Here is a 60,948-nt window from a genome sequence, read left to right as displayed (position 1 = left end):
GATTAAAAAAAAGGAAAAGACGAATGTTGGAGGGAATGTGGGAAAATTGGGACACTGATACATTGTTGGTAGAATTGTGAACGGATCCAACCATTCTGGAGAGCAATTTGGAACTATGCTCAAAAAGTTATCAAACTGTGCATACCTTTTGATCCAGCGTGCTACTACTGGGCTTATACCCCAAAGAAATCTTAAAGGAGGAAAGGGACCCACTTGTGTGAAAATGTTTGTGGCAGCCCTGTTTGTAGTGGCTAGAAACTGGAAAATGAATGGATGCCCATCAATTGGAAAATGGCTGAATAAATTGTGGTATATGAATGTTATGGAATATTATTGTTCTGTAAGAAACGATCAGCAGGAGGATTTCAGAGATGCTTGGAGAGACTTACATGAACTGATGCTGAGTGAAATGAGCAGGGCCAGGAGATCATTATACACAGCACCAACAATACTGTATGAGGATAAATTCTGATGGACGTGGCTCTCTTTAACAATGAGATGATTTAAACCAGTCCCGATTATCCAGTAATGAAGAGAACCATTCACCCCCAAGGAGAGGACTGTGGGAACCCATCCATTCTTTCTGTTACTGTTTGCTTGCATTTTTGTTTTCCTTCTCAGGTTTTTTCTTTCTTTCTAGATCCAATTTTTCTTGTACAGCAAGATAACTGTATAAATATGTATACTTACATTGCATTTAACATATACTTTAACATATTTAACATGTATTGGACTACCTGCCATCTAGGGGAGGGGATGGGGGGAAGGAGAGGAAAAGTTGGAACAGAAAGTTTTGCAAGGGTCAGTGTTGAAAAATTATCCATGCATATGTTTTGTAAATAAAAAGCTATAAATTATAGAACCATTCCCAATAAGATCAGGGGTGAAACAAGGTTGCCCATTATCACAATTACGATTCAACATTGTATTAGAAATGTTAACTTTGGCAATAAGTGAAGAAAAAGATTAAAGGAATTAGAGTAGGTAATGAGGAAACCAAATTATCACTCTTTGCAAATGATATAATAGTATTTTTAGAAATCCTAGAGAATCAATTAAAAACTACTAGAAACAATTCATAACTTTAGCAAAGTTGCAAAATACAAAATAAACCCACATGAATCATTAGCATTTTTATATATTACCAACAAAGTCCAGCATCAGGAGATAGTTAGTAAATTTTAGAAATGGCATTTAAACACATCTCTTTTCTTATTCCAAGACTAATTAATACTCTCTTGACTATGTCTCTTTGACTCTTATTTTGGTAAAATGCAGATAATGTGAGATGTGGTAACCAAACAGCTTTGGTAAGTTAGAATGATATTAAAAGAGATACAGAGAGAAATTCCATTTAAAATATCTGTTGATAGTATAAAATATTTAGGAATCTATCTGCCAAGGGAAAATCAGGAACTATATTAACATAACTACAAAACACTTTCCACACAAATAAAGTCAGATTTAATCAGTTGGAAAAATATCAAGTGCTCATGGGTAGGACAAGTGAATATAATAAAAATGACAATACTCCCTAAATTAATCTATTTATTTAGTGCCATACCAATCAAACTCCAAAGAATTTATTTTACAGATCTAGAAAAAATAATAACAAAATTCATCTGAAAGAACAAAAGGTCAGGAATTTCAAGGGAATTAATGGAAAAAAAAAATGCCAATTAAGGTGCCCTAACTGTGCTAGACCTAAAACTATGTTATAAAGCAGCAGTCATCAAAATCATTTGGTATTTTAGTGGATTAGGTTAGGTACACAGGATGAAATAGTCAATGATTATAGTAATCTAATGTTTTTACAAACTGAAAGAACCCCAGTTTTTGGCATAAGAACTCACTATTTGACAAAAACTGCTGGGAAAATTGGAAACTAATATGACAGAAACTAGGTATTGACCCAGACCTAATACCATGTACCAAGATAAAGTCAAAATAGGTTCATGATTTAGACATAAAGAGTGATATTATAAGCAAATTAGAAGAACATAGGATAGTTCACCTTTCAAATCTGGGGAAAAGGAAGGAATTTGTGACCAAAAAAGAACTGGAACTCATTATTGAACACCAAATAGATAACTTTGATTATATTGAGTTAAAACTTTTTTGTACAAACAAAACTAATGCAGACAAAATTAGAAGGGAAGCAATGAACTGGGAATACATTTTTACATTAAAGGGTTCTGATAAAAGCCTCATTTCTAAAAATATGTAGAGAATTGACTCAAATTTATAAGAATTTAAGCCATTCTCCAATTGATAAATAGTCAATGGATATGAACAGACAATTTTCTGATGAAGAAATCGAAACCATTTCTAGTCAAATGAAAAGATACTCTAAATCACTATTGATCAGAGAGATTCAAATTAAGACAACTCTGAAATACCAATACACACCCCTCAGATTGTCTAAAATGACAGGAAAAGATAATGATGAATGTTGGAGGGGATGTGGGAAAACTGGGACACTGATACATTGTTGGTGGAACTGTGAGTGGATTTATCCATTCTGTAGAGCAATTTGGAACTATGCTCAAAAAGTTGTCAAACTGTGCATACTCTTTGATCCAGCAGTGTTTCTCTACTAGGCTTATATCCCAAAGAGATCTTAAAGGAGGGTGAATAAGAAATCTCCATATTATTAGTAAGTTCATTTCAAATCATTGTAAGAACGTGACTTTCCCCATGTGAACCTAATCTCCAGCCGAATCATGTGAACCCAATCTCCATGTGAATGACTTTCCCCATGTGAACCTAATCCCATGTGAACCATGTGAATCTAATGAAGATAAGATGTGACTTCCCCTATGAGAACTTGACCATTCCCTAACCTATAAGAGCATACGTTTTAGCTCCTTCTCCTGTGGGAACTTGACCATTCCCTAACCCATAAGAACAGATGTTTTAGCTCCTTCTCCCGTGAGAACTTGACCTATAAGCTGGGAACATACCACATGTGTTTTAGTTCCAACTACATGATTCCAGGAACTCGCCATTCCTTGGAACTGTTGCTGTCGATAAGGACTGTCCCCCTTGTCGATGCAACACTTGACTACAACCACCTGGAGCCCTTATTGGTACTTCCCTGTCTTATATGATGTCTTTATTTGGCTCAAAGCCTTCTTTGTCCTGACTCCTATAAAAGGTGGGTAAAGCATTCTCTATCTGAAACCTCACCCACGGAGATGATGATCTGCCTGGGATTTTCCCTTTCGGGACTCAAAGGCTGAATTATCGGGGTTTCCCAGTCTCTGCAAATTAGAGTTGGAGCTCCCCCGAATCGGTGATGTACTCTCTATCTTTTTCCTCTATCCTAATCATAATCCTCATTATTCTTTCTTTTATGTATTATTTGCTGTATTAGTTGTTATTGTAAGCAATCTATTCCATATATTGTATAATTAAATTTTATTTTCACTTTAATTGAGTCAGAGAGCGTTATTTATAGGAGCGGATCCGAACTTTTCCCTAAAATCATAGAACAGAGGGAAAGGGACCCAAATGTACAAAAATGTTTGTGGCAGCACTTTTTGTAGTAGCAAAAAACTGGAAACTGAATGGATGCTCCTATATTGGAAAATAGCTGAATGAGTTATGATATATGAATGTTATGGAATATTATTATTCTGTAAAAAATGATCAGCAGGATGATTTCAGAGAGACTTACATGAACTGATGCTAGGTGAAATGAGCAGAACCAGGAGATCATTGTACGTGGCAACAACTAGATTATATGATGATCAATTCCGATGGATGTGGCTCTTTTCAACAGTGAGATGATTCAGGCCAGTTCCAATGTTCTTGCAATGGAGAGAGCCATCTACACCCAGATAGGGATGCTGTGGGAACCGAGTACAGATCACAACATAGCATTTTCGCTCTTTTTGTTGTTGTTTTCTTGCGATTTATTTTTTCTCATTTTTTCCTGTTTGATCTGATTTTTGTTATGCAGCAAGATAAATATATAAATATGAATGCATATATTGGATTCCTTGCTGTCTAGGGAAGGGAGTGGAGGAAGGGAAGGGAAAATTGGAACACAAGGTTTTGCAAGGGTTAATGTTAAAAAATTATCCATGCTTATTTTTGAATATATATATATGAATATAGCATAGTTTTGAAAATAACAAGCTTTAATATAAAATAAAAAAAAGAAATGATCAGCAGGATGATTTCAGAGATGAGAGGCTTCCATGAACTGTTACTAAGGGAAGTGAATAGAACCAAGAAAAATGTTGTACACAGCAACAGAAAGATTATACATGATCAGTTCTGACAGATGCAGTTCTTTTCAACAGTGAGGTTATTCAGGCCAGTTCCAATGGTCTTGTGATGGAGAATCATTGGCACCCAGAAATAGTTCTATTGGCACTGAGTGTGGATCACAACTTAGTATTTTCACTTTTTTTTTTTTGTTATTTGCTTGCATTTTGTTTTTTTTTTTCTCATTTTCCCCTTTTTGATCTGATTTTTCTTGTGCAGCATAATTGTGTAAATATGTATAGAAAAATTGCACATGTTTAATATATATTGGATTACTTGCCATCTAGGGGAGGGAGTGGGGGAAGGTAGGGAAAATCTGGAACACAAGGTTTTGCAAGGGTGAATGCTGAAAATATCTATGCATATGTTTTGAAAATAAAAAGCTTTTAAAATAAAAAAAAAAATGTAGTCTCTGTGTTGTGTATCTCTCTCCCTCCCTTTTCTCCTCCTCCTCTTCTTCCCTCTTTCTCTTCTTCCTTCCTTCCCTCTCTCTCTCTCTCTCTCTCTCTCTCCCTCCCTCCCTCTCTCTCTCTCTGTCTCTCTCTCTCTCTCTCTCTCTCCCTTTCTCTCTTTCTCTCTCTTTCTCTCTCTCTCTCTCTCTCTCTCTCTCTCTCTCTCTCTCTCTCTCCCTTTCTCTCTTTCTCTCTCTTTCTCTCTCTTTCTCTCTCTCTCTCTGTCTCTCTCTCTCTCTCTCTCTCTCTCTCTCTCTCTCTCTCTCTCTCTCTCCTCTCTCCTCTTCCCTCTCTCTCTCCTTCCCTCTCTCCCCCCGACTCTGGTGGTGGTGGTGGTAGTGGTGAGGTGGGCATTGTATGGCATGATCAGTTCTGTGCCTTAGGAATCATCTTGCCTGCTGTGTAGAGATGATTTAAAAGAGGGAGAAACTTGATGCAAGAATGCTATTGTGTTAAGGAACACTATTGTAATGTAAGTGAATGAGACGGTTTCAAAGAAAACTGGGAAGACTATATGAAGAGACACTGAATGAAATGGGCCAAAATATGAGAAGAATTTGTACAATTATAGCAATATTGTGAAGATATGCAACTGAGAACTTTAATCAACACAATGACTAATCACCATTACCGAGGATTTAAGATAAAATAACTATCTATCTTCTAATAATGATGATGCATTTAGAGTACAGATGGAGAGATTTTTTTACATAGCCAATGTGGGATTTTGTTTTATTTGACCATATACATTTGAAATAAGAGTTTTGTTTTTGATTCCTTTCTCAGTGTGGAATGGGGACAAAGGGAAAGGAAGATGGAAGAGAACAAATGCAAATTAGAAAATAAAATTAAAATAGGCCAGGGAGAAGTGATAAAAACCTGAACTTGAGAAGTGATTGTGTCAACAGAGAGAAGATATATATGAGAGATACTGAGAAAGTAAAAATGACAAGATTTAACAACTGGTTGGATGCTGAGAATTAGACAATAACATCAAGTTTGTAAGCCTAGGTGAATGGGAGGGTGGTGATAATATTGATAGAAATAGGGAAGTTGAAAAAATAGCATTTGGGAGAAAAGATAATGAATTCTGTTTTGGACAAGTTGAATTTGAGATATTTGTGAGAAGCTATTTTAAAATGTTCAGTAGTTGGTTGATAATCTGAGACTTTAGCTCAAAAGAGAAAAAAAGAAAGATGATAATTGAACCAATGGGAGACAATGAGGTTATCAATTGATATAGTATAAAACAGAAAGCGAAAAGGGGCTAAAACAAAGGCTTGAGGAAACACCACAGTTAAAAAGCATGGCAAGGATGAAAATTCGACTAAAGAGACTGAAGAGTGGTCAAAAATAAGGGAAGATCTGATAAATATTGTCAAATGGTACAGATTGAGGAAAAAAATTAATTGGATTTGGGAATTAAGACCACAACTTTATTTTTATTTATTTGTTTTTTATTAAGGTTTTTAATTTTCAAAACATATGTATAGATAATTTTCAATATTTACCCTTGTAAAACCTTATGTTCCAAATTTTTTCCCTCCCTCCTCCCATCCCCTCCCCAAGATGGCAAGTAATCCAATGTGTGTAAAACATATGCAATTCTTCCATACAAATTTCCAAAATTATTGTGCTGCACCAAAAAAAAAAAAAAAAAAGATCAGATCAAAAGGGAAAAAAAAGAGAAAGAAAACAAAATGAAGCAAACAGCAAGAGTGAAAATACTATGCTGTGATCCACACTCAGTTCCTACAGTCTTCTCTCTGGTTGCATATAACTCTTCATCACATGATGAAACTGGCCTGTATTATCTCATTATTGAAAAGAGACATGTCCATCAGAATTAATCATCATATGATATTGCTGTTGGCAAAGATCACAGCTTTGAAGAAGGCAGTTTCAGTTGAATAATTAAATTAGATTCTGAGTTGCAGAGGTTTTAGAAGAGAGTCAGAGGAAAGGAAATGCAAGTAAAAAGTTTGATGACTTGATTAAGTAGCTTAACTAAGAAAGAAAGGAGTAATAAAGAAATACAGCTAAGAGGTATGTTAGGAACAGATGAGAGTTTGACAAGGGGTAGGAGGAATGATATAGATACACAGAGGAAGGAGCCACTAAATTGTGAGGGACTAAAGATAAAAAAGAATGAGAATGATAGTGGGAGCAGTCTTCCAGGGAAGATGAGAAATGGTGGGATCAAAAGTACAAGTAGAGGGTTTATCTTTGATAAGGATTATCTCTTCATCAGAGGTAGAAATGAAGGAAGAGATGGTGAATGATATGTCAGATGGATACACACACACACACACACACACACACACACATACATATATGAAAGGGACAAGATGGAACACTTGTCAAATGCCCTAATTTTTTTCAGTGAACTAGGAAATAAGCTACTCTGCTGAATAGGTATAAGCAGAAAGTACTTTGGGAGGCTTGAGGAGAGACCAGATGATCTGGAAATCTCTGTGATTGTAAAAAAAAAAAAATTCAGTTAGGGAAGAGGAGGTCTCACTCCATCTCTGCCTACATTTTCTTTTGTCATTCATGCCTGCAATATTCTCCCTCCTCCTGCACTGATTACTGAACTCCCTAGCTTTAAGACCCAATGAAATCCCATCTTTTATAGAAAGTTTTCTCTAATCTCTCTTAATTCTCCCCTCTATTAATTATTTCCAATTTATGTTATAAATAGTTTGCTTTGTATATATTTATTTGTGCCTTGTTTCCCCCATTGGACTATAAATTCCTTGTCTTTTGCCTCTTTTTATTATCTCCACACAGTACAGTGCCAAACATATAATAGGTCCTTAATAAATACTTATCGTTAACTGAATGAGTCAAAGAATTTTCAGTGAGGGCTCAGTTTAGCTATTCCACAATTATGACATTTGGTTTGGCTCCAGATTTAGTGAGGTAGTTTATTATTATTATTTTAACAAAAGTTTCATCATAGCCTGTAAGAAGCAGAACTAGAAATAACAATTATTCCTTCAAACAATGGCCACGTCTAAAAATCAATATTTAGTCCTAGGAGCCTAAATTTTAGAACTGAAAGAAGTCTTAAAAGCGATCTAGTCCATTTTTTTTTTGTTCTGGATTTGAGAAAATTGGGCCAAATAGGTACAGTGATTTTCTCAAGATCACACAGGTAGTCATTAACAGAATTAAGATTATAAATCCGGGTCCTCTAGCTCCAATTGCAATGTTCTTTTCAGTGTGCAAAACTGGCTGTACCACTTGAACCATCTATTGATGACAAGATCATTGGCACAATAGCTCACATTAATAACATCCTTTTCATAATTCTTCCAGGGCAATAGTGAGTTTTATGAAGCTGATTTTACAGAGTAGGAAAATGACTTTCATCAAGCATGGTCCCACGCCTAGAAAGTGCCTGAGTCTGAAATTGTATCTAGGAATCAGTTCCAAACCTAATTCTACTTTTACAATATCACAGTGTACACAATATAAAGAGCAGCTAGATGGTACACTGGATAGAGCACTGGGCAGGGAATCAGGAAGATTCATGAGTTCAAATCTGACTTCAGTCATTTACTAGCTGTGTGACCCTGGACAAGTCATTTATCCCTGTTTGCATCAACTCATTATCTGTAAAATGGTCTAGAAAAGGAAGTGACAAACCACTCAAGTATTTTTGCCAAAAAAAAAAAAAAAAAAAAAAAAAACACTCCAAATTGGGTTACAAAAAAAAGTCAGATATGACTGAAACAACTTAACAACCAAAAAATCAGGATACAGATGATCCCTGTCAATTCTCTTAAAAAGGCTCCGAAACAGAAATAATTAATAACAAAAAAACCAACTTTGCCATAATTTCTAGCTGTAGAAACTTTTCCGGATTTGACAAAAGAATGAATGATTTCTCCTAAAAATTGTTTCTCTCTATTGTGAGAGTTGATACTTGATAACCTTTTTTTAATCAATTTTATTTAAAAGGATTGGACAAAGTGATCTTTATATACCTTCTAGATCTTGATTTAGATCTAAATCCACATTCCTATAGAATTTAAGCTCCTTGAAGGCAGGAATTATTTCATTTTATATTTTTTGTTGTCAGAAACTTGTGTTTAATAAATGCTTGTCATTCATTAAACTGAATGATTAGCCTCAGATACTTATATATGAGCCTGTGCAAATCATACAACCTTTATTTGCTTTAATCTACTGGAGAAGGAAATGGCAAACCACTCCAGTATCTTTGCCAAAACAATAAGGAGTTGAACACAACTGAAAAATAACAAATAAGGACAACTAGATGGCACAGTGGATATAGTACAAGGGTTGGATTCAGAAAGACTTGAGTTCTAAGCCAGCTTCAGAACTTACTAGCTGTGTGACCTTGGCAAATCACTTATATTTGTCTCAGTTTCCTCATCTGTCAAATGAGCTAAAGAAGAAGATGACAAACTATTCCAGTATCCAGTATTGCAAACACCAAATGGAGTCACAAAAAGTCAAACATGAATTAAAACAACTAAAAAATAACAATAGAAAAATCTCATGATGTTTTCTGAAGTCAGTAAGGTTTGTTTTTCAAGATTTGTTAAACCAGGTGGTCAATGGTAACGAATGTCTCCCTAAAATCTAGTTTTCTTAGTGGCTAGAGTCACTTGATATGAGCTCAGTTAGTCCCACTATGACACGTTTCTCACTGCAGTCAAAGCCAAGACCAGTCACTGTTACACTTGATAGCACAATGGGTTGTAGTGATACTTCCCTCTGACAGAGCTCTGACTGTGGTTATGAAAAATGGCTATTCCAACTATGAATATTTTCAGGCATTCTAATTGAGGACTTAAAAATGGAACATCAACCCCAAACATTATAAACATTATATTACTCTAAAAAACTGATATTGTTGAGTGAAGAAAGGGGAGATAACAATAATGGAAGAAGAAGCAGCTGCCATGTTATTGGACTATCTTGAATCCTGGGGTTCTAACTATGACTGGAAGGCTGTTTTTTTTATGACCTTCCTTGTAATTACTTTTGAGCTACTCCTCCTGGAACTTTGTAGGATTTGTCATAAAAAGCTTGCAGAAAGAAAGATCCAGAAAGAGAGCAGCTCAAATTCTTTGGAGGTAAGAGTCAATGTGGTGAATTAAAGGAGAATAGGTTTATATTATTGTTTCCAATTTTTAAAAAAACACATTTTGTTAAGTGTCCAAGTCAGACATCTTGGTTTGCATCTTTTTAAAAATCTGATATTTTTGTCATTATTTTTCACTGATATACTTCTTGAGTCTATTGCTTATTAATAAGCAATAACCTCCTTACAGGTCCATATCGACTTCCAACTTAAAAAAAATAGAAAACAATTAAGCATATCAGTTTGCTATTCTAACCTATAATTTTCTTCTTTGAAACAGGGGGAAGAAAATACTTTTCTGAAAAACTTTGGATATGGTAAATGTGCTGCCAATTTACTAAATTTCTATTTGATATAAACCCCTAATTGTGCTATCTTATTAATTGTTGTTTTCCCCTATTTACCTATAGAAAACTGGCCACGTACTCAGTTACCTCCAAAAAGAAGGTAAGTGAAATATCTTGGCATTTTAAACTGCATTAGCTATAATTTGTCAAATTTATTCCTTTTTTTTTGTTTTAAAAATCATGTTTTTTTATTTTCAAAAAAGTTTCCATTTCCAAGAGTTTGGGGATGTAATTTGGATGTAATTATAAAAATTGTTTAATATATAACATGAAAAATAACAATTATGAGGATAAATAATGGCTTGTATGGCTGCACTACAATTTAAAAATCAGCCTATTCACTTTTTAAAAAGAAAGCAATCGTTTTTTATTTTCCAAATCATTACTTTCTTCCCTCTTTCTGAGACAATCTTAATACTATTTTTCAAATATCTATATCTCACTTTGAAACTTCTACCCACTGATCCTTGTCTTGCTTTCTGGCAATAAGTAAACCAAATCTACTTGATGACTTTTTTCATATTTAAGTATAACTATCATTTCTCTAAATTTTGTCTTTTTCTGAGCAAGACATTTCCACTCATTCAACCAATTTTCATAAGAAGTTCAACCAAACTTTTATTATCCTGGTTCATATCTTTCAATACATTTTCTAGTACAAGACATTAGATCTCTTTTAATATCATTGTAGCTTACCAAAGCTACATGCTTGGTTAACACATCTTACATTATCTGCATTTTACCAAAATAAGAGTCAAAGAAGCATAGTCAAGAGAGCATTAATTAGTCTTGGAATCAGGAAAGAGATGTGTTTAAATCCCATTTCTGAAAATTACTAAATATCTTAACCATTCTTAATTTCTTTGAACCTTGTTTCTTCAATTGCAAAATGTTTATAATGATACTTTTATAAGTGCCCATCTCACAGGATTGCTGTGAGGTTCAAAAAAGGTAATTTATGTAACATGCTTTTTGCAAACTTTAAAGTATTACACAAATAACAGTGATTATTATTAAATATCCAGATTTTTTTCTAGATGAAATGTTATCTAGACACATTTCCTCATCTTTTGCTTGCAAAGTTGCCTTTTTTTTTGAATCCCATATAAGATTATATTCTTTTTTGTTGTTATCTTTAATTCCAAATACAGCACTCTTCATATCATATATATTCTATTATATATTATATATATATATATATACACACACATTATTCATATTATAATATGGTCATTACCGCCTTGATTGTTTCCAAGAGAATAGACAAGGATAGAATAAAAGGGCCAAATGATATCATGAAAATTTAAGGGGAAAGAGGATCATTTTAGTTTTAGATATGTTTGACTTTTAGTGCTGAGACTTGGAGAAAAGTTATGTAATGTGATGTAAATTTGGGAATACCTTAAGATAACAGTCAAAGCTGTAGAAATAGATGACATCACCATGGAAAGAGATGTAGAACAAGGAAAGATGACCAAAAAAAAAAAAAATCACTGGAAACAACTAAGTTATGGGAATGACAAGAGCAAGTAAAAGAGTTAGAAATTAAATGATTACATGGATAATGCAAAGAAATTGTCAGAAATACAGTAAATAGAGAGCAAAGGAGAGAATTTGGTGTAGAAAGGTCATGGAAAATAAGGGTTGAGAATAGTTTATTGCATTTGACAATTAGGACTTCCTCAGTGAGCTCTGAGAAAATAGTTTAAGTTGGGTAAAAGGGAGAGAAATCATTTTTCAATTATGTGGATAGTGAGAAATGGAAGCAATAACTGCAGATAATAAATTGAAGATATTTAGCAATTAAAGGAAGAAAAGGCATAAGATAGTATTTCTTAGTAAGTAACATGACTGCCTTCTGCAACATCGGAGGAGATCAGGTCATCTAAAGGAAGGTCTCTTAGCTTCTATTCCCCTTTACTTTAAAGCTCCTGGGATTTTTTCCCTATGCTTTCCTTCTGGTCTCTTGTTTCAGAAGAAGTGGCTTTTTTAACCAAAGTTAACTTGTTCATTATGCTTTAGATTTCATAGCAAGTCATTTAAGACCCATAATCACATGGTTTCATCATCTATTTTAAACTCATTTCATATTTCTCTATTAGAGTTCTACCTTCTAGACAATCTAGTTTATTTGCTAATTCCCATGCTTTCCAGATTACCTCCTTGCTTTTGCACAAGGGTCTCTACCTGCCTAGAATGAATGTCATTCTCCCCTTTGTTATTAAGACAAGAAAAGTTTCATTGCAACCTTATTATTTGTAATTTTAAGTTGTGCTAATTATATTAAAAGACATGTAAATTTTGAGGTTATAGGAGGAGTTTGCTAACATGGGGAGATCCTAAAGCCTTGGTGGAACTGTGCCTAGATTACCCACACTTCTGAACGTATTTCCACATTTATCACACTGCACAAGAAAAATCAGATCAAAAAGAAAAAAAATGAGGAAAAAAACAAACAAGCAAACAACAACAACAACAACAAAAGGTAAAACTACTATGTTGTGATCCACATTCAGTCCCCATAGTCTTTTCCCTGGATGCAGATGGCTCTTTCTATTGCAAGATTATTGGATTGGCCTGAAGCAACTCATTGCTGAAAAGAGCCAACCAAGTCCATCCCAGTTGGTCATCACATAATCCTGTTGTTGCTGTGTAAAATGTTCTCTTGGCTTTATTCCTTTCACTTGCCATTAGTTCATATAAGTTTCTCCAGGCCTTTCTGAAATCAGTTTGCTGATCATTTCTTTTAGAATAATAATATTCCATTATATTTGTATACCATAAGTTAGTCAGACACTCGCCAACTGATGGGCATCCATTCAATTTCCAGTTCCCTGCAAGTACAAAAAGGGCTGCTACAAATATTTTTGCATATGTGGATCCTTTTCTCTTCTTATAATCTCTTTGGGATACACACCCAGTAGAAACCCTGTTGGATCAAATAGTATACATAATTTAATAGCTCTTTAGTTTCAAATTACTCTCCAGTATTGTTGGATCAGTTCACAACTCCACCAACAATGTATTGTGTCACACTTTTCTCGGATCCCCTCAAACATTTATTAATATCTTTTCCTATCATCTTAGCCAATCTGAAGATGTGATATGATACCTCAGAGTTATCTTAATTTGCATTTCTCTAATCAATAATCTATAGCATTTTTATATGACTAGAAATGGCTTTAATTTCTTTGTCTGAAAATTGTTTGCTCATATCCTTTGCTCATTTATCAATTGTAGAATGTCTTGTAGTCTTATAAATTTGAGTCAGTTCTCTATATATTTTAGAAATGTGGTCTTTATCAAAATCCTTGGATTTCCCTCCCTCCCCCAGTTTTCTGCTTTCCTTCTAATGTTGGTTGCATTGTTTTTGTTTGCACAAAACCTTTTCAATTTAATATAATCAAAATTATCCATTTTGCATTTTATAATGTTCTCTACTTCTTGGCCATAAATTTTCCTTCTTCACATATATGAGAAGTAGACTATCCCTTGTTCTCCTAATTTTCTTATAGTATAACCCTTCATGTTCAAATCATGAACCTATTTCCACCTTATTTTGGTATAAGATGTTAGATGTTGGTCAATGTCTAATTTTTGCCATACTATTTTCCAATTTTCCCAGTAATTTTTGTCAAATAGTGAGTTCTTATTCCAGAAGCTGGAGTCTTTAGATTTATTAAACACTGGATTACTATAGTCATTGATTATTGTGTCTTCTAAATCTATCCTATTCCATTGATCCACTACTCTATTTCTTAGCCAGTACCAAATGGTTTTGATCATTACTGCTTTATAATATACTTTTAGGTCTGGTATAGCTAGATCACTTTGGTTTGCTTTTTTTTCCCCATTAAGTTCTTTGAAATTCTTGATCTTTTGTTCTTCTAGATGAATTTTGTTGTTTATTCTAACTCTACAAAATAATTTCCTGGCGGTTTGATTGGTATGGCACTGAGTTAATTTAGGTATAATTGTTATTTTTATTATATTAGTTCAGCCTATCCATAAGCATGTAATATTCTTCCACCTCACCATTCTTAAGAACTCATAGAGCAATCCTTATATCTGAGAACTAACTGAACCTACTTTGGAGTCCAGTTCAGCAGCCATCTCAAAGGTATTTTTTCCTCATGTAGGAAACAGTTGTAGAATATCTGAATATGTTTTCAAATAGAGAGTCAGTTTGTGGATTTGGCAGTTCTCTGAGTAGTCCTGCAATGTAGAGGAAGATTTTACTGTTAATTATCTAAGAGTCTTCTTTGGAGAAAAGAGAAAAAGAGTTTAAGACTGTGAAGAGGGAAAAAATGAACTCAAATGGTGAACAAAAGATTTCCTCTAAGCATGGGAAATATAGGGAAAGCTTACCAGAAGCAGGTTTACCAGAAGCATGAGCATCTAGGATTAGCTTCTCCTTGGTCGGTTCCCCTTTACACTCTCCTCCCTTATGAAATTTGCCATCTTTGGTCAAATTGACTGAAGTGTATTTGGTTAACCATGTGCCTATCCCTAATCCAGAACAGTCCCCTAAAATTCTGGGGTGATTTAAGCATTGTCCTTTTTCTTGCTACATAGGAAATGCTACATAGGAAACAGTCAATATGGCCCAGAATCTATACAATCTTACACGTGTAGGCAAAAAATTTTATGAAGTTCACCATCTTATTTGCTTGCTGAGTGCTTACCAAGGGCCTGGCTTAATCTGGAAATAGTCTTCCCTCCAACTCAATAAATAATTGGTAATAAAGAAAAAGACAAAGATCTCGTTTTCTATTTCAGAAGGAAACCTGAATTCTATCAATTTTTCCAGATAAACTGGAACTCTTTCTATAGATATTTAGGAACTGGGAACCACCTCCCTTTCAGGTGAGAAAACAATATTGAGACAACTTCCTGAGGATCCAGACAAAATTTTCAGATGTCCCTTTCTATGCAGAGTACTCTAAAGCCTCTTCAGGAATAATTTCTTTTGCAGTCACACAAATTTTTGAGATTTTGTTTTTTAAAATGCATTAACTCTTTGATAAGTAAATTCAGACTCTTTCCATTTAATTTTATTTATGTTAAATTTGATTTGTCTTTATTGTTTTTTGTAGTTTTATTTTTAATGTTTATACGATATGAACACTTCTTAAAATGGCTTCCTTTTTCTTCTTTGGAATAATTTGTGACTAAATTGTCAGAATTTTGTTTTCTAGAAACTCCTAATTCTCTTAGAGGTTCAAATGTGTCACACAGAATCATGGCAATCATTTCCTAAACATTTTGAAATCTGCTTTTGAAAGTTTTGAATGCATATCTGACTATACTAAGCATTACTTTTATTTGTTACTATCAGTTCTAAGATGACATGATCACTTTTTTTTTCATTTCTCATTACTGCTATTATATCAGAAACAAGTTTACCAAAAAGGTATGCTTCTAGGACTTTGTTCTCATTAGTCAATTCTGCCTTAATTCTCCTCCCTTATAAAATTTGCCATCTTTGATCAGGTTTTGACTGAAGTGCACTTGATGCACAATTGGATCTATCTTCTCAGAAAGTCAATCTAACTGTTGGCTCTTAACCAGCTTGGGCCTTTGTACAACAGGAGGAATAGGATTGAAGAGTGACCCTAAGACCCCTAAAAAGAAATTTCAGCAACCTAATCCAACTTCTTTGAGTCTGATTATCCCACACCTAAAACCAGAAGTTCTTAATCTTATATCATTGAACTTTTTTTATCAGTTTAGTGAATCGAGATTTCTCAGAATGTTTGTTGCCTAAATTGATAATTGAAGGAAATGCTAAATTTTGGATAGTGATTAGTGGAAAAAAAATTATTTTTACCCATTCAAGTTTTTATAGATGCCCTGAAATCCATTTACAGAATTCTTGGGTTTCTGTGGACCTCGGATTAAGAGTCTCTGCCTTAGACCCATCACTCTGATTGTGTTCTATGCTTTATCTACTACCTAGACTTCTTGTTGGATGGCTTTCTGTCTTGATTTAGTGAACTTAGAAACTTGTTCTTCTTTCCCTACTGCTTTTCTATTCCTGACATCACCATCTTAGTCTTGAGAAAGTCTTAGCTCCTTAATCTCATATGATCTCTTCCCAGTAATGGCACCTGAAAATTATCCCAGATTAAAGGAGGTAGAGTAAGGATCTTTTACTTTAAGGATTACACTCCCCTTCACCCCCCTTAACATCCCTTGCTACCTAAAACATTTATACCAAACCTCCTTGTGCTGAGAGATTTTCTAACTGTATCATGGACATGGGCAAAAATCTGTAGGACAGAGAATTTTAAAATAGCAGTTTAAATTAATTGGAGTACAGAGGCCAAACTGTAGTGAAAAGTTCAAATAAAATGTTTTAAAAGGAAGTACAATTTTATTTATTATTTCCCTTGACTATTTTGGAATGCAAAGTAGATTTAAAACAAAACAAAATAATAATCCTGTATCAAGTAATAAGACTCTCACTTTAGAGCCTCTGATTGGGTCCTGTTATATTACCCCAAAACAATATTTTGGGACCCTTATATATCCAGTGCCCTAGGGATATGGCATTAATACTCTAGGTGGACAAAGGAGTCTGGTTATTGTGGTACTAATAGTATTCAAGCAGTAAAGGTATATAGGACAGTCAAATTATGATGATGGAGTAACAAACAAAGCAGTCTTCATTAGTTTATCTGCTAAAGTTGCCTAGAACTATGCTTCTTGTATAGTTAAAAAATAGCATTTCTAAGTTTATATCCTTTGGGCAACTTATACAAAGTATTCCTGTCTTCTAACAAATGACATTTTTATAATTTTAGTTTAAGTTTAAGTTTAAGATCTGCAAACTGCTTTGCCTACATTTTATCATAAGAACCTCATAATTTTGTCATAAAATGAAATATGTATATTATTGTTATTATTATCATCTGCATTTTCCCAATTTTTCTTCTACTCTCTTATTTGATTTTCAAAATCCTTTTGGAGCTCTTCCATGACTTGAGCCCAATTCATATTTTTCTTAGAGGCTTTGGATGTAAGGGGCATTCTCTTTATCTTCTGAGTGTGTTTTAAACTTCCTTGTCATCATAGTTACTTTCTGTGGTCAGACTTTTTTTTTCTGTTTGTACATTTTCCAAGCCTAATACTTGACTTTTACCTCGTTGTTGAAGTAGTGCTTTGCTTTCAGCATGGAAGGTTCACTGTCGCAAGCTTCAGGGTTTTATGCAACTGTTTTCAGAGATACTTCCAAGGCCTGTAAGTTTTAAGTTGTTCCGAAACAGTAAGATCTAAGGAGAAGTATTTACTCTTCTCCTAGCCTGTACTGTGGTCTGTGAGGGACCACAATCACTCTTTTCCCTTATCCATTGGGACCACAGTTCTGGTGTGCCTCGTGCTTCTCCTCACCCTGGACTGCCACTCAGGACTGTGATCTGGAATAGGGGCAAAGAAAAACAGAATCCTGCCTTATTACTAGCAAAGAGACCCCTGAAATCTCTTTTTGACCACTTGTTTAATCCCAGTGCAGTGGTCCTCAAAGTGTAGTCCAAAGAATTGTTGGGGTCTCTGAAACCCTTTCAGAGGGTCTACAAATTCAAAATCATTTTTTATTTCTAATATAATAAATAGCTATAAATATAACCCATGTGAACAAAAACTCTTTGAACAGATACTCGATAGTTTTTTTAACAACATGAAGATACTGAGAACAAAAGTTTGAGAACCTTATTGCCTTACTGTCTGTAGCCTGAGAGCTTTGGAAGCATCTGCTGCCAGGGCTGATTTAGTGGCTCCCTGGGCCTGTTCTTGGTATGTTGTAGCCAGAGCCTATGCTGGATTGTGCTCCATTCCTACTCTGACAACCTTCTAAGTTGTCTTGGGCTGGAAAATTGTTTCACTCTGTCTTTTTGTGGGTTCTGCTCTCCTAGGATTTTGTTCAAAATACACTCAGAAGAAGATACAGAAAACAACCCTACATCCAAAGCCTCCAAGAAAAACACGAAATGGTCTCAGGCCATGGAAGATCTCAAAAAGGATTTTGAAAATCAAAAAAGAAAGGTAGAGGAAAAATTGAGAAGATAATTGCAAGTGATGCAAGAAAATCATGAAAAATGAATCAACAGCTTGGAAAAGAAGATAACCAAAAAAGTTAGCTCATTAGATACTTGGAGGGGTTTAGGGGAGAGCTCAGGCAAGTCTCTGCCTTTACTCCTCCATCTTGGCTCTGCCTCCTATAGCATCTCTCTTTGGGTTCTTCTTGGTGAAGACTCTAGAGTCTCTTTATCAGAGACCTCACTTGAAAACTTGTGTGAACATTCACTAGATTTTTCAGATTTTTATCTCTGGACACTAATAACTCTGTTAGTGGCAATTTGCCCATAAACTACCCTATAACTCTGAGGCTCAATGTTCTCTCCTCTTATTACCCTAAGCATCTTCTATTCTTTTATTTTAATGAGTAAAGGGAGAAAAGCACAAAGAGATCATGCTAAGTACAAGGGGCAAGGTCATCATACCCAGATGTGCCACTAAAAGGCTGAAAGGAGCTTTGCCCTTTGTCTTTATGACCTATAAAATTTTTTTATGGTTTACAAACATTATCTCATTCAGTCTTCACAACAGTCTAGTGAAATAACTAGCTTTAACATAGCCTTAAAGGTTTGCAAAACTCTTTTAAAAAGTTATCTCATGGGCCAGCTAGGGGATACAGTGGATAGAGCATGATCCTGAAGTCATGAAGACCTGAGTTCAAAGCTGCCCATACTAGTTATGTGACCGTGGCAAGTCACCCACCCCAAAATCATTAAAAATGTTATCTCATTTGATCCTTACAATAATTCTGGGAGTTGGTGCTTTTATCACCCCAAATTTGCAGATGAGGAAACTAAGACACAAAGAGTTTATGATGATTTGCCTAGGATGATACAAGGTAGTAAATGTCTGAGGCAGAATTTGAATTCAAATTTTCCTGTCTCTAGGTCCAGCAGTTTATTCACCATACTACCTAAAAACTGCCTGGTAAAAATGTTAATTAATTAAAAAGAAGTAAAACTGCCAAGTAGATAAATAATGCAAGGTGTTTTTTTGTTTTGTTTTGTTTTGTTTTATAGATGAGAAAAATGAGATCTGTAGAAGTTAATGACTTATAGAAAGTCATTTAAATGACAGAGCTAAAATTGTAATCATAGGTCTTTCTCAGCAAGTCCATTTCCCTTTGTACTTTACAAAACTGCAGCTTTCCACTAAAATTCCTTATAGATTTTTTACTTGTGCAATAATAGTTCATTCATAGCTAGATGGATTATTAGAAGGATGATTCTGGAGTCAGGAGAGTCTAAGTTCAAATCTGGCCTCAGACATGTACTAACTATGTGACCCTGGGCAAGTCACTTAACCTGCTTACCTCAATTTCCTCATCTGTAAATTGAGCTGGAGAAAGAAATGGCAAGCCACTCTAGTATTTTTGCCAAGAAAACTCCAAATAAGATCATGGAAGGAACAACAACAATAATAGCTCACGTTGAATGTGATGTCTTAAAAGTAATCAAAAACAGGATCCTGGAAAAATAGATAGTACAAATATTATTTTTTCATTTTGTAATTAAGAAAATTGGGATTAAGAATAGTGAAATGACTTGCCCAGAGTCACACAGCTAGTATGTATCAAAGTTAGAACTTGAATTAAAATGAGGATGATATAAATAGCAAAGTTATAGTAAAAATTCTGGCTTTTCCTCTTTCTGTTGTATCCTCCAAAATTTGTTATGATCAAAGAAAAAATATAATAGACTTCTGGAATATAACCTGAAAAATCAAATCTTACCAAAACTCCAACCCATGATATAAATTAAAACTGAACCAAAGGTCAAACTCTTAATTTCATTTCACTACACCATGCTGTCTTCCCATCCTAAAGCTTAACTCCTATAGTTTGGGAAGTAGGAGGATTCTTAATTCACCTGTCATTTTTTCAAAGACCTTATTATGTTGGTAAGGGGAAAATAAATTCTTGGAAATTTATAAAATAATTCCTTTCACCTAGTCAACTGATTTGTTGAATAAGTAGCAAATCCTTTTGTGATATAATTCAGCTCCTTGCTTTAGTTGTTTTGCAAATTTGGATTTTCATAGTTTTTTTTCTTAATCAGGACATAACTGTATTAGAAAAAAATATATGCCAAATGTAATTTTATGTAATATTCTATATTTTCTTATAGGCTTGCATCTTTATCAAGGAGTCAATTTCTGTCTTCACTTGACTCCCAGAATACAGAATACATCTTTAATGAGATGCTTTCAACTTCATATGAAACATGGTCTGGTAATAGTGATAATGAAAGCCAATTAAGTTGGCCTAGTGGCAGTGGAAGCTGGCTGTCATTTTCAAGTGAGGCTATTTCATCTTCTTCATTTTTAAATTCAGTACACAGGAAGCGCCCTTCTAACCAGAAAAGATTTTCTCATCTTATGTTTGAAACACTACCATTTTCATCAAGAAAATTATTACCAATAAGGAAAATGCATGTAAATAAAAATAAGAATGTACGATTTTCTTCTGATCATAACTTTTTGAGAAAATCCAAAGTGACATTAGAAAATGATGATCTAGATCTGACACCATGCCCTTCAGCTCATTTATATCTTCCCAGAAATCAAATCAGGCTTCTAGAAGAGAATTTGAAAAATCAAATCCCTTCAAAATCTCAGCCTGTGGTAAAGATTAAAACTACCTATCAAAGCTCGAACTTTGCAAAATTGAATCAAGCACCACCATACCCATCAGAAGAAATTTCTTGTAAAAGAGAGAAAATGCCCCAAGAGTCATTATTTCACTACCAAGGTGATATTGGGCCCAGTGTTTTCTTCCATCCTCAAACTGAAGTTTCAGTCCAGACTGAAACCCCAGGCCAGGCCCACAATTGTAATCCGGCTCAAAACAGTATTAATATCCAGACATCAATAAAAGTCCAAGATTTATCTAAGTTCCCAAATACTTATTTTGGGAAGCAGTTCACTACTAATTTTTTAGATGAAAGTCCACCAATTTTATCTCTGAGAAAAGACAAAACAATAAATCCACATATATTAAATATCATGGAGAACCTAAACATGTTAAATCAAGAGGAAGAACAGAAAAAAAGTTCGATATTGCCTAGTACTTATATACCTATTTCACCTCAAACGAAGCATAAAAGTGGAATTTGTTCAACAGATTTGAAAAATACAATGGGTCCCCGAGTTGTGAGTATCAAGGCAAAGAAAAAATCATATTCACAGCTACTTAATATTCCAGGCTATGGTACATTAGCCAGTAGAAAGAAACTGGAATGGCACATTGCAAAATCAGAAAGCACTTGTGAAATGAATACATGGAATGTCTTACCAGATTCAGTCCTGAAAGATCTACAAGGTTCTGGGCCCAACTCATCTTTTGATGATCATAGAATAATGACAAATACAGCTAAGCCAAGAGACACAAGAATTAAGTTTTTTCCACAGGTACAGAGCAAAAAGTTACCACAGAAAATATCCTATGCACAGCCACTTGAGAAGATACCTCGATCAGTGGAAAATAAAGGTGAGTTTAGAAAATCAACAGATACCTCTAGATACATTTCAAAAGGCTCAGATATCAAAAAGCAGAAAAATAAAGACTATGGCATGATCAGAACGGGATTAACTGTGAACAACAAAGAAAAGGGTTGCCTATCATGTTCAAATAAGATAGACTTTCTTGCTCTAAAGCAAGATACCCAGCAACCCAAATGTGTACATCAAACGGCTTTGAATTCTGATTCTTCCCCCAAGAAGTTTTCATTTCAACCTGAGTATGCAAATGAAATAAATGATGTTATTTACCCAGAGAGTTTTAAAATATCAAATTCACTGGGAAAGAATATAAAAAATAAAACTGACATGCCTGAATATGAATGTTCCAGAACTGGAAAAAAGGTTATTTCAAGGCAGAAGACCCTGCAGCCAAAAGTAGTATTAAAATCTTTTCTCTGTTCTATTTTTGCTCCTGTCAAGTCCCCACTTCAACGTGAAAAACAGGAGAAAAAAGAATATTTTGGAGAAGACATGAATAGAATAATACAAGATCAATCTCAAGGAGCAGAGGAGGCATCATTAATTGAAATCAAATATGAACCTCTGTTTGACTCAGAACGGGTTGCTAATCTCCAAACTGCACCCTGCCAAGAAGACAAATCACTAATTAAGACACAATTAGTGGTGGAGTGTGATAGCCCAAGAGATTCCATGACCCAAGGAAATGATGCAAATCAGCAAGAATGGTTTACTACAAAGCTTGAGGGGCAGCCTGATAAAAAATGTTCACCAATAACTATTTCAAAATCTGGAAATGCCATTAAGCCCTGTGTACCTCCACTTGAACAAACACCAACAGAAATCTCCGAAGATTCAAAAACACCAGTAAGTCTTCTAAGTAGTGAAGAAATCAAAAGATCTCTTGAAAACCACATGAAAGCAACAAATATTTTACATTCTATCTACTCCACTGTTCCTAATCCCTCTCAAATTAAAATCAAATATGTAAAAATAATGGAAGATAAAAACAATTCAGTATGTATACCTATAATTTGCGAAGAAATCAAACCATCTGAGTCAAAAGTAGAAAGTGGAATTGATTCAAAATTTAGCAATGCCCCCATGACCAGTCCAAATACAACAAAAAGGAAAATAGTGGTAGACGTTAAAAATACAATTCCTTCTCCAGAAATAAAAAAGTCTGATTCTTGTGAAGTGAGTGAAATTGATACAAGTCTAACAAAGTCAGATGCAACCAGTGTAGAAATACTATCAGATGTTAATTCAGTGTGTTGTGCTTCAGTTCCGGAAGAAATCAAATTACCACCTGAGACTCAGATAAAAACTGAAGACTTTTCAGAATCAAACATTACCTCTATTCCTTGTCCATGCTCAGCTGTAACAGTCCAACCAGTGGAAGACATAAAAGAGACAGTGGTTTCTTCCATTTGTGAAGAATTTCAAAAGCCTCCTAATGACACTTCACAGTCTAGTGATGTATGTTTTTACAATTCACCTCCAGCTGAACCAAATTCTTTAAATTATGAAGAAAAAATTAAAAAATCCCCTGGACCCCACACAGCAAAAAAAGATGTTTTGGAATCTATATTTACTTGTGCACCCAACAAAAGTTCTAGGAAAACGAAAACTGTACAAGTAATAGCAGACATGAGCAATTTAGTGTGTTCTTCAGTTGGTGAAGAAATGCAAAAGTCTTTTGAGAGTTCCACTATTTCAGAATCTTCAGACATGTCTATTTCCTTTCCTCCTGAAGCTAAAAGGAAATCGGTGCAAACACTAGAAGATGTGAAGAAATCAGTATGTTCTCCAATTTGTGATGAAATCATAAAGTCCTTAGAGTCTCATATCACAGAAGCTGTTTCAAATTCTATAGATGCCTCCACACATAGTCCATGCTCCATTAAAAAGAAATCAGTAGAAGTAGTATTGGATTTGAAAAAATCATTGCTTTCTCTTTCAATTCCTGTAGAAACCAAAAGGTCCCTTGAATCTTACATAAAAACTGGAGGTGTTACAGAATCTAGAGGCACCTCCATCCCTGTTCCATTTCAAAAGAGAATATCACAATTAGCATCGGACATGAAAAATTCATCATTTTTTTCTTCAGTCTGTGGAGAAATGCCAAATTCCGTAGGCACTCACATAAAAATTCCTCCTGAGAGGAACTGGGAAATTGACAGAAAAAGAGAGAAATTTCCACAGCAAGAAACATTTCAAGAGAAAAAGAGTCAAGAACACGTTGTAGCAGATGTAAAAAAAGAAATGCAGGCTATCACACATCTTGATGGGAGAAAGAAAGGCCAAGGCATTGTAATAATTGGGAACTTCAAATCACAATCATGCTCCATTTCTGTTCTTGATAGGCTCACTGCTAATGAAAAAACAAAACTTATTTTTCATTTCCAAAAAAAGAGACTAGAGTTGAAACAGGGAAGGATCCATACAATAGCGATTGAATCTTACCAAAAATTACCTTCTCCCATCAAACCATGTATTTCAAAAGATGCTCACAGTGATAGGCGAGTATTTCCAAGATGTAGAAAATTAAAATTTATGCTCCAGGAAGAGATTGATTCCATAGAGATGAACTTAAAACACAAATACTTGATGTTTCTTCTTGGACTCCCTGTTAATAGTAGAAGATCATTAAAAGAAATCATCCCAAAGGCTGTAACTCCAATCCCTGAAATGATATACCAGAAATGTAAAACTAAATATATTGAAAAAAATGTGATAGTAATTAAAAAAGAAGTTAGGGAGAAATTAGAATCACACATTCGTGAAAAACAAAAACTTCGTTTTTCAAATTCAATTATGAATTCTTTTCCCCAAAGCTTCTTCCCCAGTCCTCCAAAAAACATATATGGTCCTGAAGAAGAAAGTTCTGTGAAAAGAGTCATCTGTTCACTTTTCATTGAGGGTGAAACAAAGAGGAGTTTACCCTGTTATTTGAGAAAAGTGACAGCTGAACAGAAGGATGTCATTCCCTCAAAATTAATGAAATGTGAGAATACAACAAAAGAATTATGCCCTGTCAGCAGTATGAAAGCAGTGATTGTTAACAAATTAAACGTCACAAATTACATCAATGAGAACATTAAACAAGCTGTGGAGGTCAATATGCAATTAAGGTTAAACCAAAAGTCTTCACATACACCTGCTGAAACTAAGGGACGATTGTTTCCTCTAGTTTTCCAGAGATTCACAGTCAATGATTTAAGAAAGTTTATTACACATTTTTTAGTTAAAACATTGGAGATCAAAATGAGCATGATTCCTGGAGTAGTGGAAGAATCGATTAAAATGGTAGATAATCAGGTCCAAAGAAAACCTCAATTAGAATCAGTTTATCATACTAACAAAGTCAAAAAGCTAAGGAGCACAAAATTGCCATTCATGGACCCCAAATCTCTTCATCAAATAATTCTTAATTTACAACATAAATGTCTTATGACTCTCTTGGGGCTTCCTGTTGAGAGACAATCCCCAAAGCTGACCATGCCCCCCAAGTATCTGCCCAGACCTAAGCTTAATAAAAACCGTACAACTGTACACAAGGTTGGAAACCAAGTTTGCTTTTCCATTGATATGGAGAAATTAGAACAACATATCTCTTTCAAAAAGCAGAACCCCTATAAAATCCCTCCATCAATATTAAAATTATTAAAGTCATTTGTACAATCTGTTTGTCCTTCTGAATACATTCCTGAGGCAATGGATGACAGAACAATTTTGGGGAAAACCCCTTCTCTGAATAGTTCCAGAACTATCCTCGATTCTCAATGTTTAACACAGAAAAACAGGGGTGATCTTTCTTTGAGAAAACGCCATAAATCTCTAAGTGAAGAGAAATTCAACAATAATTTAAAAGTATCTCCAAAGTTGACTACAACTGTCCCAGATCCTCCAAAAGATGCACCAACAAATATTGACAATTCTGAAGATTCAAAAGTATCTTGCTTTCAGAAAGTGGAAATTTGTCCTGAGCCTCAGAAAAATACACATAAATCACCTCCCACATCTAAGAAGGTAGAATTTGTTACTGCTCAGACAAACACTGACATAGTATTTGACTTCCATAAGACGTTACCTCAGAAGACTGAAAATGCTCCTGATTTCTTTGAAATCCACAGTGACCATTCAACATCACCTGAGATTTGTGACATCTTTGAAACTAAGAAGGGAGTTAAAGCAAAAACTGAGAGCCATAGCTTAAAAGCCTCACCTCAGAAGACTGAAGTTGCCTCACCTCAGAAGACTGAAGTTGCCTCACCTCAGAAGACTGAAGTTGTCTCCCCTCAGAAGAGTGAAGTTGCCTCACCTCAGAAGAGTGAAGTTGCCTCACCTCAGAAGACTGAAGTTGCCTCCCCTCAGAAGAGTGAAGTTGCCTCACCTCAGAAGACTGAAGTTGCCTCATCTCAGAAGAGTGAAGTTGCCTCACCTCAGAAGACTGAGGTTGCCTCATCTCAGAAGACTGAAGTTAACCTTAAACGTCAGGAAAATGTCCAAAAACCTGTCCAATTAAAGAAGTCTCCTCCTCCCCCCAAGAAAAGAGTAGATGGGGAAAAGCCTTCCCAGAAATCTGTCAAATTAAAAAAATCTCCACCTCCCCCCAAGAAAAAAGTAGAACTAGAAACGTCTTTCCAGACACCAAGTGTGATCTTCAGGACCTTTAAAAAATCCTGGGAAAATGTACCTTTATCAGATGGTGGTCCTTTAAGGCAGGATCAGAAGGAAATGTATTTTGACATTCCATTTAAATTAGAAGAATTTATTTCTTTGGAAAAACGCAGCAAGACAAACCAAATCAGCACCAAAACAAAGCCAGTTTACCAAAAAGGAGATTTATTTCCCCAAAATATCCAAGTTTCTGGAAGGTACAACTCCCTCATAACTTCATCTTACAATAAAGCTCATCAATATAGAAAAAAGAAATTGCACCCTAAAATTAATTCTCCTTATTGGATGTCTAATAGTTCATTAGAAAGTCAATCCATGCCATATTCATTACCCAGAGAAGATAGGCTTTCAAGGAAAACACGGAGTCATACAAGCTGTCCTTTGGCTTCCCGAACTGACCCAAGCATCAAACTAAAACTCGAAGCAAATGATGGGAAAATAATTCTGAGTGTAGAAAATAAAGATGGAAAGAAGCCCAATGTTGATCTGTCCAAAGAGAACACTATGAAACCTGACCATTCTTACAGTTTTACAGAGAGTCAAGAGAAACAGAAAAAGCAAGAAGTATATGACTCTGGTTTTAAAAGTCCAGAGTGGCATTTCTTAAATAAACCTAAATCAATTTTAAAACAGCAAGAGATTGACTATTTTCATTTTAGGAGAAAAAACACTCAACCTTTTTTTTATGCCTGCACACCAGCAGATACTCCAGGGAATACATCCAAGACCATTCGCTGGAATATCCCCCAAAATACTTCTGGACAGAGTAAGTTTAGAATTCCCTTGGTAGCAAAGTTTTCAAATCCAGAGAAAATATGGAATTCATCAAAGAAGTTTTTGGAGTCAGTTTCAGAATCCTTTAACTTATGCCCGGTCCATCAAAAATGATGCAAATCAGATCTAGACCTCTCATTGATGAGAAGTAAATGCTGTCAAATTGTGAAGTAATAAAACCAAGTAAAATCCCATTTTTTTCTCAGTGGAGTGTTTAATAAATTGATTGTACAAATCACACAGGGTGGGGGCTGGTGAGAAAGACTTTTAGTCTGGGGGTTCTTGGACATCATTAGGAAAGACATGATATTGGAATGATTTCTTAATAACAAAGATAATCCTGGGACTCTAGTGGATACTAGTTTATTCTGAATTGAACTAAGGCTACAGAATGTCCATTAAAATTTTTGATTTTACCATCCCTGAAATGAGTCAAACATCAAAGTATAAATAACATAGAGCCAGTTTTTTTAACTGTGTCTTACTTGAAATGTTCCTTGAATCCTTGGTCTCAGTGGTGCTGATTTTCTCTCTCCTGATATGGATTACTACTCTGATGTGTGATAAGTAGCTCAGTCTTTCATTTAATCCTTTTTTTTTTTTGACCTAACATGTTGAATCCTTCCTTTGCTTAATTTATTATTACATGGTGCAACACTCATATAGTTCTTTATCCCTCATTTGACTATAACCCCCTTTTTATTTTTCTCACAGCAGAAGGAACATAGCAGAAAATGGCACTAGATTTTAAAAGCAGAATAGTAGGGTTTTAACCTCAATTTCATATTTACTGCTGGTACAGTCTTGGGCATGGCACTGTAACTTGCTGGATCTCAGTTTTTATAAGTGGATTAACCTAAATAATTAAGGAGATTCTTTCCAAAACTGAATATAATATCTTTCATGACCTTTATTTTGTACAATCATCATGGGTTTATGCCATAGATATTTGGAGAGATTATAGGTTGATTCCATAGGAAAAAATGAGATAATATTTGTAAAGCACTATGGCACAGTTCCTAGAACATAGTAGGTGCTTAATTAATGCTCAGTAAATGCTTATTAAAAACAATCATGAAACAATTTTTAAGGTAACAGATCTGTCTTTTATCTGGTGGCCCCTCAGGCTGATGTCAACTGAAATTGTCAAGAGGAGCTAGATAGAAAAATAATATGATTTTTGGATATGTTGAACATGAATTTGAGGAAAGACAGAAAAATTCAAGAACATAGACAGTTAAGACAAGTGCAAGAACAGAGAGAAAGATGGTTATTAGAACAGGGAGAGTCTTATTCTGCATTTGATCTGCTTTTGAACCTACTTGGATCCTCCACTGGTGCTGAGACTTCCACTGGCACTAGTCTACTCACTGTGCCTTGTGCAAAGCACACCATCTTCATTTTCCCTGGCTGCCCACCCCCCAATATTGTTCTTTGTCCTCATCTTTGCCTTTTGGCTTTCCAGAGCTCCTTCAAGTCTCAGCTAAAATCTTACCTTCTTTATGAAGCCTTTTCCAGTCTTCCATGATACTGCTCCCATTTCAGATGATCATACACAATACACATATGTGCTATATATTTATATCTATATAATATATATACACCTGTGTCTGTGTATTTATATGCATATGCACATGCACATATTCTGTATATGTATATGCAAGAATATATATATATATATATATATATATATGTTTTTACTTAGTCATTTGAATATGTCTGTATTAGATTGCAAACTCCTTGAGAGCAGGGACTATTTTTGTCTTTATTTGGTGGTTAGCATAGTAACTGGCACATATAACAGGTAATTACTAAACACTTATTGATCTGATTTGAGGATCAAACTTATAAGAATTAAAGGGTATTGGGGCAAAGATTCTATAATACTCAGCTAATGAACAGGAAATAATAAAAAGAGGATTAGAGATTTCTGCCTATAATAAAGTTATAAACAGAAAGAAAGGGCATGGCATCAATAGCATTTTTTAATTTTGTGACTCTCTTGGAAACTGTGAGACAATTAGCATTTAAGAATTGTTTTATTACATTTCATTTACCCCAGAGAAGAAGAATATTTCAGGCAAAGTCTGGGAAACTACAAGTTCTGGTTTTGAAGGAAACATAGACTGTTTGAAGATTAAGTTTGGAAGAAGTTCATAATTCATGTAATATTTAAATAGATATGGCATGAAATAGGTATGAGTGTCTATTTAAAACTGATATGTGGTTGTATGTAGCATAAAGATGCCACTTGTATCTGGATTAACTCTTGTTAAGACAGCACTATTCAATTTGTGGGGAGAAGGAGAAAGGCCATGGTTGAGTGTTTGCTTTTTCCATCATGTATAGGGTGGTATTAGACTAGATTACATCTATCTTTCCCCTAAAATATTGCTTAATTAAGGGTATCATTTCCCTGATGACTTTTTTAACTAATTAAATTTTCTTTTCTTTTCAGATCTTCATTCTTTCCTCCCTGCGTTCTCTGCTGCTCTCCTACATTGAGAAAACAAGAAAAGTGAAATCCCTATTACAAACGCATATAATCAAGCAAAAGAAATTCCCACACTGGGCGTGTTATTGTTTTGTTTTGTTTTGTTTTTTTTAAGTCTCAATCTGTATTCTAAGTCCATCACCTCTCTCTCAGGAGCTGGGTTACAAGTTTCATCTCAAGTCCTTTGGTATTGTGGTTGGTCATTGTGCTGATCAGAGTTCCTAAGTATTCAAAGATGTTTGTCTTTCTGAGAATGCTTTTATCGTGTCACTTGTGCTCCTGTAACTCTCCTGTAACTCTTCATTAGTTCATTCAAGTCCTCTCATGTTTCTCTGAAATATTTTCTATCATTTATCATGGCAGAATAGTATTCTACCACATATGTAATCAATAAATTGTTTAGTTATTTCTCAATTTATGAAATATCCTCTCAATTTTCAATTCTTTGCTACCACAAAAAGAACTACTATAAATTTTTCTATGTATGAGTTCTTTCCTTCTTTCTTTGATCTCTTTGATTTATAGACATAGTAATGGTATTGCTGCATCAAAGAACATATACAATTTTATTGTTTTTTGGCATAGCTTTGAATTGCTTTACCGAATGGCTGGACCAGTTTACACTTCCACCAACAGTGAATTAATGCACTTGTTTTCCCACAGTCCCTTTAGCACTTGTTGTATGAGATATTTGGGGTAAGAGAATCCTTCTATTAATCTAAATCATAATCTGATTATGATTTAGGTAAATCCTAGTGTACTGCTTGAGGTCCCTAGGGTTACAGGAGATAGAATCAGCACTCAGGAGCTCTTGAAATCAACCTCAGCATTATTCATTATGTTACATTTCTCAGTATGCTTATCAGTAAAACAGATATGAGTCCAAAGGGAGCTGAGTGAAGCGGCAAGGATTTGTGGCTTTGAATGCATCAAATCTTCAATTCATCACCATTGTTGTCTCTATTTCCCTTACATGTGATCTTGGAGAGTCACACTGCTACTGCTCCCCATGGGAAAAAAAAAGCTTCATTACTGAATGCCAGCTTAAAGATTGCATTAAGATTTTTGAAACATCCTATGTGTGCTTACATTTGTCTCTATTCAACTAAACTTATGCGTTGATATTTCATGCATTTGACTTATGTACCTGGGATAACTTGCACATAATTATGCTATATTATTAGATGGGTAGTGTACAAGGTGTAGCTATTAATTAATTATACATTTGCTTCTAGGGTAATTTGCACTGGCCACAAGACTCCAGCCAACCTTGTAATCAGTAAACTTTTCCTGTTCCTGCATGCAACCCCTGCTGTCAGTCTTATTGTCAGATTTTCTCAACAGGATCAAATAATCTATTGCAGGTTACAGACTTCTAAATCCAGTCAGTGACTCATCCCTTTGTCAAATCTAGATTTGTTCTTTTCCTTTCTGTGGAGTCATCCCTGAGCAATGCAGAGGGTGCTTAGGGAATCTTTACCTGCCTCTGACCTTTGAGATCATGAAGAGCTTTTTCAGACATTTTCCTGTTGACTGAAACACTTAGGATAATATTATATGGATAATGGAAAAATGGAAAAGTTTGTCTGGTACAGATCATAAGGAAATAAGATTTAGAGATAGTAAGCAGGGTTGATTGTGGGAGTATTGAGAGTAAAATCCTCTATTAGTCACTGCTACTAAAATAGGAACAGAAATACATCAACATTGTTAATGAAATGCTCTGGCTAGGTTAAGGCCATTTTCATCCTTTAATTTCATATCTTTTATATTTTTATACACACACCCCCATATACATATATGTATATATATAGAGAGAGAAAGAGAGAACATTTTGACAAATTCAACAACATATATATAATATATTACTATTATAGTATATTATTATAATAATATATTAACAGCCAAATCTCTAAATATATTATAATATATTTAACATGTAATATAATATAATATAATAATGTAATATAATATAATATGTTATAATATATAATATAATATAATAATATATTGTTAAATTTGTCAGAATGTTCTATGTGGACACACAGGGAAATGGGTGTGTAATTAAGATTTCCTTCCCTTTCCCTTCCCTTCCCTTCTCTTGTAGAGAAATTTCCTCCACTGATGCAGATCAGCCACTCATCTCTAACTTATAAGACTAGAATGATCTCAGTGCAACGAGAAGTTAAGTGACTTATTCAGGATGACATAGCCAGTAGGTCAAATGCAAGATTTGGACTCAAGTATTTCTCTCCAAGTTTGGCCCTCCATCTACTATACCATGTTGTCTTTCTAAATTACAATATACTTAAAAATCTTTCTATTTCACAGACATATCCTGAAATCTTGAAACTTTTAATGTTGCAAATCAATGTGATATTATCATTGAAGGAAACACACATTTTCCTGATTTGAAATATTAAGGCAATATTTCAGCACTAGAGAATTAGACATGAAACAATTCCTCCTTCAGGCAGTCTCTTTTCTGATATATATTGGCTATATTATCCTGGAAAAGTCACTTAATGCCTCCATATCTCTCAGAAATTTTTAAGACAAAGTTGCAGAATATTTAACATATATAGGACTGCTTGCCATCTTGGGGGGGGGGGAGGAGGGAGGGAGGGGAAAAAAATGAAACATAAGTGATTGCAAGGGATAATGCTGTGCAAAAATTATCCTGGCATGGATTCTGTCAATACAAAGTTATTATTAAATAAAATTAAATTAAAAAAAAAAAGACAAAGTTGCAGAACATTTTTGTAGAGAGTTTCTTCACTGGGAGTTAGCCTCTCTGATAAAAAAAAAAAGTGTGTATATAGTGAATATAGCTATATTGTGTGTACAATCTCAGAATATTTTAATATGTGTCCTGCAACATATTTGCTTCTTTAAATAAATATGACATTTTAGCAACAGCTGAGTTTGAAGAATTGATGACATTCTTATTAGGAGTGACATTAGATACAAATCTAATAATGAGACCTATGTGAGCTACGCAGGGAGTTTCATACAATCCATCTTAGATTCTTGGCTTATGTGATGGCTTCTCATGCCAGTGTCTCTTTCTATATTTATCCATAATAACTTGAGGCTATATGGTTTCTTTCATGATGATTCTTCTGACCTGATGATGATATATGTTGATATTCTAAATTTAATAATTATATTTTCAATTCTTTGATTTTTTTAAATATTTAAATAATAGTCTTGAACTATGAGTGGGCAACCAGATTGCAAAGTAGATAGAATGCCAGGCCTAGGGTCAGGAAGACTCATCTTCATGAGTTCAAATATGACTTCAGACACTTACTAGTTGTATGACCCTAAGCAAGTCACTTAATCTGTTTGCCTCAGTTTCTCATTTACAAAATGAGCTGGAGAAAGAAATGCCAACCTACTTTGGTATCCTTGCCAAGAAAATCCCATATGGGGGTCCCAAAAAGTTGAATATGACTGAAAAATGACCGAATAACCTAGAACTTGGAGCCCCAACATGGGAAACTTTGTATTATAATAGACAAAGCCTTCCTTGGTATATAGTGAATTGGGAGTTTTTTGTTCAGATCTTTTAAGTTTGGAGGATCTTTCATGCTGTAGATGGTACTTAGTAGAAAAGAAAGAGTTGTGTTAATTTTCAAAGAAGTAGAGTTCTGTGTGGATGCTATTTTGGGGGGAGTGGGAGGGTCCAGACCTATGATTTAACTAACTCAGTTAACTACTCAGTGTCCTGAGACATTGAAGGGTTAATTTAGCCACTTACTCAAAGTCACACATCCATATACGTCAAAGACTGTACAAGATAGTCTTCCTGACTGTATCATGTCTTGCTTCTAACTGTGTACAAAACATGTTTCATCTAGATCTTCATACCTAGAACAGTGTCTGGCTCACTGATGTTATTGTTATTCAGTCATTCTGTTATGTCCAACTCTTCTTGACTCTTTGGACCATAGCATGTGCTAGTAAGTGTCTGTGGCCAAATTTGAACTCAGATTTTCCAATAGGCCCATCACTCTATCCTTTGAACCACCTCGCTACCTCAGTTTGTCTCATAGAAGGTATTTTATAAGTGTTTATTGAATGCTATGTCCAACCAAAATTCTGGGGAACCAATAACAGGACCTGTTACTCACCACCTGAAAGAGACCTATGTAGATGAGGTAGGGAGAGAAAATAAATCATCATTAATTGAAAAAAATGGATGTTTATTGTATTTAATTAATTTAAACTCATTTAATGTTTCACTATCATTATGCTATAGAAGGAAGAATATTGGATTGAAGTCAGAGAATGTAGTTGAGTCTCTTCTAACTACCTTATGTGATTATGGGTAAGTCATTTAATCTCTCCAGGCTTCGAACTAGTTCAGTGATGACAAACTCAAATATTAAATAAAGGACACTAATCTTATTAGATTAGATTAGATTGGAAGTCAGATCCCTACAGATCACATATTGGCTTAGCTTTAAAATGCAACGTTATATTTTATGGCATTTTTATTTATTTTGCTAAATGTTTTCCAATTAAAATGCAATTTTGTCTGGGCTACACTCAGAAGCACAGTGTTCCACATGTGGCTCTGGGCCATATGCTTGATATCTTTAGCCTATAATGCTCTCTAGGACCCCTTCCAGCTTTAAATCTGTGATGTCATTGCAGCAGAATCAGAGGTCTTGTGAGGATACTGCAATGATATAAATCTACCTACTAAGTGATCCTGTTGATATAACACTTCAGCTCTGGGATATGAGTAGAAATCCTCTTACTTTAGGGCAGCTAGGTGGCTAAATGATTACATCAATGGTTTTGGTGAAGAATCCTGCAACTTTTCTGTGTGATTTTGAACAAGTGATTTTGCTTCTCTGGACCTCAGTTTTCTGATTTTAAAATGAGATTAAATGATATCTAATTTCTTTTATCTGATCTATGATTCTATATCAAAATTAAATTATTTTTCTAATACACTGAAGAGTATACCTGAGAGAGCTCAAACAACCTTTGAGAGTTGAATGTTAAAAATTTAGTGGAATATTTACACATAGGAAATTGGCAAAAGCTACAAATCAGGACTTTTTTTGTTGTTCTGTTGATTATTTGGACTTAAATTAATGGAGGAAATGTTGATAATGCAGATTAAATTTAAAAGTATATGATGTGTGCATTTTTTATTCTTGTTTTAGAGATTTGGCTGTTAAACATTAACCAGCATGTTCCTGATAAACCAGAACAGAATAAATCTACATATATAAAAATGAATCCCTCCAGAAATATAATATCTGTACCTAAGCTCTCTTTTTTTTTTTCATTGACCATTTTATTTTTTTTTAATTTAATTGATGACTGCTGCTTTATAATATAGTTTTAGGTCTGGTACAGCTAGCCCACCATCCTTTGAATTTTTTTTCATTAATTCCCTTGAAATTCTTGATCTTTTGCTCTTTTAGATAAATTTTGTTATTATTTTTTTCAAATTATTTTTCATTTTAATTTTTCCTAATAAATGCAAAAATAGTTTTTAACATTCACCTTTGCAAAATTTGTTTTCTAAATTTTTCTCCCTTTCTAACACCCATAGGCAGAAAGCAATTGAATATAGGTTAAATATGTGCAATTTTTCTAAACATATTTTCATATTCATCATGCTACACAAGAAAAATCAGGTCAAAAGGTGAAAAAACAAACAAACAACAAAAAAAGTAAAATACTATGCTTTGATCCACATTCATTCTTCATAGTTTTCTCTTTGGCTATGGATGACTCTTTCCATCACAGTCTATTGGAATTGCTTTGAATACTCATTGTTCCAAAGAGCCAAGTCCAGCACATTTGATCATCACATAATCTTCTTGTTGCTGTGTACAATGTTCTCTTGGTTCTACTCACTTCACTTAACATCAGTTCATGTAAAATTATCTTGGCTTTTCTGAAATCAACCTTCTTGTCATTTCTTATATAACAATAATATTTCATAATATTCGTATATCATAACTCATTCAGCTGTTTCCCAACTGATGGGCATCCACTCAGTTTCCAGTTTCTTGCCACTACAAAAGAGCTTCTACAAACATTTTTGCATATGTGGGTCCTTTTCCCTTTTTAATGATTTCTTTGGGATACAGACAGAGTAGAGACACTGCCGGATCAAAGGATAAACACAGTTTGATAGCCCTTTGGAAATAGCTCAAAATTGCTCTCCAGAATAGTTGGATCAATTCATAACTCCATCAATAATGCATTAGCGTTCCAGTTTTCCCACATCCCTTCCAATATTTAGCATTATCTTTTCCTGTCATCTTAGCCAATCTGAGAGGTGTGATATGGTATCTCAGAGTTTGGTACCTTAGAGTTGTCTAAATTTGAATTTGTACAATAAATAGTGATTTGGAGCATTTTTTTCATATAACTAGAAGTGATTTTAATTTCGTCATCTGAAAATTATCTCCTTTGACCATTTATCAATTAGGGAATGGCTTGTATTCTTGTAAATGAGTTGATACTCTAAATATTTTTTCCCCTGAGACAATTAGGGGTTAAGTGACTTGCCCAGAGCCACACAGCTAGAAAGTGTTTAGTGACTTGATGTCAGATTTTGAACTCAGGTCCTCCTGACTTCAGAGCTGGTGCTCTATCCACTGCTCCACCTAGCTGCCCCTGCTATAAATATTTTAGAAATGAAGCCTTTATCAGAAACACTGTATGTAATTTCCCACCCACCCACCCCACCTCCCCCAGCTTTCTGTTTTCCCTTTTAATTTTGGCTGCAAAAAACTTTTTAATTTAATGTAATCAAAATGACCTGTTTACATTTCATAATATTATCTAGTTCTTTTTTGGCCATAAATTGCTTTTTTCTCCACAGATCTGAGAGATAAACTAACTTTGTTCTAATTTGCTTATAGCATCACTCTTTATGCACAAATCATGAACTCATTTCAACCTTATCTTGATATATGATGTTAGATGTTGGTCAATGCCTAGTTTCTACCATACTATTTTCCAGTTTTCCCAGCAATTTTTATCAAATAGTGAGTTCTTATCCCAGAACCTGGACTCTTTGGGTTTGCCAAACATTAGATGACTATAATCATTGACTTTTGTGTCTTGTGAACCTAATATATTACACTGATCTAGTACTCTATTTCTTAGCCAGTACCAAATAACTTTGATGACTGCTGCTTTATAATATAGTTTTAGATAATAACATAGCTAGGCCACCATCCTTTTCATTTTTTTCATTAATTCCATTGAAATTACTGACTTTTGGTTCTTCCAGATGAATTGTTGTTTTCTAATTTTATAAAGTAATTTCTTGACAATTTGATTGGTATATCACTGAATTAGTAGAATGATTTACGTAGAATTGTCATTTTTATTATATTAATTCAGTTTATGAGCACTTGATATTCTTCTAATTGTTCAGATCTAACTTTATTTGTGTGAAAAGTGTTTTGTAATTGTATTCATATAGTTCCCAGCTTTGTTGTGACAGGTAGATGCCCAAATGTTTTATACTATCTATAATTATTTTAAATGTGATTTCTCTTTCTATTTATTGCTGCTGGGCTTTGTTGGTATGTATAGAAATACCAATGATTTAAATGGGCTTATTTCATATTCTGCAATTTTGCTAAAATTATTATTTCTATTAGTTTTTCAGTTGATTCTCTAGTATTCTCTAAGTATGCCATCATGTTATCTGCAAAGAGTGATAATTTTGTTGACTTATAACCAACTCTAATTCCTTCAATTTCTTTTTCTTATTGCTAAAGCTAACATTTCTAGTACAATATTGATTACTAGTGGTGATAATGGGCAACCCCTGTTTCACCCCTGATTTTATTGGAAATGCCTCTAGTTTATCCTCATGATATATAATGATTGCTGATGGCTTAAGATTAATGCTACTTATCATTTTTAGGAAAACTCCATTTATTCCTATGCCCTTTAGTGTTTTTAATAGGAATAGATGGAGTATTGCCAAATGCTTTTTCTACATCATTTGAAATTATCATAAGATTTCTGTTTCTGTAATCAATCATAAGCTTGATTAGTGACATGGTCAATTATGCTGATAGTTTTCCTAATATTGAACCAGCCCTACAATCCTGGCATAAATCCCACTAGGTTATAGTGTATTATCCTGGTGATAAGTTGCTGTAATCTTTTTGCTAATATTTTATTTAAGATTTTTGAATCAATATTCATTAAAGGATTTAGTATTTAATTTTCTTTCTCTGTTTTAGCCCTTCCTAGTTTAGATATCAGTACTGAAAACTGTGTTATAAAAAGAAATTGATAGGACATCTTCTTCCCCTATTTTTCCAAATGGTTTATATAGTATTGAAATTAATTGTTCTTTAAATGTTTGGTAGGATTCACTTGTAAATCTATCTGACCCTGGAGATTTTTTCTTAGGGAGTTCAGTAATGGCTTGTTCAACTTCTTTTTCAATAATGGGACTACTTAAGTAATTTATTTCCTCATCTGTTAATCTGGGCAATTTATATTTTTGTAAGTATTCATCCATTTCACTTAGATTTTCATATTCAGTGGCATATAATTGGACAAAATAGCTCCTAATTAATTTCCTCTTCACTGGTGCTAAGTTCACCCTTTTCATTTTTGATACAATAATTTGGTTTCTTCTTCCCTTTTTCTAAACAAGTAAACAAATGTTTATCTATTTTGTTGGGTTTTTCCTAAAGCCAATTCTTAGTTTTGTTTATTAGTTCAATAGTTTTCTTACTTTCAATTTTATAAATAGCTCCTTTGATTTTAAGAATTTTAAATTTGGTTTTTAAAATTTGTTCTTTTTCTAACTTTTTAAGTTTCATGCCCAATTCATTGATTTTCTCTTTCAAACAATGTTAATGCTTAGTTTTGATAGGTAGTTGATTCTTGGTTGTAATTCAAGCTCTTGCTTTCCAGAAAATCATATTCCAGGAATTCTGGTCCCTTAATGTTGAAGCTACTAGGTATTGAGTGACTCCTTGATATTTAAATTATTTGTTTTTAGCTGCTTGTAGTATTTTCTCTTTGATCTGATGATTCTAGAATTTAGCTACAATATTTCTTGAAGTATTTTCATTTTGGGGCCTCTTGCAGAAGGTATTGGCAGATTCTTTCAATGACTATTTTACTCTCTGGTTCTAGGGTATCAAGGGCAGTTTTCCTTGATGATTTCTTGAAAGATGTTTTATAGGCTCTTTTTTCAACATAGCTTTCAGGTAGTCCAATAATTCATAGATTGTCTGTCCTGAAATAATTTTCCAGGTTAGTTGTTTTTCCAGTGAGATATTTTACATTTCCCTCTATTTTTTGAGGATCAAATGAGATAATATTTGTAAAGCATTTAACCTAATGCCTAGCAGATATTAAGTATTATGTAAATACTTATTCCCTACTCTATTTTTCCTCTCTTCTTTTGAGAAGTACCAAGTTAATTCTAGATTCATTAAGAGGTGTAGCTATGGTGCAACACTGATCACCAGAAATTATTTAAAGGAAATGACAAAATCTTCCTTAAGAAAGGATATCTGAGGTACATGGTATAGTGCTAATAAAACTAATTTCCAGTATAAATAACTATATCAATAGACCTATATCTGACTTATGGTTTAGATAAATGGGTTTCTCCAACTCTTCCTCTCACTTGCATTCCTAATGTGAGACATTTCATTAGAAAGACATCATTGTTGTTTGTCCTTCATTCTCAAATAGGACCATGACATCAGGGAGGTGATGCCATGACATGCAAGTGAATTGGATTTAAGTGAGGAAGGGCTGTGCAAGATCATCTGCCTCACTTCTCCCTCCAGAGCTATCTGGGTCCAGTGACCAGATATAGATCAGGACAACTGGAGATGGCCTTAGATGGGAGTGGTCTTTTTAAGCTAAAGTTTAAAACTAAACAGGTCTCAGTTTGATTGTGGTCATACACATTCTGTAATTAAGGCCAGGTAGCAATTGAAGCAAAAAATCTCTCACAGATTGTCAACATTTGTGTGTTCATTCTCATCTGTCTGAAATAAAGCACTTTTAAGTTGTACAGCTGTTACACTAATTTAAGTGAACGCTGATAATTTAATCCATGGGAGCTGCAAATTTTAGAGCATCAGAACCCATAAAAAAGATGGAGTGGAACAATTTTTTAGCCAGAGAAGTCTTGGAAAGTCAGTAGGAGGGATCTGAATAATGGGATGGGAGTAGAGCACAATAATAGGACAGATTGGGCTAGCACAACCCAGCTCCCACAAAACTAGGAACCAGCTGTGGGGCCTCTGAATCAGTGGCAGTGGTGGCAATCTCCAGAGCTCTCAGCCCATAGAGGCCAAGGATAACTCAACAGGAAAGGTTTGGCGCACTAGGATGTGAGAGGAGCCCCAGCTCAGGATCAAGTTTTGGGAGCCACTAAATCATCAGCTGTCATCCCACAACAGCAGTGGCTGCAGCAGTGACCACAGCAGTGACAGGGACTGGAAGCAACAATGATGGCTTCTGGAGCTCTCAGCACGCAGGTGGAGGGGGAGATAGAATAGCTGGTCAGAGGGAGATTGCAGGGGGCCTCCTAGCTGGAACTGTGGCAGCACTCTGTTGCTTTAGTGCTGTCTCATAGTTCACATCACTAGAAGGAGCATCCAAAAAGAAACAATTCAAGTATTGTGTAGTCACAGTCAGAATAATACAAGATTTAGCAACTTCTACATCAAAGGATTGGACAGCTTGAAATATAATATTTCAGAGAACAATGGAGCTAAATAAGATTACAATCAAGAATCACCTACCCAGCAAAATTAAGTATAATCCTTCAGGGAAAAGGTAAATTTTCAGTGAAATAGAGAATTTTCAAGCATTTATGATGAAAAAAGACAAGAGCTGAATAGAAAATTTGATTTTCAAATACAGGACTCAAGAGAAGCATAGGGAGGTCATCAGGAAAGGGAAATCATAAGAGACTTAAGGTTTATCTATTTGCATTCCTACTTGGGAAAATGATATTTGTAACTTATTGTTTCTCATTGTTATGACAGTTAGAAGGAGTATATATAGACAGAGCACAAGTATGGGTTAAATATAAAGGGATAATATTTAAAAAAAAATAAAATCAAGGGGTAAGAGAAAAATGTACTGAGAGAAAGAGAAAGAGAAAGTTGGAATGGTCTAAATTATCTTCCATAAAAGAGGCAAGGAAAAGTTTTTTTCAATGGAGGGAAAGAGGTGGAGGAGAAGAGTGAGTGAATCTTTCATCAAAATTGGCTCAAAGAGGAAATAATATATGCAGTCGATATGAGTATAGAAATATATCTTACCCTGCAGGAATATAGAAGGGGAAGGGAGGGAGAATAATAGAAGAGAGGGCACATTGGGAGAAAGACTAGTTAGAAACAAAACACTTTTGAGGAGGGATAGCATAAAAGGAAAGAGAAAATAGAATAAACTGGAGAAAAATACAGTTAGCAATAGTAATTATGAAAAGAATTTTGAAGCAAGTGTCTCTGATGAAACCCTCATTTCTCAAATGAATAGGGAACTGAGTCAAATTTATAAAAAAAAATAAAATCCATTCCCCAAATGATAAATAATCAAAAGATCTGATTTATGCTCAAAGGATTATAAAATCATAATATCCTTTGAACTAACAATATCACTACTAAACACAAATTGCAAAAATAATTTAAAAAGAAAAAGAAAAGAACCAATTATATAAAAATATTTACAGCAACTTTTCTCAGGTCAAAGAATTGGAATTTGAGGAAATGCACATCAATGGGGGAATGGCTGGATAAATTGTAGCATGTGATAATGAAGGAATATTATTGTTTCATAAGAAATAATGAGTAGGAGGTTATCAGAAAAATCTAGAAAGTCCTCTGAGTTCAAGCAAAGCAAAAAAATGTACTGTATAAATAGCAATAACAAAGTTGTGGGATGATTAGTTGTGAATGACTTTGCTATTCTCAGCAATACAATGATCTAAGACTACTTTGAAGGACTTATGATAAAAAATACTATCCATAACCAGAAAAAGAACTGATTGTGTCTGAATGCAGACTGAAGCATACTTAAAAAAACTTTCTTTTTTTTTTCTAGAGAGGTTTTTTTGGGGGGGTGAATATTTTTTTCTTTTGCAACATGACTTTTATGGAAATGTTTTGCACAATTTCACATGGGTCTTCTCAATGGGAGGGGGGTTGTGAGAAGGGAGGAGGGAAATCTGGTACTCAAAATTTTTTAAATAAATGAAACAAAATTGTTTTTACATGTAACAGGGGAAATAAAAATGTATTACAACAAAACAAAAGAGTTAACATATATGTTCTAAGGTTTCTTCCGAATTTATGTTGGATTCTAAGCATGCTTTTAAAAAATGATTATAAAAGCTTGTGATTGTTGCAAAAAAAAGAAAAAAGAAAACTTGGGTTCAAATTTGATCTTGGACACTTGCCAACTTTGTGATTTTGGGCAAGTTATTTATAGATGATTAAATGAGGCCCAGAGATGTGAAGTCAATCAGTCAACAGGTATTTATTAAGCACTTACTATGTTCAAGTCCTTGGACTAAATTCTGGAGATAAAAAATAAGGCAAAATTAATCCTTACTTTCATGGAATTCACATTCTAAGAAGATGATATATAAACAACTATCTATACATTTCCCCAAAGTCATATAGGTAGCAGTGGGCAGAGCTAAGATTCCTAAGCTGTATCTGCATTAGAGAATTATCCGTGCTGGTAAAAATTAATGTTACTAAAACAATTTAAATATGAGATATATTATTTAAATCCTATAGATCATAAACATAAGAATGAAAGTCAACTGAGTAAATCAATCAAATCACTATCACTCCCATTAAAGTAAGATGCTACTTCCCAAAACCTTAACCAGGTGAGAAGACATCGTTATCTATTAAAGTTGATAGAATTTAGTTTAAATGAAAAAGTATTTGAAAACTTTTGGACAAACTAGTGTTACAAGTCTACTTTTTTCTTTTTCAAAAAAATTTCTTTATTTTTACTATTCCTTTTTAAAAATTTGAGTTCAAATTCTTTTTCTTCCTACTGCCTCTCCTCAAACAATTCATGTCACATTCTCTTTTTTTTTCTTTTCTGTCATATTATCCAATCTGATAAGCATGAGGTGGTATTTCAGAGTTACTTTAATATGCATTTCTCCATCAACAGCAATTTAGAGTATTTTTTCATTTGGCCATTGATATTTTTACTTTCTTTTCTTTTCTTTTCTTTTCTTTTTTTTTTTTTTTTTTGAAAACTACCTATTCATATCCTTTGAACATTTGTTAGTTGGGAAATGACTCTTATTGGCATAGGTTGGACTCATTTCTCTATAAATTTGAGAAATAAGGCCTTTTATCAGAGAAACTTTCTGTAAAAATTTCTCCCAATTTTCTGCTTTTCTTCTAATCTTGGCTGCATTGGATTTATTTGTGCAAAATCTTTCTAATTTAATGTAATCAAAATTATCCATTTTATTTCCCATGATTCTTTCTCTCTCTCATTTGATCACAAACTCTTTCCCCATCCATAAATCTGACAGGTAATTTTCTCCATACTCCCCTAATTTACTTGTGATATTAGTTTTTATGTCTAAATCATGTTCCTACTTTGATCTTATTTTTGGTATGAGATAATGGTCTATGCTTAGTTTCTGTCAAAATGCTTTCTGGTTTTCTCAGCAAAAGGTAAGTAATTGCCCCCAAAGTTTGGATCTTTGGGTTTATCCAACATTAGATTGCTATGGTTATTTACTACTGTGTGTTGTGTAACTAATTTATTACATTGCTCTATCATTTCTATTTCTTAGGCAGATTATTTTGTTGATCACTGTGATGACCACATTAGCACCCTGGGTACCTTAGAATCAGCCAGAGTCAGCATAAGCAAAAGTCCTCGGTCTTTATTCTTGGTCTTTAGAGGTAGGATTGAATTGGATGGACATAGAAGTTCCACGACTTCTTTCTTCCTCCTCTACCACCAAAGTGACCCTGGCTTGTCTTATTCCATCCCCTAGTCCCTCCTACAATTCTCTGTATACACCAATTATCGAGCCAGCATAGGATAGTGGGAAGGACCATTTTCCAAGTATATGCTTATAGAGTATTGTCCAATTGGTAATTAGCCTTAAGTGCTCAGTTATCTGAACCTCAGTGCATAAACTCAAGAGTTTCAGCCCTTTACAGATCACCAATTTGTAAAATAGTTAGAAATCTGGTAACTGCTAGGCCACCTTCCTTTACATTTTTTCATTGATTCCCTTGATATTCTTAACATTTTGTTTTTCTAAATATATTTTGCTATTTTTTCTTGTGCTATAAAATAATTCCTCGGTAATTTAATTGGTATTGCACTGAATAAATAAAGCAATTTTGGTAGAATTTTCATTTTTATTATATCGGATCGGCCTACCCCTGAGAAATCAATATATTTCCACTTGTTTAGTTCTTTTATTTGTGTGAAGTATTTTGTAATTGTGTTCTTATAGTTCCTGGATTTGTCTTGGGAGGTGAACTTCAAAATATTTTGTAATATTTCCAATTACTTGAAATGGAAATTCTTTTTCTATCTCTTGCTGCTGAGATTTGCTGATAATGTAGAGAAATGTTGATGATTTATATGGATTTATTTTGTACCCTGAACTTGTTCTAAAGTTGTTAATGGGGTGTGAGTTTTAAAATTGATTCTCTTAAGTATCTTTAAGTATATCATCAAATCATCTGGTCCTCTTTTAAGTAGAATTCTTTAAATATTCTATTTCCTCTTTTGTTCATTTGGGCAATTTCTATTTTTACAAATATCCATTTCACTTAGATATAATGAGACAAAATAATTCCTAAAAATTGCTTTAACTTTATCTTCAGTGGATATACTTTTACCTTTTTGTTTATACTTATAATTTTATGTTTTTCTTCTTTTTTTAAAGTGTGATAGTTTTAAAGAGGATAATTTTATTTCCTCATAGTCTATTTTTAATTATTTTTTCTTTTTCTTGTCTTATTGCTATAGCTATTATTCCTAATACAATATTGAACAATGGCAGTAATGAAAAAGATCTTTGCTTCATCCCTGATCTTATTGAGAAGTCTTCTAGCTTATCCCCATTACACATAATGTTTGTTATTGGTTTTATGTAGATATTACTTATTATATTAAATAATTTCCATGCTTTCTAATGTTTTTAATAGGAATGTGTGCTGATTTTTCCTATTTCTATTGATATAATACTATGTGTTTTGTTTGTTTTGTTATCAATATGATCAATTATGCTTTTAGTTTTCTTAATATTGAATCACTCTAATCCCTAGCATAAATCCTACCTGGTTATAGTGTATGATCAATGTAATACATTGCTATAATCCTCTTGTTAGCATTTTATTTAAAATTCATTAGGGAATTGACCTATTGTTTTCTTTCCTCTAGTTTTGCCTTTTTCTGGCTTAGGTTTCAAAATCACATATTTCCCCAAAATAATTTATATTGTTTCTTAACTTTTTGGTAGAATTCAATTTTAAATGTATCTGGTCCTGGGAATTTTTTCCTGGAGAACTCATAATGGTTTGTTTAATTTTCTCTTCTAAGATAGAGTTCTTTAGGTATTCTATTTCCTCTTCTGGTCATCTGGGCAATGTATATTTTTATAAATATTCATCCATTTCATTTAGATATAATGGGGCAAAATAATTCCTAATAATTGCTTTAATTTTATCTTCAGTGGTGATATACTTTTAAAGATAGTCATAAGGTTTTTTCTTTTTTAAAATCAAAATTAATAAATGACTTGTTTATTTTATTTTATTTTTCATAAAACCAGCTCTCTGTTTTGTTCATAGTTTGATGTTCATAGTTTATTTTCAATTTATTAATCTCTTCATTGATTTTAAGGATTGCCATTTTGGTATTTGAGGATTCTAAATTTGTTCTTTCCTTGTTTTTTCTTAGTTACACACCCACCTAAGTAATCTATCCTTTTTCTCTTTTATTGATATATGCATTTAGAGTTATAAACTTTCCTAAGTATTGTTTTGGTTGAATATCACAAATTTTGCTAGATTGTCTCATTGTTGCCATTATCTTTAATGAAATTATTGATTGTTTCTATAATTTATTCTAAAACCCACTCATTATTTAGGATTAAATGATTTAGTTTCTAATTAATTTTAATCTATGCTTCAATGACTTTTATTAAATATAATTTTATTTTATTATGATCTGAAAAGGTACATTTAGTATTTTTGATTTTATGCATTTGTGTTGTTTTTATGACTTAATATGTTTAGATTTTGTGAAGGTATCATGTACAACTAAGAAAAAGGTATACTCTTTTCAATTCCTATTCTGTTTTCTTCAGAGGTCTATCATATCTAACTTTCCTAACTTCTTATTTATTTTACTGTTAAATATATCTTGCTCTAGAGTAGGAAGTTTAGGTCTCCCACTTGTAGAGAAATTTATTCTCTGTTTCTTCCTAAATCATTTAGCTTTTCCTTTAAGAATTTAGATGCTATGATATTAGGGGTGTGTGTATGTGTGTGACTATCAAATACATACATACATACATACATATATATATATATATATGTGTGTGTGTGTATATATATATATATATATATATATATATATAGAGAGAGAGAGAGAGAGAGAGAGAGAGAGAGAGAGACAGAAAGAGAGAGATTTCTGATTTGTTCTTCCAGTGAGAATGGAATAGTTCAGAGTTTATAGTAACTATTACAAAACGTTAGATGTGAAAGGGAACTTAGAAATGATTTAGTCTATATCCCATCTTTTGTAAAAGAGGAAACTGCTCTGTGACTATCTTCCAGATGGTTGTCAGTACTGTTAAGAATTAGTTTCATTTAACTGATTCTATTTTGTCAACTCCTTTGAGTTTAAGTCATCAAGCTACTTTATCACCAACAGTTTAGGCAAGGTGATGAATACACTGTCATTGTCTAGATTTAGACAGATGCCTTTCTATGATACATTCTTTAGCTTCATTATTTCAGGATACAGCATTCCCCTAGTGTAATAAGAGATATCCTAGTCAACACACAACGTGCAGCTGTTGTGGTTTGTTAATAATTTAGGAAGGTTGCTGTTGACATATAAATTCCTTTAGATTTATTCTTTTTGGACTGTTATTTATTTAGTTCATCTGCAAGAAATGCCAAAAAAGGAAATTTCCCTCAATTTTAAGGCCTTGAATTTAGTATTATACAAATCAAAATACTAACTAGATAGAGCTAGACAAAACAAAACAAGATGTAAGTAATCACTAAATCATACTAAATCCTAAGATTTGTAGGAAATTTGTTGAATTATGTGACCTCAATAATTTTCTGGTCTTGACATCTTTGATGTTGCCAGAAAGAGCCAAAACAGACATAGTTAATGTTTATATTGTTGATGTAACACCTTCTTAAAATCATTTTTACTACAGTTTTTCAAGAAGCCTGAATCATATTATTATGGGAGGAAGGCTCTGAATACAATCTCCACTGCTTCACCCTTTTTCCTTCCCTCTCCTTTACCGATTCTGTTCTTTTTCCCCATTGTGGCCATAAAATATTCCAGTCTTCCTAATTTTCCAAGTTTGTCACCTTCATTCTGGATGCACTAGCCTCCCTCCTAATCCTCTATCTATTTGTGAATCATTTTAATTATGCACCCATCACTGTCCTAAAATCTCTTGATTCCTTGATTTTGATTATTGCAACTTTCCTAATCAGAATAAGGAGAAGAATTCAAAGACCCCAAAGCAAATATAAATTATTCCTCTTTATTTGCATGTGCCATACTTCTCTATTTGTAAACTTTGAGTCCACCCAATGATGTTGAGTGAATTGTGGAAGAATATACCTCAGATTTATAAGGAAGGTGATATGTTACATGTTACATATGTAATGCACTATTACATAGCATATTATTAGAGACATTAGTTTTGAATCTGAATCCTCCAACTAATCACTGAAAGGTAAACATGATTATAGGAGCTTCTGGAGTATCTTGAGAAATGATTATTTTTTCCTTATATTTAGAATTAATTAATTTAGGTTAAGCTTTTCCCTTTTCTATTTCCTCATTCAGAAATCAGTTCCTTGTAGATTATTCAGCCAGCACTTGAAAGGCATTGTTGATAGATGAGACTGTTCAAATCCTTGGGATACATGATTTTCAATTTCTCATGAGTCTCAATCCCACTAGGAGAACTTATAAACCAAATCCATTCTAAGTAAAATCTTACGTTAGGAAATAAACTCCTGTCCTTGGAAGCTTCCATTAGAATTTAGGATGACTTAGTCTATGAAAGAGAAAAACAACCAGCAAGATCTGAATAAAGATAAATTCTTTTGTCCAGATGGATGGAGGTAGCTGGATCTCATAATTATATCACAATCTCTGCAGGAGGAGCTGAAAACTTTTTATCCAACTCTTCATCAATATGTCTACCCTTCACTGACTATTAACCAGAGTTCATTTCTATCTCTTTTCAAAAGCCTTTTTAAGTATTCAGAGACTCCAAATATTCACCTTTAGTTGTAAAAAAAAGACGAATGATCCTTTTTATTATCTAGAAATAATTTTAAAAATGATTAATTACCCAGAAATTATTTCTTTAGGGCTTTTCATTCATCACACAAGGGTTCATATTTTGGAGGATTTAACCTATGAGTGCAAGTTGAGGATTATTCTAGTGAAATACTACATATATAATTATAAATTAAAGTAATTTGGGAGGAACCACTAAGATATGAAGTTCCAGTAACTTTACTTCATTCTTAGGGGTATTTCCAGTTTTAAAAAGAACAGGTGGACTAGAATTTCAAGTACTGTGACCACATGTTCCTGGAATAAAAGGCAAGAGAAGAGCTTCATTCTAAATAAGAACAAAGAGGTAGAGGTACTTACCCCTTGAAAGCCTGTCCTTGCCCTATTTCTTTTTTGGAAAAAGACATTTAGTTTCTTACAAACACTATATGAATTGGCAAAGTAAGGTGGCAGCCAAAAAAAAGCCAATGCAATCTTGAGTTGTGTTAGGACAGCTGAAAAAAGATTATTTAAAAATAACTTTAGACAATATAAAGTACTTGGGAGTACAGTTGCCAAAACAAATTCAGAAATCAACTGAATAAAATTATATGTGTAAAAAAATTTTATACAAATAAAATCAGATTTAAATAATTGAAGAAATATTAATAGTTCATGAGCAGGCAGAGCCAATATTATCATTTTACCTAATTTATAGATTCAATGTCATCTCATTTAAATTATCAAAACATATTTTATTGAGTTAGAAAATATAATATAAAAATTCATTTGGAAGAACAAAAGGTCAAGAATATCAAAGGAACCAATGAAAAAATGTAAAGGATGCAGGTTTAGCAGATGTTAAACCAATATAAGGCAGTAATTATCAAAACTATCTGATACTGGCTAAGAAATAGAAAAGTAGATCACTGAAAAAGAGTAGACATATATTCTACAATAACAAATGACAATAGTTACCTTGTGTTTGATAAGTGTAAAGATTTAAATGTTAGGGATAATAATTCATTATTTGATTTAAAAAATTGCTGGAGGATGAATACAGAGAGGACTGGCGAGACTTATATGAACTGATACTAAGTGAAACGAGCAGAACCAGGAGATCATCATATACCTCAACAACGATACTGTTTGAGGATATATTCTGATGGAAGTGGATCTCTTCGATGAAGAGAGTTAATTCAGATCAAAGATGGACAGAAGCATCCACACCAAAAGAAAGAACACTGGGAAGTGAATATTTCTTTCTTGCATTTTTGTTTTTCTTCCCGGGTTATTTATACCTTCTGAATCCAATTCTCCCTGTGCAACAAGAAAACTGTTCAGTTCTGCACACATATATTGTATCTAGGATATACTGTAACCTATTCAACATGTAAAGGACTGCTTGCCATCTAGGGGAGGGGGTGGAGGGAGGGAGGGGAAAAATCAGAACAGAAGTGAATGCAAGGGATAATGCTGTAAAAAAAAATTACCCTGGCATGGGTTCTATCAATAAAAAGTTATTTTTAAAAATTGCTGGGAAAGCTGGAAAGCAGTATGGTAGAAATCTGGCATAGACTAATATCTTCTACCATTTATCAAGATAGACAAGATCAGATAGAAAATGAGTTATAAGAAAATTTGAAGAGCATAGAATATATTGCCTATAAGACTAATGGATAAGTGAATAATTTGTGAATTTGTGAACAGAAAACAAGAGATAGAGAATAGCTTGAGAAATAAAATGGATAATTTAAATTTCATTAAGTTAAAAAGATTTTATACAAATAAAACAAATGTAGCCAAGATTAGGAGAAAAGCAAAAAAACTAGGGGAAAAATTGTAGAAAAAAAAATAAAGATCTCATCTCAAATATATGATGAACTTTGTAAAATCTATAAAAATGAGTCATTCCTCAGTTGACAAATGGCCAAAGCATATGAATATGCAGTTTTCCAATGAAGAAATTTATAGCAATATGAAAAAGATTCCCTAAATCATTATTGATTAGGAAAATACAAATTAAAACAATATTAAAATACCATTTTATATCTATTGGATTAGCTAAAATGATAGATAAAGTGACAAATATTGGAGGAAGTATGAAAAATTGGGACACTATTTCACTGTTGATGGAGCTGTAATGATCCAGTCATTTTAGAAAGCAATCTGGCAATATTTCCAAAGAATTATAAAACTCCCTATATCCTTTGATCCATCAATGCTTTTACCAGTCCTATTTTCGAAGATAATTAGGAGAAAAGGGAAAAAAAAAACCTAGATGAGGGAAAAAAAAAACTTGATGTTCTAAACTATTTATAGCAGCTCTTTTTGTTTATGGCAGGGGTGCCTCTCAATTGGGGAATTGTTGAACAAATTGTTATATATGTTTATGATGGATATAAGAAATAATGAGCTTCAATTCTAAAATATACAGAGAATTTACTCAAATTTACAAGAATTCAAAGCATTCTCCAACTGATAAATGGTTGAAGGATATGAACAATTTTCAGATGAAGAAATTGAAACTATTTCTAGTCATAGGAAAAGGTGCTCCAAATCATTGTTTGTGGTGAGCTTTTTCTTCTCAAAACACAGCCAGGTGATAAAAGTTCAGATCTTTTATTATCCCAATATAGCCCGGTTAGCTTAGAGGCCTATCTCTCTGCTTGGTTCCAAGAGCTCTCTCCGAATGTCACCAAATCCAAAGGTCTGGTCCTTCAGCCTCTGCCTCTGCTTTCTTCAGCCTCCAGCCAGCTCCACTCTTCATGTCATTCCGCTGAAATCTCGACTTGTAGCGTCTTCACTCTGAAGAACTCCCCTGACTGGCCCATTGAATTAGTTCTGCTTAGTACCTTGTTTCAGGTTCTGCCCAAAACATCTTCTTGTAAGATTAGTTAGCAGTTAGTAAGGATTCCAACAATTGTTGATCAAAGAAATGCAAATTAAGAAAACTCTGAGATACCACTACACACCTGTCAGATTGGCTGAGATGACAGGAAAAAATAATGAGGAATGTTGGAGGGAATGTGAGAAAACTGGGACACTGATGCATTGTTGGTGGAATTGGAATACATCCAGCCATTCTGGAAAGCAATTTGGAACTATGCTCAAAAAATTACCAAACTGTGCATACCCTTTGATCCATCAGTGTTACTATGGCTTATATCCCAAAGAGATCTTAAAGAAGGGAAAGGGACCTGTATGTGCAAGAATGTTTGTGGCAGCCCCCTTTGTAGTGACCAGAAACTGGAAACTGAGTGGATGCCCATCAATTGGAGAATGAATAAATTGTGGTATATGAATGTTATGGAATATTATTGTTCTTAAGAAATGACCAGCAGGATGATTTCAGAAAGATCTGGAGAGACCTACATGAACTGATGCTGAGTGAAATGAGCAGAACCAGGAGATCATTATGCACGGCAACAACAAGACTATATGATGATCAATTCTGATGGACTTGGCCCTCTTCAACAATGAGATGATTCAAACCAGTCCCGATTGTCCAGTAATGAAGAGAACCATTCACCCCCAAGGAGAGGACTGTGGGAACCGAGTGTGGTTTACAATAGCATTTTCATCCTTTTTGTTGTTGTTTTCTTGCATTTTATTTTGCTTCTCTCTCTTTTTTTTTACTGGTTTGATTTGATTTTTCTTGTGCAGCACAATAATCATATAAATATGTATACATATATTGGATTTAATATATATTTCTACTATGTTTAATATATATTGGACTACTTGCCATCTAAGGGAGAGTGTGGGGGAATGGGGAGAAATTGGAAAACAAGGTTTTGCAAGGACTAAGGTTGAAGAATTGTCCATACATATGTTTGAAAAATAAAAAGCTTTAATAAAAAAAAAGAAAGAAAAAAAAAAGCTTGATGGTCTTAGAAAAACATGGATAGACTTGCTTGAAATAATGAAGAGCAAAATGAACAAAACCCAGAAAACATTGTATAATATAATAGCAACACTATTTTAACAACTTTGAATGAATAAGTAATTTTGACTATTATAAATACACAAATTAATTACAAAGAATCTATGAAGAAAGGTTCTATCTGTATCCAGAGAAAGAAATGATAAATAGAAGTATGTATGAAATGATTTTTACATACACACAGATATACACATACATGCACATTTGTCTCTAATGGTGGCCATATGTAAATGGGGGGAGGAGGAAGGGGATAAAGGAAAAGAGGTGGGAAAAAAGGGAAAAACAAAGTTATATGATAATTTTGTTATATGTCTAAAAGGGATAGAAATTTGTATAGAATAATTTTGTAGTTTCATATCCCCTTCCTCCCACTCTACTATGTTATGGAAATGCTTGTTTTATTTCTTAAGTTCCGAATAAAATAAATTAGAAAAAAAAACCAAAGAGTTTACTTTTCACTGAATGATGCAATATTGTAAACAGAGAAGAAAGTATTAAGACAGAGAAGACAGTGAAAGATGATTTGAGGGGATTAGGAAAGGCTTTAAATAGGAAGTGAAATATGAGCTTAGCCTTAAAGGAAGCTAAAGATTCTTAGAAGTGAAGGTGAAGAAAGAAAAGGTTCTAGGAGCGGGGAACAACACAGAAATAGGAAAGGGCCCTATGGTACTGGGGAAAGCATGATAAATTGGACTTAGGGGTCCTGGATTTGAATTCCATCTCAACTACTATCTGATCTTCAACAACTCACTACCTCTCATACTATATTCATTTACAGAGTGAATGATGCTCTTTGAGATTCCTTCTATAATTCTGTCTGTCTGCATCTTGCATTCAGGAAAATATTAATTAGGTTCATTTGGCTAGAATATAGAGAAAATGGAGGAAAATATTGTAAAGGAAGGGCCTTAAATACCAGGCTGAGAAATTTGTATTATATCCAAGAAAAAAGAAGGAGCTCCTAAAGACTTTTACTTTCATTTTAAAATGTAATTAAGTCTAGCATCAATCTCTATAGAACTTATACCTTCCTTACCTGCCTTTTTTTTTCTTTTCTAAACTGACTAATATAAAAGGCCAAATCTATTCTGATGCTTTGTCTCCATTTACAATTTTGGGATGTCTCACAAAACTTGAATCCTTTTACAAGAAGCTACTTGATACCAGAAAAATCTTCCAAGAGCAACTGGTCTTTGGAATCTCAATACCGCTGATGTTTCTTTGCCTGAGTAGAAGTAGGTCAAGAGTTTATAATAAATACTAATTCTTAAAGCCCAAGTTCTAGATTAGAATCCTTTACATATCAGACTAACAGCACACAATGCAGTCATCAGATATATTTGGATTATTTCCTAGTCTATAATAGACATTCAAGGCCTTTCTGAATGCATTTGTTTACTCTGCACATAGATTCCTCAGAATTTTGACCTCTAGAATGGTATCACTTGTTTCCCCAGTCTTCTTCATAAGTCTCACACTTTCATACTCCAAAAGAGTAAAAAAAGTTTTTGCTTATTTCTGGACCTGGATCAATTAAAATATATTTGATAAGCTAGCATGTGTTATCATCTACTGAAAAACTCTCTGAAGGAAATATATTTCACTAAAAAAATTGTATTACATGATTTAATTGGTCAGAATTCCTGAGAAACCTGACCTTAATGATGAGATTAAAAATAGATGTGATCCAAGGAAAGAAACAAGATGGGGAAATAGTATCTCAGTCATAAAATTTAGACTGATCAACTTAGAAATATAAATGTATTGGAGAGAAGCTATAAAACTAGACTGAGTAAATTAATCCAGTAATGTTGCCATAACTACGACGGCTCATCGTGAAATTATAAGAGACACTGTTAATATGTAGAAATTTCTGATTCACAAATACTCTGATGTTTCTCCATCCCACTTTCTCTTCTTCCCTCCCCTAATTCCTCTTATGTTCCTATTTCAGTCTTCCTAAACCTTTCCCTTCTTCAAACTACATGAATAAATAATTAGGTAGACATACTTTTAATTAGCCTACACTAAAACTGCATTCTGCCTGTTACATGCATGTCTTCTTCAAACTTTGACTTCTCTTGCTTTGACTTTCCCCATGAGACACAGCTATGGAATGAAATGACCAGCAAAAATGTCTTAAGGGAATAGGATCTTCAGAAGTAATATATAATCCTTCTTATGGGGTTAGCTATAATGATGTTATAGGCTGATCCTTACCTCTTCTTCAGAGGTATAATTATATATATATATATATATATATATATATAATGAATACATATATACATATATATGTATATATACATGAATATATATGTAATTATAAAATAATAATATTAATAATTACAGCATATTATTAACAGTTTTCAGAACACCTGCAAAAGTATCTTATATAGGTATTTTTAATCGATTTTAACTCATTTTAACAAAGGAAGAAATTAAGAATTTGGAAATTTATATAAGTGATGAAGCTATAGTTTAAGATTGCAGGATCATCATTATAATGTTAGAAGGGTTTAGATAGTCTAAATGCTTCATTTTACAAAACCTATGGTCTAGTGATTTGGTCATATAAGTTAGTGGACAGTCAGTCAACAAGCATTTATTATTTACCAAAATTCAATGTTTTTTACTGAAATTTTAAATAAGGCCTTCAGATTCTATGGTCAGTTACCTATATCACATATATTATCTCTTTATTTACAGTGAACTAATATGACACCTATGTATTATATGTGCTACATCCTCTATTCTGCATCACCTCAAACTCTGGGGAGGGGAAGAGGATTAGCTTCACAGTTTAGCTTGGTTCTCATACAGCATAATCTCAATTCCAAGTCCAAAATCCCTGCTGGGGCTCAAGTCTCAGGTACTTTGGCTTCTCAGGGCCTCCAAGCAGGTCTCCATGGCTACACTGCAGGATCTCATTTAAGTTTAGAAAACTTGCCATGATTTGAACTTACTGAGGCGACAAAGGGCAAATAGCATAGAATAGAAACATACTCCCAGCCCCATTTCTAGGAGATCGGGTAAAAGACAGACCAGATCCCTTCTCATCTTCTCACCTGTTCAGTTCATGGCTGCAGGACCATTTCTCCAGGTAGAATATCTTTCTGTGAGACAGCACAGCAGACAGAGAGTTCAGCTGAGTTCAAAGTCTCAGATATTTATTAGCTGTGGTGATTCTGAGCAAGTTCCTTCTCTTTGCCTCAGTTTCCTCAATGATGAAACTACAATAGTAAGATTCACCAAAAAGCTGTAGGCAAAAGATGGTTAAGAGATAGATTGTCATCATTTTAAAATAGAAAAGCTTTCAGTCAGAGGAATTCCACTAATGTGATAGGAAAAAGAAATGGCAAACTAGTTTTTCTTTGCCAAACAAACCCTTAAAGAAGTCATGAAGAGACAACATGGCTGAAAACAACTAAACAACAACAGTTAATAAGGGGGATGTGAAAGGTGTTATTTGTGATGCTAAGTGAGGCCATCTGGGCCCAGCAATACATTTGATCTATGAAGTTATTGTTAGACAAAAGGAGGGAGAACTGAGCTGATTTTAGAGGTAAAAGCAAAAAAAAGGAGAAGTGAAAGAAGAGAGAAGTAAGGGAGAAGAGAAAGAGAAAAAAGAGAGAGACAGAGGAAGAGACAGAGAAAGACACAGAGAGAGAAGAGACAGAGAGACAGAGATAGTGAGGAGAGAGACAGAATCAGAGACAGAAACAGAGAGACAGAGAGGAGAGATAGAGAAATACTCAGAGGAGAGACAGAGAGGAGAGAGAGAGACAGAGACAGAAGGAGAGACAGAGAGAGACAGAGACAGTGAGGAGAGAGTCAGAGAGAGAGAGAGAGAGAGAGAGAGAGAGAGAGAGAGAGAGAGAGAGAGAGAGAGAGGAGAGACAGATAGAAACAGATAAGAGAGTAAAAGAAATATAATTAAGTTTTCAGATACATGCTAATTTTTTGGCAAATGTCAGCATGATCTCCAGTTATCTTCTCAGGTGAAGTATTAAAAGGCTTATGGAAGTACTGATAATTATTTGACTTTTAGGATTCTGCATGTGAAATCCTAGCTCAGACTCAGAAGGAGAAAAGGAAAAAATTCCCACTACCCTAAAATCTTAACAAGGTGATAAAGACTTTATTAATAAAGTTATATACAAATATGCAAGTGAATATATATATTCTTCAGCAAGCAGTGTGTGTGTGTGTGTGTGTGTGTGTGTTTATTCCTTAGGAGGAGAAAAGACAGCACTTGAAGATACAAAATCATAAAAAGCAAAACCAGATACTCATACACTTAAGGAAAAAGTGAAATAGAATTCAGAAAGACTATGGAACACATGACCAAAAATAAATTTTACTATTAACTGAGGCAACACAACAGCACAGTAGACTGAACTCTGGACCCAGTCAGAAAAACCTGAGTTTCATTCCAGCCATAGACACTAACTAGTTTTGTGACCCAGCACAAGTTAAATTTCATCTTTGTCTGCCTCAGTTTTCTCAACTGTAACATAAAAATGTTAACAGTGTCTATCTTTTAGACTTAATGTTAAGGCCAAATGAAATAATAGTTGTAGACATGGTGACTTTTCTGTTTATTTAGTTTTCAATCATCTCTATGTAAAATAATTACCAGGAATGATTGATAATTTCAAAATGTTACTATTAATTTTAAATGAAATTCATAATCCTTTATGAACATGATTTTTGTGAGGAAAAAGCACAAGACATAGTAAAATTATACTTTGATACAAGAGCATCCATTGTGGATTCCATACCTGGGTTACATAAAAGACTAGTTATGGTCCTACTGCAAATAAAAAGCAGACTTCAATTTTGATAATTATTTAATTTCTTTTTCCTGCTTTTTCTATTTTTATTTTTTTAGACATTATTTGAAACATTTAGGCATTTATTTATCTGTATTGAGCAAAACATTTTTTATCTAATAAAATAAAATAATACAAACAATTGTCTTGCACTTGACCAACTGCAAAAACTCTTAATTTGATAAGGAGACACTTCTAACTGGGATTGTGCCTCTGAGTATGGTCATAGTATGAATTTGAAGCTTGGAAACTTAAGAATGTTTTAAAAATAAAATGATGTCAACTGATTTATTAGGGCTGTTAAAATATATCAGTGTTTAAATTATATGAAATTGATATAAAAGAATATATTTTTCTTCTTTTGGTGTGTGTATAGAAGATGAATTAGCTTGCTAACAATAGATATTACCATTACCTACCTTTCTAAACTGATCTCTGTATGGGTAGTACTAACCATTTGACTAGTTTAGTATTTGAAAAATCTTTTTTGATTCCCCCAACTCTAAACTATCTCTCTGTTGTTTCAATTTCTCTTAATACTTTTCATCTCTCTTTGAAGCTTATTACATTTTATTCTGATTGGGTCTTTCTTCAGTCAAACTGAGACATTAGTTTAAAAAGGTCAAGGTCTCCCTTTGCATCTAGAACCATCTCCAGTCATAAAGCTATAGAAAAAAACACAGAAGAAAAAGAAAAATAAGTGAACATAGCATGTGTTGGTTTACATTCATTCTCCATAGTTCATAGTTGATCACTACTCATTCTTGGTGTTATTGTGTACAATGTATTCCTGGTTCTGCTTGTTTCAGCATTAGTTTGTGTAAATCATTCCAGGACTTTGTATAATCAACTTGTTCATCATTTTTTATAGAACAAGAATAATCCATACCACAATTTGTTTAGCCATTCCCCAATTGATGGGCATCTATTCACTTTCTAATTCTTTGCCACCACAAAAAGAGTCACTACAAATATTTTTGCACATGAGAGTCCTTTTTCTTCCTTTATGATTTTCTTGGGATACAGACCCAGTAATGGCACTGCTGGATCAAAGGGTATGCACAGTTTGATAGCTCTTGGGGCATAGTTCCAACTTGCTCTCTAGAATGGCTGGATCATTTCACAAGTCCATCAACTTAGTGTCCCCATTTTCCCACACCTCCTCCAACATTTATTATTATTTTCCTGTCATCTTAGCCAATCTGAGATATGAGTGGTGGTACCTCAGAGTTACTTACATTTGCATTTCTCTAATCAATAGTGATTTAGAGCATCTTTTCATATGACTATAGATGCCTGTAGTTGCATCATCTGAAAATCGTCCATTCATATGTTTTGATCATTTCTCAATTAGGGAGTGACTTGTATTCTTTTAAATTTGACACAGTTCTTTATATATTTTAGAAATCAGCCCTTTATCAGATACTCTGGCTGTAAAAATTTTCCCAGCTTTGTATTTCCCTTTTAATCTTGTTTGTATTGGAAGGAAATTTTCTGACCACTTTCCTTTTGTGTAATTACAACAGTCAAAGCTTTTCTCCCAGTTATACCCTCTGACTATGCACGACCAGCACATACATAAGGAAGTACACATCTGGACCAACCCAAATGTTTCATGTGATGAGAAGAAAGGGTCAGAACCATTAGAGTACAACAACAACAAGATAGTAATGAACACAATTAACCAACAAACAAGCATAAAGGAGGGAAGATCAAAGAGTTAAACCTTTATGGAATTTCCTCAGTTTTCACAGAACGATATTATTGACACCTCCCAATAAACACAGTTAGTCTTCCTTGCAATAAAGTTGGAGGCTGAGGGAGACAGCTGCATGGATTTTAGTCCACAATCATATGATCTCTTCCCAGAGAATGGTGGAGGAAAGCAAGTGAAGGAGAAACATCATTTGGGAAGAAGGTGGTATGAAGCCTGATTGGGTAGATAGATATGGAGAACTTTCACCACTCAGGGCAGCACGCTCATGAGAGGGACCTCTTAGGAAGGGGCAATGGTGACAAGCCTGTAGGAACCAGGACTGCCCCTCTTGTAGACCTGTGCAAACAAAAGATTTTGTAAATGTGACAAAAACACAGTGCTCTTGCAAGAAACTAGTGTGGAACATGTCATTTTCCATTGTAAAAATGGCAAAAGTCGATTTTATTTTGTATTCATGGCCAGCCATAAATACTATGGAAAATACTAAGTTGCTATTGTTTTTCTCAATATGATATCACACTGTAGCTTCCCTGTGACATGAAAAATGTAATTTGTCCAAAAGCAATGAAGGTGAACTGTTATAACAGTGTCTAGACTTTTTACTGGCAAACTTTGTATGACACTCCCTTTGAAAGCTCACCTTTGACTACAACCTATCTTGAACTGACAAATAAAACATCTGTGTCATCTTCACCAAGTTGAGTTGATATGTGACCGTAAGCAGCTGGGATATTGCAATAGATAGAGAATCAGGAAAACTTGTACTCAAATTTTACCCGAGACCCCTGCTGTGTAACACTAGGCAAGTCACTGAATTTCTGTTTACCTCAGTTTCTTTATCTATAAAGTAAGGATTTACTTATTTACTTTAATAATAGCATTTACTTCCTAAGGTTGTTAAAGTATCAAATTACATAATCTTTGTAAAACACTTTGCAAACCTTAAAACACTGTACACATGGTTGCTATTTTATTTATATTATTCTACATAATTCTTGCTATTTACTTCATTGGCAGATATCTTCAAGTGTAATTTTTCTTTGTTGTGCCTGCTGACCTTGTTATCAAGAGCTCTCTACCTACAAATTGTGGGCAAAATTGATATAAGAATCTCTTCCTTTAATATCTGTCACATGTAAAGATATGGTTCCTTTTTTTCTGGAGCCATTTTAAATGCCAAATATAGTTTAATGCAATATAATAAAATATTTCTTTTTTTGGTGTATCCTGGAAGAATTACAAAATTAAAATGAACAATTCCTGCCCTCAAGGATTTCAATCTAGTAAGTAGACAGAGATAATTATTTTGAGCTCTACATTTACCATAACTGAAAGCTCTCTCAAATTACCGTGTCCAGTCAAGACACTGCAATATGAGTAGTAATGCTCTCACCAGGTCTTTGATTTGGCTTGTAAAAGGAAAATCTCTGAACAAATGACAGACTATTTGTGAGATATTTGCTCTTGGCGATATTTCAAATTCATTCACTATTGTCTAATTGCTAAATGAAATCAGGATGGGGACCTATTATAACATATGTACATAAGGTGTCAGAGACTTAGAATGCTGAAGACAGGCATAAATCAGTCTTTCAAAAATTCCAATTTGGTGTTTCTTTGGGGATCTTAAATTATTATTATTATTATTTTTGCTGAGGCAATTGGGGCTAAGTGACTTGCCTACGGTCACATAGCTAGAAAGTGTTAAGTGTCTGAGACCAAATTTGAACTCAGGTCCTCCTGACTTCAGGACTGCTGCTCTATCCACTGTGCCACTTAATTCCCCCTAATTTGTCCTTTTTCTTGTGTTTTTAGTTGCATACCCAATTCATTGATATGCTCTCTTTTCTATTTTATTAATGTAAGTAATTAGACATAAATTTTCCCCTAAGTACCATTTCAGCTGCATAATATTTGAAAAATTGTCTGTCTCATTGTTGTCTTTCCCTTTAATGAAATTATCAATTGTTTCTATAATTTTTCCTTTGACCCATAAGTCAGTTGTTCAATAAACACTCATTAAGTGCCTACTACGTGCCAAACACTGTGCTAAGCTCTGATTATACAAAGAAAGGCAAGAGACAATCACTGCCTTAAAGGAGCTCACGTGTGTGTGTGTGTGTGTGTGTGTGTGTGTGTGTGTGTATACAGGGTTTAAAAAAGGAAATAATCAACAGAAGGAAGACACTAAAATCAAGAGAGATTGAAAAAGG

The 60,948-nt window shown here is 33.9% G+C and overlaps 2 protein-coding genes across 4 annotated transcripts; both read left to right on the top strand.

The window, feature by feature from the left end:
- Window positions 1–9,462: 9,462 nt before the first annotated feature.
- On the top strand, window positions 9,463–29,771 carry LOC127553427 (leucine-rich repeat transmembrane protein CCDC168-like). Its single transcript, XM_051984148.1, has 4 exons — window positions 9,463–9,838; window positions 10,127–10,163; window positions 10,257–10,293; window positions 29,662–29,771. The coding sequence occupies exons 1-4, from the start codon at window positions 9,644–9,646 to the stop codon at window positions 29,723–29,725; spliced, it is 333 nt and encodes a 110-aa protein (XP_051840108.1). The 5' UTR covers window positions 9,463–9,643; the 3' UTR covers window positions 29,726–29,771.
- CCDC168 (coiled-coil domain containing 168) lies at window positions 20,402–27,397 on the top strand. 3 transcript variants are annotated; one of them, XM_051984147.1, is made up of 2 exons: window positions 20,402–25,988; window positions 26,205–27,397. In XM_051984147.1, exons 1-2 carry the CDS (start codon window positions 20,469–20,471, stop codon window positions 27,315–27,317), a joined length of 6,633 nt encoding a protein of 2,210 aa, XP_051840107.1. In that variant the 5' UTR covers window positions 20,402–20,468; the 3' UTR covers window positions 27,318–27,397. The 3 variants fall into 3 exon arrangements, with proteins under 3 accessions (XP_051840107.1, XP_051840106.1, XP_051840105.1); XM_051984146.1 differs by having other exon boundaries at window positions 20,402–26,012; XM_051984145.1 differs by having other exon boundaries at window positions 20,402–26,036.
- Window positions 29,772–60,948: the final 31,177 nt, after the last annotated feature.

This window comes from Antechinus flavipes, chromosome 3 (assembly GCF_016432865.1).
Source record: "Antechinus flavipes isolate AdamAnt ecotype Samford, QLD, Australia chromosome 3, AdamAnt_v2, whole genome shotgun sequence".
Lineage (NCBI taxonomy): Eukaryota > Metazoa > Chordata > Mammalia > Dasyuromorphia > Dasyuridae > Antechinus > Antechinus flavipes.
Note: the sequence above shows the minus strand (reverse complement) of the source record. Positions and strands in the feature narration are given on the sequence as shown.

Coding starts and splice junctions, on each gene's coding strand:
- LOC127553427 (XM_051984148.1), top strand. CDS start 9,644: ATGGAAGAAGAAGCAGCTGCCATGTTATTGGACTATCTTGAATCCTGG. Junction 9,839..10,126: donor GCAGCTCAAATTCTTTGGAG/GTAAGAGTCAAT, acceptor TCTTTGAAACAG/GGGGAAGAAAATACTTTTCT. Junction 10,294..29,661: donor CAGTTACCTCCAAAAAGAAG/GTAAGTGAAATA, acceptor TTTTCTTTTCAG/ATCTTCATTCTTTCCTCCCT.
- CCDC168 (XM_051984145.1), top strand. CDS start 20,469: ATGCTTTCAACTTCATATGAAACATGGTCTGGTAATAGTGATAATGAA. Junction 26,037..26,204: donor CCTCACCTCAGAAGACTGAA/GTTGTCTCCCCT, acceptor CAGAAGACTGAG/GTTGCCTCATCTCAGAAGAC.